The following is a 72,089-nucleotide window of genomic DNA, read 5'->3' on the forward strand; positions in this document are numbered from 1 at the left end:
CTTGGATGCTGCCTGACCTGCTGCGCTTTTCCAGCAACACATTTCCAGCTCTGATCTCCAGCATCTGCAGACCTCACTTTCTCCTTTCTAATATTAATGGCTAGCTTTACATATTTGATTCTCTCCTTCTTTATTTCTCTGATTAGAGTGGTACTGGAAAAGCACAGCAGTTCAGGCACATCCGAGGAGCAGGAAAATCGATGTTTCGGGCAAAAGCCCTTCATCTGCAGTCCTTGTTTTTACCTTCCTTATTTCTCTCTTTGTTATCCTGTGTTTGTTTTTGTAGTCTTCCTAATCTTCTGATTTCCCAGTGCTCTTGGCCACTTTATAGGCTCTCTCTTTTTCTATGATACATTTCCTGACTTCCTTTGTCAGCCATGGCTGTCTACGTCCGCCCCCGCCCCCATCCCTCCCCCTCCCAGGATAATCTTTCTTTCCTTTGGGATGCACCTCTGTACTGTGTCCTCAATAATAACCAGAAACTCCTGCCATTGTTGTTCTCCTGTTTTCCCCACTTGGCTCTGCTTCCAATCGATTTTTGTCAGTTCCTCTCTCATGCCCTTGTAATTACGTTTATTTAACTGTGACACTATTACATCTGATTTTGCCTTCTGTCTTTCAAACTGCAGACTGAAGTCTACCATATTATGATCACTGCCTAAGTGTTCCCTTACTTTAAGATCATTTTTAAAGTCTCTTTCAATAGCGCTATGTCCATAATAGCCTGCTCCCATGTGGGCTCCATCACAAGCTGTTCCAAAAAGCCATCCTGTAAGCATTCCATGAATTCCCTTTCTTTGGATCCACTGGCAATATTAATCACCCAGTCCATTTGCATATTGAGGTCCCCCATGATCACTGTGAACTTACCTTTCTGACATGCCCCTATCTATTTCCCAGTACATCTTGTGCCCCTGGTCCTGGCCACTGTTGGGAGGTCTGTACAAACCTGTCTGTACAAATCCGCAAACGCAACTGCCCCGTCTGACCCGTTGTCTCAGCCTGCTCCTGCCCCACCAAACTCACTCATCTCTACACACCTCGACACTGTCCTGTCCCCCTTAGTCCAAGGCCCTGAAGCTCTTCAGTCTGTACATAACACCCATTTTGGGTTTTGCTTGCCTTTGTGATTCCTCAACTCCACCCACACAGACTCTTATCGGTTTGTTATTTTCCATGGACGCTGCTTTATCGCTCGTTTGCGAGCAACAGTGTTGGAGACCAAAGAAAGCTGCAGATGCTGGAGTCCAAGGTGGACAAGCAGGAGGCAAGAAGAACACAGCAAGCCAGGCAACGTTATGCAGCGACGTGAAAGAAGTGGCTGCTCTTTAAGACAGCGAAAGCTGCGGGGTCTGAAGTCACGGCTACAAATGTATCATTTCTTTTGCTACATTTCGTTGCCGTGACGTGTGCGCAACGCGCGCGGCTCCAACTCGCTGAGTCAATGAGCGACGGAGTGAGTGAGGTGACCATCCGGAGGAGCTGCAGAGATTCCGCCCAGTGCTCCAGTTCAGATCCGGCTCCAGTCTTTCCGCCTTGTGCTCCGCGCCGGTTGGGGGAATCCAGCTCCGGTCTTTCCGCCGTCTGCTGCCCTCCGGATCTCCCGGGGCCTGCTCTGCTTCCTTTGCTCCCGCGCCTAGTCCTGAGCATCACGTTTCTTCGGTTCTCCTCGGTCGTCCGCAGCATGGGGAGACGGAAAAACAGACCCAGAAACCGAGACAGGAATGTAAATACCGACAACAAGCCTGTAGGTATTGAGACCGTCCGGCCTCCTTAATTAATATATTCCGTTTAAACACGTGCCTTAACTCCAGCTCCTGTTCGACCCACCGGTATTTCAGAGTCTGCTTCATACATTGTTTTTGTCATTATCGTCTAAAAGGCCATGCAAATGAGCCCACTGGTTTTATTTTAACTTCTGGTTTTACACATTCTCAGGTGGTGGATGGCTGTCGGCCTTGAGAAGTGGTTCATGTAGAGCTGCTAGGAGAAAGTGAGGACTGCAGATCAGAGCTGAAAAATGTGTTGCTGGAAAAGTGCAGCAGGTCAGGCAGCATCCAGGGAACAGGAGAATCGACGTTTCGGGCATGACTCCATCCAAGCCCAAAGGAACCCCCTTAACTGGCAAAAAAATCCACCACCTTAACATTCACTCCATCCACCATGTGCAAAGTGGCAGCCACGTGTAATTTGTACAAGATGCCCTGCAACAGACTCACTAGGACTTTGCCAACAGCACCTCCCATAACCACAACATTAATCAACTGGACTTACAAGGGACAGCAAGCACGCCATCCTCCTGCGAGCTCCACTCCAAGCCATACTCCATCCAGACTCCGATACCCTGAAACATCTGTGAAATATACCGTTGTCACTGAGCTGCTGCCTTGTACCAATACCCTCAGTAGCCTATCTGTTAACAGAATGTTGTTAGGGAGGGAATTGCTGCCCTTATACCCAGTGACAACGGTATATTTCACAGATGTTTCAGGGTATCGGAGTCTGGATGGAGTCTGGCTTGGAGTGGAGCTCGCAAGGGGATGGCGTGCTTGCTGTCCCTTGTAAGTCCAGTTGATTAATGTTGTGGTTATGGGAGGTGCTGTTGGCAAAGTCCTAGTGAGTCTGTTGTGGGGCATCTTGTACAAATTACACGTGGCTGCCACTTTGCACATGGTGGATGGAGTGAATGTTAAGGTGGTGGATTTTTGCCAGTTAAGGGGGTTCCTTTTGGCTATGATGGAGTCAAAGTTTCTCGATTATTTTTGGAGCAGCCATTATTCAGGCAAGAGGAGACGATCTGTAACTCTTATGCTATTTAGATGGCAGGCTTATAGGGCTTGAGCTAAACCTCCAGCCTGTCACATACTGAAGAAAAATACAGCTTCTGACCTTTTTTTCGTATTCATGGCATTATTATGGCAGTTCTAAGTAAGTTTCTGATCATAGGTGGTCCCTGGGCTCTGAGATGTGGACTGTCTACAACAGACGCCTCAAGGCACTGGAGCAGGCCCACCAATGCTGCCTGTGCAAGAAACTGTGAATCTGTTGGGGGGGGAAAAGGAAGCATCAGCACTCTTGACCACGCCAACTTCACTAGATGGGCTGGACACGTCCACATGACTGACACAAGACTCCCCAAGCTCCTGGCAGGTGAACAGAGGAAGCTCTTCAAAGATGGCCTCACTGGTGAAGTGTTGCAATCCCACAGACACCTGGGAATCACTGACCGAAGACCATCCAAAGTGGAGGAGAAGCATCTGACAGTTGCTATTGTGGGGGGAAAGCAGAAGTGAGGTGAAAGCAGCCTCAGGTGTACGCTGCTACACCAATGCTCGACCCGCACCTTCCGACTACCACCTTCTGTTCGAGGTGAAATAGCCTCCACTGGCCTGTGCAGTCACCTATGGACTCAACCTTGAGAGTGGAAGAGTGCCATCCTCATCTGCCAGGGACCACCAACAATGATGGTGAGGGATATGGTGCTGGTCATGCTAATGAATGTTAAGGGAAAGTAGTTGGTTTTTCTTGTTAGCAACAGCATTGTGTGGCCAAACGTTGCTTGCTACTTATCAGCCTGAATGGCACCCTTCGCTCCGACTTCATCTGTGGAAGTGTGAAGGAACTTGAACATTTGTGCAATCACCAAAAGTATCACCACGTCTGACTTTATGATGAAGGGAAGGAATTGAAACAGCTGAATGGTGGGGCTTAGGACACTCCTGTGTGGAGTTTGCATGTTCTCTCTGGATCTGCGTGAATTTCCACCGGGTGCTGTAGTTTCCTCTCACAGTTCAAAGATGTTCAAGTTAGGTGGATCGGCTGTGCTAAGTTACCCATGGTGTTCAAGGATGTATAGGTTCGGTACATTAGCCATGGGAAATAGAAGGTAACATGGATAGATTTTGGGGGGGGGGGTGGGGGGGTGGGGGTTTGCGGTGGGTGGGTCTGTGATGGGATGATCTTCGGAGGGTTGGTATGGACTTGTTGGACTGAATGGCCTGTTTCCACAATGTAGGGATTCCGTAACCACGTCTCTATAACTAGGACTCTTTTACCCTAAGGAACTTATTGGGACCCTTACGAGATGTCCCTACCACTGGAACAGGAGGCCTGGTTTCAAGTCCCATCTGTACCAGAGCTATGTAAGAATATTTCTAACAGGTTAAGTAGAAAACAGCTAGTTCAGGCACCTGAAGGTGGGAATCCTGTGGTAGACCAGGTCAGTTTTGGTGCAAAAGATGCCCTCTGCCCACTTGGATGCAATATCACTTTGTAAGTGGTGGCTTGTTAGCTCAGATGGTTAAAGCATATACTGACAGTGCCTTGGTCATATATTCAGTGTCTCTACTGGCCAGTGTTGTTGGTGACTTCCCCAGACTTCAATTCTAAATGGCGTTTGTGGCTTAGGGGTAAGAATATTGCCCACTGCAGCAGGAGAACTAGGTTTAAGTCCATTCTGCTCTGGACACGTGTAATAATACCTCTGAACAGGTTGATAAAATACTTTCACCCAGGAACACTTGCAGTGACGTCCTAGGGTGAGATAATTAGTTTTTAATAGTGGCAGTCATCTTCCTTTTAAACAGGTATGACTCCAGCCAATGAAGAATTTTCTGTCTTGATTCCCTTTAGCTCGAATCTTAGCAGAGCTTCTTGACCTCATGTGAAAAGCTGCCTCAGTGTTGAGGGTGATTATTTGTTCCTGATCTTTGAAATTTAGCACTTCTGTTCATGTTTTGATCGAAGCTGTGATGAAACCTTGTGCTGAGTAGTCATGATTTGGAGATGCCGGTGTTGGACTGGGGTGTACAAAGTTAAAAATCACCCAGCACCAGGTTATAGTCCAACAGGTTTAATTGGAAGCACACTAGCTTTCGGAGCGACGCTCCTTCATCAGGTGATTGTCTGATGAATCACCTGATGAAGGAGCAGCGCTCCAAAAGCTAGTGCTTCCAATTAAACCTGTTGGACTACAACCTGGTGCTGGGTGATTTTTAACTTTGTGCTGAGTAATCCTGGTTCAGCTCAAACTGAGTATTGTTGGACAAGTTTTTTTCTGGGAGCTGGTGACATCATCCATAAAAACGCTGTTGATCAAGAGCAGGCTAATGGGGTGGGTATTTGACCAGTTCGGCTGTCTAGCTGATTGTGGGCTGAATAGCATTTGGTTAAACTGATGGGGTGTTATTTAAAAATGTGGTCTCCCATTTAAGATGGAGCTGAGAAGGAATTATATTGGTCAGTGGATTTGGTGTGTTTTGAATTCTCTTTCCCAGAGAGGAGTGGAGGTAGGATCATTGAATCATTTCAAGGCAGAAACGATGACTCAGTTAACTATTAAGCTGTTCATTGCAGAATCCACCTGTATGTTAAAGGGATGAACAGTTGGAACAGGCTTGAATTAGTGACGTTGGCATTTTTAAAAATTAACTCACAGGAAACAGGGGTCACCGGCGAGGTCAGCATTTATTGCCCATCCCTAATTGCTCAGAGGGCAATTAAGACTCAACCACATTGCTGTGGGTCCGCAGTCGTATGTAGGCCAGACTGGGTAAGGGCAGTAGATTTCTTCCTTGAAGGGCATTAGTGAAGCAGATGGGTTTTTTTTCCCCCTGACAATTGGCAATGGTTTCATAGTCACCATTAGTTCCAATCTTGACTAACAGGGAGTTGGCCTAAAAGTGGAATTGAAGTCACAATCAAATAGGTTGTGGTCGTTTCAAGTGGTGGAGGTTCCAGGGCTTGAATGGTTAACTAGTGTTCTTAATTTTATGTATTTGTGTATTGTAAAGTGTATGAGAAAGTGAGGACTGCAGATGCTGGAGATCACAGTCAAAAAGTGTGGTGCTGGAAAAGCACAGCCGGTCAGGCAGCATCCAAGCAGCAAGAGAGTCAACATTTCGAGCTTCAGGAATGAGGGAGTGGCCCAAGGGGTTGAGAGAGAAATGGCTGGGTGTGGGGTTGGAGGGAAGATAGCTAGGAATGCGATAGGGCAATAGAGGTGAGGAGGTGATGGTGATAAGTTGGAGCAGATAGATGGGAAGGAAGATGGACAGGTAGGATGGTTCAAGAGGGTGATGCTGAGTTGGAAGGTTGGCTCTGAGATAAGGTGGGGGGGGGGGGGGGGGGGGAGGAGAAATGAAGAAACTGGTGAAATCTACATTGATCCATTTGGTTGGAGGGTCCAAAGGCAGAAGATGAGGCGTTCTCCCTCCAGGCATCAGGTGGCTAGAGTTTGGCAGTGGAGAAGGCCCAGGACTTGCATGTCCTTGGTGAAGTGGGAGGGGAGTTAAAGTAATCAGCCACAGGGCGAATCCAAGCCCTGCGTTTCTCCCTCTCCCGCCAACCCAACCAGTACTCTTCCACTGACACAATCATTCGATTGGCTGAACTGGTCTTCACCGTCAACAATTTCTCCTTCAAATCTCCCCACTTCTTCCAGACAGAAGGGGTAGCCATGGTCACCGCATGTGCTCCAGCTATGCCTGTCTCTTTGTCGGGTACGTGGAACAGTCCATTTTCCGAAGCTACACAAGCATCATTCCCCATCTTTTCTTCCACTACATCGATGACCATCGGTGCCAACTCATGCTCCTGCAAAGAGGTTGACCAGTTCATCAATTTCACCAACCCCTTCCACCCTGACCTCATTCACCTGGACCATCTCAGACACCTCCCTCCCCTTCCTGGACCTCTCTATCACCATTTCTGATGACAGACTCCACACGGATATCTACTTCACACCCATCGACTCCCACAGCTACCTGGACTCCTGCAAAAACACTATTCATTACTCTCAATTCCTCTGCCTCCGCCATATCTGCTCCCAGGAAGACCAATTCCACTGTAGAATATCCTGGATGGCCTCCTCCTTCAAGTACTGCAATTTCCCTTCCCAAGTGGTTGACAATGCCCTCCAGTGCATCTCCTCCACTTCATGATCTCTATCCTGAACCCCACCCCTCCAATTGCAACAAGGATAGAACCCCCTTGGTCCTCACCTTCCACCTCACCAAACTCTGGATACAATGCATCATCCTCTGCCATTTCCTACAAACAGACCCCACGACCAAGGATATATTTCCCTTCCCACCCCGATCTGCATTTCGGAGAGACCAATCCCTCCGCGATTACCTTGTCAGGTCCACATCCCCAGTAACCCACCCTCCCCTCCGGGAACATTCCCCTACCATTGCAAGAAGTGCAAAACCTGCACCCACACTCCCCCCCCCCCCCCCACACTCCTTCACCTCTGTCCAAGGTCCCAAAAGATCTTTCCACATCTGACAGAAATTCCCCAGTACTTCCACACACACAGGGTCATAGAGATGTACAGCATGGAAACAGACCCTTCGGTCCAAGCCGACCAGATATCCCAACCCAATCTAGTCCCACCTGCCAGCACCCGGCCCATATCCCTCCAAATCCTTCCTATTCATATACCCTTTCAGGTGCCTTTTAAATGTTGCAATTGTACCAGCCTCCACCACATCCTTTGGCAGCTCCTTCCATACACGTACCACCTTCTGTGTGAAAAGGTTGCCCCTTAGGTCTCTTTTATATCTTTCCCCACTCACCCTAAACCAATGCCCTCTAGTTCTGGACTCCCCGACCCCAGGGAAAAGACTTTGTCTATTTACCCTATCCATGCTGCTCATGATTTTGTAAACCTCTATAAGGTCACCCCTCAGCCTCCGCTCCAGGGAAAGCAGCCCCAGCCTGTTCAGCCTCTCCCTATAGCTTAAATCCTCCAACCCTGGCAACTTCCTTGTAAATCTTTTCTGTGCCCTTTCAGGTTTCACAACATCTTTCCAATAGGAAGGAAACCAGAATTATTCCAACAGTGGCCTAACCAGTGTCCTATACAGCTGCAACATCATCTACTGTATACGTTGCTCTCAATGTTGTCTCCTTTATGTTGGGGAGATAGAACACTAACTTGTGGAATGCTTTTAGAGAACATTTCTGGGACACATGTACTAAACAACCCCACCGCCCTGTAGCCGAACACTTTAACTCCCCCTCCATTTCACCAAGGACATGCAAGTCCTAGGCCTCCTTCACCGCCAAACTCTCGCCACCTGACACCTGGAGGAAGAATGCCTCATCTTCTGCCTGGGGACCCTCCAAAAACATGAGATCAATGTAGATTTCACCAGTTTCTTTATCTCCCCTCCCCCCACTTTATACCAGATCCAACCTTCCTACTTGGCACTGCCCTACCTGTCCATCTATCTGCTCCATCTTCCGCTCTGACCTATCACCATCACGCCCCACCTCCAAATACCTATCGCAGCCCCAGCTCCCTCCCATTTATCTCTCAGCCCCCTTGGGCCACCCGCTCATTCCTGATTAAGAGCTTATACTCAAAACGTTGACTCTCCTGCTATTTGGATACTGCCTGACTGGTTGTGCTTTTCCAGCAACACACCTTTTGACTATTGGAAGATGTATATCCGGGCAATTCAGTCAGATAGGTGCTAGTGTTGCAGATGTACTTCAGTAGCTTGGCTAGGGGTGTGGCTAGTTCTGGAGCACATCTTCAGCATTGCTGCTGGATTGTTGTCTGGACTCATCCTCTTTGCAGGATCCAGTGCGCGCAGCTGTTTTTAAATACTGTGTAGAGAGAACTGCATCTGCTGAAGACCGCAATCTGTGCTGACTGGAATCTTGAGCAGGCTATCATCCACTTTTGATTATGGCTGAACATGATTATAAGAGCTTCAGGCTTATCTTGTGCATTCCTGCAGGATGTTGATTCTGGGATTGCTTAGCTCTCCTGTTTGTGAACACAAGTCAATGCTACTTCAAGAACTGTGCAATCACCCTTCTTGTAGATGGATGCATCGGAGACAAATAGAGATGAAAATGTCCAGTAGAATTTCTCCCATACCTTGACCTTCATTGTCTGCCACTTGCTCAGTCCTTCAGGACCTGATGTAGTCAGTCCTGCTTCTGAACCACTCTTAAAAATGGATACTCAAATCTCCAAACAGTAGTTTATTTGCCCTGCTTACTTTCAGTATTTGTTCCAAGCGACTTGAACGTGAGAATGAAGAAATACCGAGTTATCGGTGATGCGAAAGTGATAAGTGGTGATCTGTTCGAAATTCTTTGTCCATGTCTGACCAGATACCATGGACTACAAAGTACTCTACAGATGAGTTTAGTTGTACATGGGTCCAAATTGTTGCACTTATTTAACGGTTGAATATATATTATATGTTTAATTTACAGGGTTGGGGAGCTGGTTACCAGGAGATTATTAAAGAAAACAAACTTTATGAAGAGTATTACCAAAGACAAAAGATTGTTCCTGAGGGGGAATGGGATCAGTTTATGGCAACCATGAGGGAGCCGTTGCCAGCTACTATTCGGATAACTGGGTATAAAAGGTAGGTGAATGAGAACTGGGTTAGTAGCCCAAATATTTGTGGTAGAACAAACAGTCAGACCATTGCTAAGGGGTAAGTCAAAGGCAACCTCCAGTGACTGTGTATACACAACTAAACCTGGAAATTGCTGACGTGTCGTTCATGAGAAGAATCCCTCTTAATGGTATCTTACCAAAAGCATCAGTAACATTTAATCAAACATTGGGAAATTAGGTTAGAGTGCATCTTCATTGGATAACCAAAAAATACCATAAAAAATTTTAATTGTCTTAATTACTTTTGATCAATCTCTGGCAATGAAAATTTGGTTGAAGTCTCAAACATTCCAAATTTTACTTGGCATTGAAGACATGAAATGCAAATTAAACCTGTTACAAAAACATTTTCATTCTCTTTCTTGTGTCACACACAGTTCTGATTTTTCCTTCTCTCTCTTTTGCTTGCAGTGTACATGAATTTGGTATTGAATTGATTGCTTGGCCTCTACTTTATTGTTTATAATACATGTCTGATAGTCAGGTAGATGTTTCTGCAAGGTAGGTGGGAGTTGTGTATCGGAATCCTGCAGAATTTCCATCATAGCAGACTCTGAGGGAAGTATCCAGAAAATTGATTCTGCTTGGCACTTACCCCGTGCCTGGAACCCTCTAAAAGTGCCCATTAGAAATGAGAAAATTTGGATGGTTATCTTGCAAAGCCTAGACTTAGTTCCTGGATGACTAATAAATTGATTCCCAAGTCCTTGTACTCCCCCCCCCCCCCCCCCCCCCCCCCCCTCCCCCTCCCCCTCCCCCAACTTCCACCCTGACCCTCGTGGATGACTAATAAATTGATTCCCAAGTCCTTGTACTCCCCCCCCCCCCCCCCCCAACTTCCACCCTGACCCAACATATTCCATTTCTGCCTCAGACATAGTACCCGCTTTGTCTCCCAGCCATTGCAGCCTATCCTCTTTGAAGCCTAAACTCACACTTAGCTTGAATGCCTGTGCTTTTTCATGAACTGTCAAAATGGTTGTATGCGTTCCTGGATATCACTGAAATCATAGAAAACAGTGCCATGATGACCCCTGATCGTGTCTCCTGTCAGAATGTTTGGAAAAAAGAAGAGCAGAATGGCAATCTGAGTGTGATTGTTACTTCTCAGTGTCCTTTGGTAAGGATTCATCAATCTGTTTAAAACAGCTAGGCTGTTAGGGTTCCACAATCTTTTGAGTCGCTGTAGATCATATTACAAAAGCCTGCAGAGTCCGTGGGTGAGTATTGTAAACAGTGAGTGTGTTCATTCACCACTGATGGCAAAATTCAGGCCGGTAAGGAAAAGGAAGAAGTTTCATTTATTTAATAGTTACTCTTAGGTCCTCTGTAAGCTCCATTAGACCAATGATTGCTTTTTAAAACATGCAGTCACAGTTGTAGATACAATACGTTGGATAATTAATACACGGCAGCACCCCACAAAAGGTTTATTACTACAGCTGTATCAAATGCTTGGGGGTTGGTTAACTCAGTTATTGTACAGCTGGTTTGTGACTCCGTGTTACACCTACAGCGTGGGTTCAATTCCTGCACCTGCTGAAGCTACCAAGAAGGAATCTCCTTCTCATCCTCTTCCATTGCCTGAGTCATGGTGACTCTCAGGTTAAGCATCATCCATTCTCTTGTCCTCGCACCCACTCTCTCTCACGCATGCTGACTCTCTCTAATGAGAATGCAACCCTGTGGTCCAGTAGGACCACGGAAATTTGACTTCTGTTTTTTATTCCCCAAACCTATCCCCCTCCAAATAGACTGCATTTCTCAAACTAGAAGGATATCTAAGACTTAATAACCGATGGCGAACAATTGCTCTAAAATAGTTTGTGCATTGAAATTTTAAATATTTTCACTATCTTGTCGATTTGACAATCCTGTGATATCGACTTTGGCATGCTAAATTGTAAGCAAGATATGCTTTTGTTTAAATTATAGCTGTTGATATTATACTGCATTGTGTACTTTTACACAAATATAAACAATATATGCTATATCACGATAGTTAAAACAGCATTGAGTTATGAATCAGTGGTACCAATCTTGCTTTTAAGTCAGAAAATTTCAGATCTCTAGTCCTGCTTCAGTGTTTGAGTACAACAACTTGACACAGGAGTGCTACCTCTTAGATTTGCTGTCATGAAATGAGACATTAAATTGGATGAAAAACAACTTTGTGCTGCAATTTCAAACATAAAAGAGGAGACTTATCTCCAGTTTTGTCCAATATTTATCCTTAATCACCATAAAAATCTGGTCATTGCTGTACTGTGGGCACATTCTGTGAGGAAAGTAGCTGCTGTATGTCCTTCATTATAATGGTGACTGCCCTTTTCAAAAGTATTTAATCATTTGTAAAGTGGACTGTAGAGTTCTCTGAGATGCCCTGTGTTCATGAAAGGCGCAATGTACAAAGAAACCTTGATTATCAGAAGGTTGCACTGCTGGTGCCTCACAGCGCCAGAGACCCGGGTTCAATTCCCGCCTCAGGTGACTGTGTGGAGTTTGCACATTCTCCCCGTGTCTGCGTGGGTTTCCTCCGGGTGCTCCGGCTTCCTCGCACCATCCAAGAAAAAATGTGCAGGTTAGGTGAATTGGCCACGCTAAATTGCCGGTAGTGTGAGGTAAAGGGGTGAATGTAGGGGAATGGGTCTGGGTGTGTTGCGCTTCAGCGGGTCGGTTTGGGCTTGTAGGGCCGAGGGGCCTGTTTCCACACTAGCAATCTAATCTAATACACAGGCGGGAGTAGTTTGTTCGGTTCATCGATTCTGGATAATCGAATGCCGGCTAACATAGTTTAGCCAAGAATCAGGACCTTGCGATCTTGCCGAATAATCCGATAATTCAGATAATTGAATGCCGGATAATTGAGGTTTCTCTGAAAGTGGACCTCTTTCAGTTGTTTGGAACATTTTGCACAATTCAGTGAATTGCATTAGCTATGCACTTGAAAATAGCCTATCGTTATGCTTCTATATAGAGTTTCTTCTTGTAATTGCAAAGACTGAGAAAGAACATTGCCAATGCAATATAAGTTTTGCTTTAAGTATATTTTTCTTCTCAACAGTATGCACCAAGATTGTTTTTTATTTATACAAAGTGCGATGTTTGCATTTTGACAATACAATGTTTTGTCATTTTTACCCAAGATTGAAACACTTTTTACAGCGGTTATAGATCCTTTTTAGAATGTAGTAGTATAACGTGTAGTGAAATTGTCAGCTGCTGACATATTGCTGGCTCAGTTAGGCTGTTTCCAATCACACCTCAATCCCAAGTATCATTGTTGAATTGATTCTTGATCGTATCACTGCCTCTGGTCATCCTTTCTTTTCAAAGGAGCTGCCATCTTCCATTTTAAACTCGTTAACTTGTTTTATGGAAGATTTTATTCAGCCAGAGATTTATGTTTGGCATGCACCATTCATGGATTATGTGCTTCATAAACTTGAAAGGAAGCCAGGAAAAAGTTGGTTTTCTTGAACAAAACTTCGTTCATTCGTTCATTCGGAATATTTGATTTTTCTCTTTTGTTCTTTTCTTCCCTCTCATGTTTGATTTGTAAAGCCATGCCGAAGAGATTTTGCATTGTCTAAAAACAAAGTACTTCCAAGAATTGCAAGACTTGGAGGTGGACGGACAGAAGATTGAGGCCCCGCTACCTTTGAGCTGGTAAGAAATGGTCTCTTTCACACGTGTGACAGCGAAGTTGTAAATTTCAACAGTTTGAGTTAAATTAAGATTTCTTTTGTAGGTATCCAGGTGAATTAGCTTGGCATATTAACATTAGCAGGAAAATGCTGAGAAAGTCACCAGTCTTGGAGAAGTTCCATCAGTTCCTTGTTAGTGAAACAGAGTCTGTAAGTATTCATATTCATGAGGGAGAGGGAAAGTGCAGTAAAATGATGAAAATTTTCTCAAGTTGAAATGCAAGAGAATGAAATTCACAATTTAGTCCACAAGTTGGTTTCTTTTGGTTTATTGATTGCAATTTTATTTTTGAGGATGGCATAAATTACTTCATGTTACAAATACAGGAATTCAGAATACACTTATGCCTGCTAATTATTTATTTGTGTCTTTGTTTTGTGATATGATGGGAAAATGCATTATTTTCTTCAAATCTAAACGTTTTCACAGCTAGTGGAAGTTTTAACAATGCAGACAGATGTTAATCCTGAAATATTTGATTCTCATTTTAACAAGATAGACTGGTCAAAATTAAATAGCTGTTAATGTTTTTTGGCATTTTTAGATATGCAGAAAGCCTAAATAAAATGTTGGAAAAAAAATACGTGTCCCAAAGATCTTGACCTTAATACAGCATAATTTCAAATTTCTAATCCCTTTTGTGCAATTGCTGTTACTGCTTTGAATGTTTGTTTACTATTCATTAGTTCTTTGAAGTAAAAGGGGTGGAAGAGATTTAGAGAAACCTTCAGTATGGTTACCCAGAACTTGTATTGGAATTATTGGTTTTCTTGATACACTATATGTAAAGGCATGCATTTGGGTAAAAGGAGTACAATTTCAATGGTTACAAATAATATAAAAATTGGTAACCCAGTAAAGTGTGAGCATGAGGAAGACATGGGTAAGGTGGAAAGGCACTTTGCAGATGCAATTAATATTTACAAAGTAATGCATTTGGGAGAAATAATATGGAAAGAAGGTTGTACCTAAAATACATGATCAGTGGAACATAGGAAGTGCAGGGCAAGTTGAAAGTGTAATTAAGAAAGCACGTAGGATACCTTCTTCATTTTCCTCTACATTTGGGAAAGCATCTGATCATCACTAATTCCGAAACAAATTTTGTCCCCAAGTTACCACTGTCTCTTGAACATGATGCACATTTATTTCCTGAATCAAACTTAGGTAGTTGACCAAATGCCTTTGAAAGCCCAGGTGCAACAATACATTGTCTTCATTAGACCTTTTTACTGAAAATAACAAAGCAAAAAAGCAAATAAATAGCAGAGGGTTCATTTTATAAATAGTGGGTATTGAATACAAAAGTAGGGAAGCCAGTTAACCTGTTGTAAATATTTAATTAAGCTTTGGATAGAGTATTGAGACGCCACATTTCAGGAATAGGATACAGGGGAGTCTACCAACGTGACATCAATGATAACAGACTTCAGTTAATTTGAGAGATTGGAGAAGCTGAGATTGATTCTATTTCATCCATATCTTACGTTTAACTACTCCAACACACTGGGCTGGTGTCCCATGCTCTTTAAACATAAGATCATCCAAAATTATGTCCATGTCCTGACTTGAGCTAGTCCCATTCACCCATCCATGCTTTGCCGCCTTACCTGCATACATCTCTGTTTTAAAATTTTTCATTCTTAATTTGAAATCTCAGTGTGGCTTTGCCTCTGCCTATCTCTGTAGCTATTATCTCAGTTTTGATCTCTCACGCATCATCACTTTTGGTCTTTGCACCAGTGGTGGCTGTGTATCAGGTCCTTAGAATTCTGTGTGCAGCTCGTGTCACATTTTGCTTTGCAACAATTTTTGTGAACCACCATTGTGCACACTTGCGTTTATGAGTAATACTATAAATGCAAGGTATTCTTGAAATAAGAGAAGATAAAATAGGGCCTTAAGAGAGAAATGCAAAATATAAGGGATTGTGATCGAGCAAGTAAGGGAACAAACTGTTTACTTTGGAAAGTAGGTCAGTGACCAACTATCCTAGATATTTTAAAAAGGCTAGAGAATGTGGAAAAATGTAGTTACACAGAGTTGTCAAAATTGATAACATTCTACCTGAAACTGCGGTGAACCACTTGCCATAGAATGTTTTACAGGGCAATTGGAAATATACTTAAACAGGACTTATAGACTTAATGGTAAGGTCCTAGGGAGTGTTGCTGAACAAAGAGACCTTGGAGTGCAGGTTCATAGCTCCTTGAAAGTGGAGTCGCAGGTAGATAGGATAGTGAAGAAGGCTTTTGGTATGCTTTCCTTTATTGGTCCGAGTATTGAGTACGGGAGTTGGGAGGTCATGTTGCGGTTGTACAGGACATTGGGTAGGCCACTGTTGGAATATTGCGTGCAGTTCTGGTCTCCTTCCTATTGGGAAGATGTTGTGAAACTTGAAAGGGTTCAGAAAAGATTTACAAGGATGTTGCCAAGGTTGGAGGATTTGAGCTATAGGGAGAGGCTGGACAGGCTGGGGCTGTTTTCCCTGGAGCGTCAGAGGCTGAGGGGTGACCTTACTGAGGTTTACAGAATTATGAGGAGCATGGATAGGATAAATAGACAAAGTCTTTTCCCTGGGGGGGGGGGTCCAGAACTAGAGGGCATAGGTTTAGAGTGAGAGGGGAAAGATATAACAGAGACCTAAGGGGCAACGTTTTCACACAGAGGGTGGTACGTGTATGGAATGAGCTGCCAGAGGATGCGGTGGAGGCTGGTACAAATTGCAACATTTAAGAGGCATCTGGATGGGTATATGAATAGGAAGGGTTTGGAGGGATATGGGCCGGGTGCTGGCAGGTGGGACTAGATTGGGTTGGGATATCTGGTCGGCATGGACAGGTTGGACCGATGGGTCTGTTTCCATGCTGTACGTCTCTGAGGACTGTTATAAAACTCAGGTATAGGGAATAAATTGAATGCCTATTTTAAAGAGCTGGTAAAGACATTATGGGCCCAATTACTACCTTCTGTGCTGTAAGATTTATGATTTCATAAAATTCCAAAATTAAGTGTGCCTTGCACAAATGAATCCTGGTAAATCCTTTATCAGTTAGTCTTTGTTTGATTTGTTGGCTAATCTCCTTCATTTTACATTCTACTACTTTGCGACTATAACATACTTGGAGTTGTGAAATTTTTCTCTCCTTTTTCCAGGGGAATATCAGTCGCCAGGAAGCTGTCAGTATGATTCCTCCTTTGCTACTTGATATTAAGGCACATCATAAGGTACAGTAGATATTTAATTCTAAAATATAGGAACAAAATACTCTGCATAGTAATAGAGAAATAGGTTAGATTACTTGTTTTGAATCTAGTATTTCAAAATAAATTGCAAAATAAATTGAAAATCACTAGAGGGTATAATGGTGCTGCTGCTTTTGAACCACAAGTAATTTTGGATCAATGTCAATACCAAAATGGTAGAGCAAGATGGTGCTGAGGCTCGGAGGTGTTCTATATTATGATAGTTTGAGTTTGCATTGAGTAGCTTTGCAGCCTAGGTTATTTCTGTTTGCAGAAGCTGTGGACCAGTTTGCACTTTGAATTAGCTAGTATGATTCTGTGAAAATGAGCAGAGCTTTTGAAAGTAGGTTCTGTACAAAATAAATATATTTATTCTACTAAAGGCTTGTAAGTTCTTTTCATTAAACATTGAGATAACCATGTAGTGTTTTCTGAAGTCGCACTGAGGTGAAGCCAAATAGCTTCTTTTCCATGTTGTATATTCGTGAGCCAGCTGGCTTCTTACAACACTTGAACAGCTTGCAGATTTGTCTGATTTGTTTTCTGATGCTAATCTGCAAATTATCTAATTATTTTTAGTTTCACCATTTTACCTAATGAACTTGTGTGCTAGTCATATGTCAAGGCTGATATGTGAAACTGCCCATAATTGAAGGTTGGAGGAATCTAGGAGAACGTTCAAATAGCATTGACTAAAATAGGCTTGGAGAAACTGGAGTCATGCCTACAAACCTTTTTTTTTGTTAGTGTGTGCATGGGGATTGCTGAAGCAGTCTCCCCGGACATGAAAGCGGATCTTAAGTTTATAAAAGCTTTGAGCTTTGGATGTAGATTTGCTCAGCTGAGCTGGAAGGTTCGTTTTCAGAAGTTTCGTTACCATACTAAGTAACATCATTGGTGAGCCTCCAGATGCAACACTGGTGGCATGGCTCACTTTCTATTTATGTGTTTAGGTTGCCTTGGGTTGGTGATGTAATTTCCTGTGTCATAGGTTGGCCTGAATGGGTAACAGGGAGTTTGAGGAGTTGGGGGGGGGGGAGAGAGGCTGAGGGCTTGAGAAATATTCTGTACTTTTATTATTTCTTTTAGATACAGTTTTGTACTGGCAAGAAAGGTTTTCCCTCCAGTCCACCCCAGGAACTGGCAGCCTCCTTGGCAATTCCTGGGTCACCTGGCTTGACTCACAAGGACTAAAAGTAAGGCTGTGGACATTTCTTAAGGAACAAAGAAAATTACTGCACAGGATTAGGCCTATGGCCCTCCAAGCTTGCGCTGATCCAGATCCTCTATCTAAACCTGTCACCTATTTTCTAAGGATCTGTATCCATCTGCTACCTGCTCATTCATATATCTGTCTAGATACATCCTAAATGATGCTATTTAGCCTGTCTCTACCACCTCCGCTGGCAATGCGTTCCATGCACCCACCACCCTCTGTGTAAAGAAGTTTCCACTTATATCTCCCTTAAACTTTTCCACTCTCACTTTGAACTCGTGACCCCTAATAATTGAGTCCTGTACTCTAGGGGGGGAAAATGTTTCTTGCTATCCACCCCGTCAGTACTTCTCATGATTTTGTAGACCTGAATCAGGTTGTGCTTCAACCTCTGTCTTTCTAATGAAAATAGTCCTTATCTACTCAACCTCTATTCATTCCTAGCGCCCTCCATACCAAGCAACATCCCTTCCTCTGCACTCTTTTCAAAGGCAGTCTGTGTTCATTGGGTACCCATTCTTTTTGAATACACTGTATAGGTGATTTTCCTCTGTGCTGCAGTGTGTGGTGGCTCGTTGAGATAATGTTCTCATGCAGCTTCAGATGTAGGTGTTGGGATGACTGGGACGATATCAGGGTTCTTGGCAGAGGCAGTAATACAGGGACTGAAACAAACAGCTCTGCCAACTATCCAACCCAAACTTTGGGTCCGCTACGTGGATGACACCTTTGCCACCACTCAACGAAACAAATTAGAGGAAACCTTCAAGACCATCAATAATACCCTTACTGGCCTAAAACTCACTAAAGTGGAGGAAAACAACAACAAACCGCCAATCCAAAATGTCGCAGTAGAGCGAACAGCCATTGGGGAACCTCAAAACAACATTTACAGGAAAACAATATGTACGGACCAAATATTGAACTACAGAAGCAATCATCCCAACACCCACCAATGAACCTGCATTAGAACATTATTTCAACGAGCCACCACACACCGCAGCACAGAGGAACTATGCAGAGCTGAGAAAAATCAACTATACTGTGTGTTCAAAAAGAACGGGTTCCCAATGAACGCAGTCTGCCGATTTCTCAGCAACAAACCTACCAACACACTGAAACAGCAGCTAATGAACTTGAAAGGCTCTGTACAGACAACCAGCAAAATTAACGTCATTTACAAAATACCATGCAAGAACTGTAACAAACATTACATTGGACAACCAGGCAGAAAACTAGCCACCAGGATACATGAACATCAACTAGCCACAAAAAGACATGAGCCATTCTCTAGTATCCTTACATACAGATGAGGAAGGAGACCACTTCGACTGGGGCAATACATCCATCTTAAGTCAAGCCAAACGGAGGCATGCACGAGAATTCCTAGAAGCATGGCATTCCAACCGGAACTCTGTTCCCAAACACATTGACTTGGATCCCATTTACCACCCCCTGAAAAAAGAGCAGGAAATGACATCACCAATCCAAGGAAACTTAAACACATAAATAGAATGCCACCAGTGCTTCATCCGGAGGCTCACTGATGTTACCTAGGACGTTGACGAAATGTCTGAAAACGAACCTTCCAGCTCAGCGAGTAAACCTACTGCCAGAACCTCAACCTGAGCTACAAATCTGCTCAAAACTCGCTAGATTTGAGCTTTATAAAGAGTTGAGGAATTGAAGTGAGAACTATTTGGTGTGAAAGAGCAAACTTGAGCAGTAAAGGAGATGTGCAAATATTTTGGAGATCAAATTGTATAATGATCAGAATGTGGGAGACTAAAGTTAGAGGTGGTGGCTGTTGTGTAGAGTTGGGAAGAATAGATCTTAAATTTCCTGTTTGTAAACCTTTCTATAATCTTGTTTGTTCTATGATGGCACGATCATCACAATGCAATTTAGGCATTCTCTTAGAACAGAAATGATTTAATGTTTGTCATTTATGATTTTCATGAAGATTCGGCAGAATTGTCAAATTCTGTCTTCAAAATCCATTGCTGTAAAGCAGCACTTGACTTTTCCACACCTATTCAGTGACTTTAAATCATGTGCACGAGTGATGTGCTAAATATAACCCTTGGCACTTCGTGATTTCTGAACCTAAATGTTATGAGCCCTTTTGTTTTCAGTCCAGTCTATTCAGAGATCATTTTGACATGATTCTTCAAAACTTCATGCAATTTTCAAAATAATAGTAATTAATTCACGGGTAAAGCAATTGAAATGCTGCCAGTGAATATTTAATTCTCCATCTCAAGTGTTTGGCCTTTCAAAATTTAAATTGTTGGATTTCATTATTGTCTCATATTTTTGTGTTTGTTTCCTTAAAGTTGAATTATGATGTAAATTGTGTGAACAAGTCGAAGTGCAAAGTTTTTGTTCCTTGTTAGATTCTCGATATGTGTGCAGCACCCGGATCAAAGACTGCTCAGCTGATTGAGATGCTGCACTCTGATATGAACGTTGCCTTCCCAGGTAATTCTTTTTTTCTGATGGTTGGACATTCAAACTCTGCATTGTCAAAGTCTCTGCCCTGCTATTTTTATCACTGAAGAATAGACCTTCTGCGAATCACTATGACATCAATACCTGCGAATGGCAATCTCAATGTAATAACCTGATGAATTGAAAATGCAGTGTTCTGTCAATCCTGGTTTAACATGATAAATGTGAATCCCTGTTTTATAAATTTGATTTGACAAATTATTACATTTTACAGGTTATATTGTAGATTAATTTCCTGTTTCAAATAAATATCCCTTTGAAAGTGGCACCCCAATATGCAATGGGCAAAACAACCGGATGTAAAATGTTATTTGATACTACTTTTAAGATTCCTGACCTTGTTTTCGCTCTCCATTTATATAAAGATTCTACACACACTGGACAAATATGTGTTTAAAAATCAATTCCATGCTTATTCTTTTTTATCATTTTATGCACTTAAAACCTTGCTATGAATGCAACTGTGTCAAACTAGAAGGCAAACAGTCATTATTCTTGGCTGAATTCTCTTCCTGATTTTGTTTGGTCTAATTGAAATTATTAACACACTGTCCTCCCTTATTTCTTGCAAAATATAACAAATGTTTTCTGTCAGCATCACTTATTGTTTTTGCAAATAAGTGTAGAATGTAAATTGGTTTTGAGAGACAATCATTATTAACAACAGGTGGGAGACTTCATCTGCTCTTTGCATATTGCCAGAAGGGTAAGCCAGCTTGATGCTATTGCTAAATCTGTTTAGATTTTAATGTTCAACGTATTAAGGATATCACTGCTTTTATTTATCATTGGTGATGTAGAAGTGGTGAGTGTAAAATGCAGTTAGGAAGGACGACTGCTGAGCACATGCACACTATTTTTAATCATTTACTGATTACCATGTCTTATTACATTAAATCAAATAACACTCATTCAAGAACAGATTTAAGTTGTAGATAAAGTAAATTGAATTTGAGGTCTGAATTATTTTCTGGGAGGTTGGAAGACAACTTTGCCATGGTTGAGAAAGCAAACAATTGAGTAGAGTCCATGAGCTGAGATTTTGTCATAATTGATTCAGGGGGACCCTAATTCTGTTAATGATTTCTCCCACGTTCATTATCTAGGGGTACCTACCTCGTGGTGTTTATAGTGAGAGTTATAAATGCAAAAGGAGTGCTACTTTTATTTGTTTGTTTAAAATCTCAGTCTGCTATCTTATGTTGTACTAGATGAAGATGGAGGCTGAAGTTGTTTTCCTTTTTACTTCTAGACTAATATTACAAACAAAGATTGAAGGCAGTAAAACGCATGGGATATGGAATGTAAAAAGTGGAATATGAGCCACTTACTAATGATTATTCAACTGTGGTTTGAGTATTCTTTGGCAGGAAGGGTTAAAGTTTGAGTATTGCTGAAAAAGGACACTTTATCAACATTTTGTACTCATTAGGACAATACTCAAGAATACGAATGTAAGGGAAAACCATCTTCTTATATTGTATGAAAGGAGAGTGCAAATTGGCACTGCACTCTGGTAGAGGTATTTCAATGGAGAATGCACCAAATGATATTGGTGAATGATAGCAGTTAGGTTTGGGTTAAATTTTAAACTAGGTGGGTTACTTCTGATTGCACCAGCTGATGGCTGTTACCTGTTTGAGTTGTAGCAGGGGTGATATGTACATCTGTCTGCAATGAACAGGCTCTGTGTGTTAATATATTTAGCTTCTGGCACTACACTGGCAGTCCCAAATTATTTGTCAGTGTAATTCTTCACGTACTCAGGATTATGTTGTCCTGTTACAGAATCATATCTGATGCTGGTGACTTTATTGCAAATTTGGCATGTGTGGGCTGGTTGGTTGTGTTCAGTATATTGTTTGCTGCAAACGGTTGAAGAGTTGGACAAAATCCAAGTTGGACCCTACTTGGAATACTGTGAGCAGATCTGGGAACCACAATTTAGGGGGTGCAATGAAGTTTTAGAAGAATGATACCTGGACTTCAGGGATTATGTTATGAAGAGAGCTTATCCAGAATTAAGCCTGTTTTCTTTCTAATTATGAAGGTTAAGGGGTGATCTGATCAAAGCCTTCAAGATATTAACAGGAAAAGAACAGAATCGATAAAGATCAACTATTTCCACTGGTTGGGGATTCTAGAACTTGGGGTCTTAATCTAAAGGTTCGGGCTCGTCAATTCAGAAGAGCTGTTTAGAAGCTTATCTATACGCAGAGGGTGGTACATGTTTAAACTCTCTTCCATAAATGGCTGTGGATGCTAGAGCAGTCATTAATTTTAAATCTGAGATTGATGAATTTTTGTTAAGCAAAAATATTAAGGGATATGCACCAAAGGCAGGTACGTGGAGTTAGGCCACGGATTAATCATCTCATTGAATGGCAGAACAGGCTTGAGAGACTGAACAGCCTATTCCTGTTCCTTTCAGCCGTTTGATTTGATCTTCTGAGGAAGGATCAACAGACCCAAAACGTTAACTCTGATTTATCTTCACAGATGCTGCCAGAAATGCTGAGCTTTTGCAGCAATTTCTGTTTTTGTTTCTGATTTTCTGCAGTTCTTTCGGTTTTTATTTGGTGTTATAGCGGTATGAAAATTCATCTAACATATTACTCGTATGTGGGCAAACGTTTTGCCTCAACTACAGCATTCTGTTAGAAGTGAGCATTGGTCAAGGAGTTGTCCTTTAAAAACTTGAGTCACTCTGTCTGACTTCAAATGTAAACAAAACAGGGCCATTAGCTGTCAGTCATCATTAACTGATGTGTTTTCCATGTCACTTGCCAACTAATCAGCACTCTTCTCTCGACTAAATGTTGTTATCCTTTACATTGGTATTTATGCGATTTGTTCTGTTGAATGCTTTGGCAGAATGTATTTATTCAGCAATTCTCAAGTTCTGTATGATCTCACAACCTATTTAATTTGTTTTTGTTCCTCCATCACATTTTAGTCATGGAATTTGATACTAATATTTTGTTCCTTTTTTTTATAAGAGGGTTTTGTAATTGCTAATGACGTTGACAACAAGCGGTGTTACCTGTTGGTTCATCAGTCAAAGCGCTTGCATAGCCCTTGTATTATGGTAGTGAATCATGATGCATCGAATATACCAAGATTGCAGATGATGGGCAGTGATGGTCAAAGGAATATTCTCTTCTATGACCGGATTTTGTGTGATGTACCATGCAGGTATAGTGGTGTGCATGCCATAAACGTGTTACTATATTTTATTGTTGGAAGAAATTCCTTTTTATTTACAGCTAAGTATCCTTCAAGTAGCTGCATGCCTTTCACAAACACAAATTTCTGTACTGATTCATGGTAATTTCATAATTATCCTCGTATTTAAATATTGCACTTAACTTCTTCATTATTACAAGGAAGAAATGTAATTCTCTGCATTTTGTGTCTCTAGTTTGCACTTTTAATTATGCTGTATAATTGGAAGCAAGCATTATAAAACTCTGAAGGTGAACCAGTAAATGTAAGGTTACTTATAGTTAAAATTTTGTGAGCATTTGGAGTATGCTAATGTGACAGAACATTTGAGAAATAATTACTTACTGCAAAACATTAAAGATCTACTTAAATGGCCTGTAATAGGTAATTTGGGTTCATTGTTGTGAAGGAGATGAACAAAAGTAAAATCTCATAGAAGTAAGCATTTTAAAGGTTAAAATCCTGTTGTTTCTCTCTGTATATTCAAAATGTTTATTTATTGGTGATTCTTTCCTCTGAAAGGGGGTAGAGAGAGATTCCCCTGGCAGGGAGTTTTGTCATGACGTTTGTTGCCATATATGAACTGCCAATAATGCAGAACAATTTGCATGAGGCTTTATTTTCCATTGAGCTGCAGCATCCAGTCAATTGATATTCTCAAATTAATAGTACAGGGGGTCCCTGACTTCAGAACAGGTGTACTTATGGACACAATCCCACACAGAGTTGTAATTTAAAGCAGCCAACATAAGAGCATTTCTTGTATTACAAACAGCTATTTTATATTGTCTGGCAGTGTGTTCCAACTTGGTTGCAAATTGACTTGCAAATGTACTTAAAAACAGAACCTGTCACAACCCGAGGACTGCCTGTGTTTATCTTGTCCTGTCAGGGAAATTCACTAACATGAAAGAGTAGGCATTGGATTTGGGCAGCTTGTACACAAGTCTGTCTGTTAACTAGTTCTTTTCAAATTTTGAGAATGTGCTTCTTTATGATTCTAGTGGTGATGCAACTTTGAGAAAGAATATTGATGTGTGGAAAAAGTGGACAACCAGCAACAGCCTCCAGTTGCATGGGTAAGACTATTAAGCTTCTCCATTGAGGATAGAGTCTTGTCTTCTGTTTATTTCTCAAATAATAGGTATTTTACCAATCTGCGCATTGTTTGGCTCACAGTGGCACATGGGCTGACTATTTTATTTCTGAATTGAGCTTCTGAAATTTGGAGTCCGGGTCAATAAAGAACAAGCATTGATATGGAAAGGATATGTTTTAGTGGAGTTGTTTTGAGGATATAAATATATTAGAGGTAGTTCAGAGGATATTTGCTAGATTAATACCTGACATGTGTTATCTTATGAGAAAAGGTTGGACAGGCTGGGCATGTTTCCACTGGGATTGAGAAGAGTGTGAGGGGTTACTTGATTTTTGTGTATAAGATTCTACACGATCTTGATGAGGTGGATGTGAAAAGAATGTCCTCTCCTCTCAGTCTGGAAACAGGGCACTGTTTCAAAATTGGGGGTTGGCCTATTCGGGCAGAGATGAGGGTTTTTTATTCCTGTCTGTTTAGAACACACTCAGAAAGTGCTGAAGGTGGAGTCATTTAATATTTTCAAGGCAGAAATTGATATATTTGTTTTGGCAAGGGACTCCAAGGTTATTGGGGATGGCATGTGGAATTAGACACAAGCAGGTAAGCCATACTCTTCTTGAATATCTTATTGAATAAGCCAAAAGCTTGTATCAATAAGATTACCTTATTGATATGCTTAAATCTTATTCAGGCTTAGGGACTGAATGGCCTACTTCTGTTCCTAGTTATCTGACCTGCATAGAAAGGAGTGAGGCGCTGGAGCTTCAGGATTTCAGAAGTCTTTTAATGTTATCCCAAGGAATTGATTGACTTAGAAAAAACCATTTGAGATAGTTATTTAGCAGAGTGATGGTATGCAAAAGATGTTTTGGTGAAATCCTGCAATATATGAATTCCACATATGCAATATTACACTGTTAGATTTGCTGTCCAGCAAAACTGGCCTCATGATAAACAGAACTTTGTTCCCTATTTCAGTATCCAAGTGAAATGACAAATGTTTCTCTATTATTTATCAGCATGTTCCTTTTGATAGAGGACTTTGTATCCCTTGAAAGCAGTTGGTTTGTTCTGTGGCTGGACAGCTGGTTTGCGATGCCAACCATATGGGTTCAATTCTTGCACCAGCTGAGGTTACCATAAAGGACATCTGAACCTCTCCCCTTGCCTGTGGCATCTCTCTCTAATGAGAGCGCAGCCCTATGGTTTGTTAGGACAACAGTGACTTGACCTTTATCCTTGTATTCCTTGCCTTTAGTCTCTGCGTAGTCACCATAACTTTAATATAATTTAGTCTTGACATTTCATAAACATTGAAGACAAAATCATTTATTTCACTTTTTTTTATTCTTTGGTGGGATGTAAGCATCGTTGGCAACACCAGTGGTTGTTGTCCGTCCCAAATTACCCCTGAGAACTTGGTAGTAGTGTCATCCTCTTAAGCCACTGCAGCCTATCTGGTATAAAATAACTTGTATTACTGTTCTTTCTGGGAAGGAGTACCAGGAATTTATCCCCATGATCAAGAAAGAATGGCTTGTGAGTTGTTTGCAGTCCATTAGAGAATGGAACATGTTGATATAAGAAGGTTAGCGAAGGTTATTACCTTGCACTTGTTGTGGAAAAAAATGTTACTTGCCACGGATTAGCCAAGCATGGGTATTGTCCAGATCTTGCTGCGTTGCTCCTCAGTAGGTGTTGTGAATGGCGCTGAGCATTGTGTAGTCATCAGTGAACATCCCACTTGTGACCTTATGATGGAGGCACCTTAACCTGAAAATGGTTGGGCCTGGAACACTCCTGCAGGAGTTCCTCAGCATAATGTCCTGCAGGCTGTAATGATTGGCTGCCTACAATTAAAACTATCCTCATATGTACCACCAATGACTTCAACCTTTGGAGAATTTACCCTTTGATTACCTTTTAACTTAAATTTTACTAGAACACCCTGATGCTGCTATAGGTCAACTAATGTAAAGTATGGTCCACCTTTGGAGATGAGTTGTTTTTGTCCATATTTAATCTGTAGTGAGGTTGGGGCTTTGTGGCCCTTGTAGAGCCAAAATGTGGTTGGGTGTGCAGGTTATTGCTGTCCACGTGTCACATGAAAACACCTTTGATCATTTCGATGATCGAGAGATGACTGGAATGCTACCTGGCAGAATTACATTTCTAATTTTTTGATGGATAAGACAATGTCCACATTGTCTGCTCGATACTATTGTTGTAGCTGTGCTGGAACAGGCTGGATAGGGACACAGCTAGTTCTGGAGAATAGTATTTCTGCCAGGATGTTGTTCGACCCCATACGTTTTGCTGTAAGTAGCAAATTGTTGATTCAGAGTTCAGCTATTTTTGCAATGTCACATGTAATGTTGATCACAGGAGGAGACCGAGATGGATCATTGAATAGGCACATCTGGCTGTGGCTGTCAGTGGTTGTACATCCTTCCATCTTGTGCAGTCTTGCATTCCTCATCATTGAGGGTGGAGATATTTGTGAAACTGTCTGCCCTGTTTGTTGTTTAATTGTCCACCATGATTCAAAACTGGATATGAAAATAAATTGATCTGTTGGTGTATGATTTCACTGTTTGTTTTGGAATAAGTCCTGTGTTGTAGTTTCACCAGTTTGGCTTATTTTGTTGATCTCCTGCCTTGCTGCTAACGGTAGGCTGAGAGATATGTCAGTCCATGAGGTTACAGATTGTGATTGAATTAAATTCTTTTGTTACTAATGGCCGACAAGACTTCAAGGATGCCCAGTTTTGACTTATTACCTGTTCAATATCAGTCTGTCAGTACCACACGGTTCAATTTGGATTAATATTGACAAGGATTCCTAACTAAACTTGAGAATGTTCATTCACAATTCTTAACCTCTCTGGAGCGAATCAGTCATTTTCTTCTTCTGTCTTGGAGGGTACCAGCCACTTGTCTCAGGCCTAGTTTGGCAAATGTCTCTCTTAGGACCTGGGTAGATTGGACAATAGTGGTATTGTGAGCCACACCTGATTGGTTGTGCAGGGGCAAGGGTTGGGGGGGGGGGGGAGCAGATGGAGGAAGGTGCCGAGGCAAACTCCAACAGAAAGATGCCAATTGAAATCAGGGGATTTCCTTGCTAATGTTTGTCGTGATGCCACGTTTTTTGAAGATTCCCAGGACCTGATTGTGTACCATTGTTTAGATTAGATTCCCTACAGTGTGGAAACGGGCCATTTGGCTCAACAAGTCCACACCGACCCTCCGAAGAGTAACCCACCCAGATCTGTTTCCCTCTGGCTAATGCACCTAACACCATGGGCAATTTAGCATGGCCAGTTCACCTGACCTGCACATCTTTGGACTGTGGGAGGAAACTGGAGCACCCGGAGGAAGCCCAGACAGGCACTAGGAGAATGTGCAAACTCCACACAGTTGCTGGAGGCTGGAATTGAACCTGGTCCTTGGCGCTGTGAGGCAGCCGTGCTAACCACTGAGCCACATGCCGCCTCAAGCCACCGTGGGATCTATTCCATCCACTATATTAGGCAGATAGATTTTCTATACACTGCTTGACATCAGCTTGGAGCATGGTTTTACTCTTGGGAATGCAGCATTGTCCAATAGTTTCTGTGCTGTATAACTCTTAAGACTTTATTGTAACAGAATTTATAAATGATCCAGTAATTGGGGTGCAAATGCTATCTGGTGCAATGAAAATCAGTTTTTGCATGTAGTTATTAAGTACGTATTAATAACTTTTGAAATCATTGAGATGATTGTGAACGTGTGACTATATCGGAAAAATATCTTGGACCCAGCCAGCTGCCTTATGAGTTTGCAGTGCCTGGCGGCTTTTCTCAAATATTTGGTTTGTGTTACAGAATTTTGATAACGTACTTTGACCTCATTAAAACGAGCAGCATTTTGTGTTCTATTATAATTATTTATTTGCTTTTTGTTTAGTTCTGATTTACTGAAGCACTTTGTAGAGCAAATTATCTGTCTCATTGAACTTTCATGTCTAAGCTTACAGCAAAGAATTGCTATCCGTGGTGTCGAGCAGTTAGCAGTTGGAGGCAGAATGGTTTACTCCACCTGTTCTCTGAACCCTATTGAAAATGAAGCTGTAATTGCAACTATTCTTGGGAAGAGTGAAGGTGAGAATGTTGAACGTTTGCATTCAATGCATTTTTGTTCAAAACAAAATTGTGAAATGTTTAAAATATAGGATAATACATGTAAGCTATAGTAATTGCTCTGGAGATCACTGCTTTGTAGTAATTTTAAAAAGAATAATCGTTTGAGGACAAAGTTCTGTTACGCTCAACTACTGAGGACGTATTTTCGGTTAAATTTCACTTCTAATTGTGGTTCGGAGCTTTAAACTCTTCCAAAAACTGGCATGTGTCGTTGTTGGTTTGCGAGTTCTATAAATTGGTTTACAAGGTGGGGCGGGCAGGAGGTATAAAGCTTTGCACTCTAAATCAGTTGACAAATGCTAATCTGTTGTAGGAACCCTTGAATTAATTGATGTTTCATCCGAGTTGCCAGGGTTGAAGCGAATGCCTGGCATAACATCATGGAAGGTAATTTTGTTTGTGCTGAAACTCTTCAATCCATCAAGCTTTCCCCTGTTCAAAATTCTCCGAACTGTCATGTTGTTAAATTGTTGAACTGCTATAAAGTCATTCAATTAAATCCTTCAGTCTACAATCAAAGCTGTTTTTAGTTACAACCGGCGATATGGAAATTTTGTAATTTTACAACTGAAAGGAAAGCATTTGAAAAGTATTGGATTTGAGTTACGGTCATAGAGGTGTACAGCATGGAAACAGACCCTTCGCTCCAACCCGTCCATGCCGACCAGATATCCCAACCCCATCTAGTCCCACCTGCCAGCGCCCGGCCCATATCCCTCCAAACCCTTCCTATTCATATACCCATCCAAATGCCTCTTAAATGTTGCAATTTGTACCAGCCTCCACCGCATCCTCTGGCAGCTCATTCCAAACACGTACCACCCTCTGCGTGAAAAAGTTGCCCCTTTGGTCTCTTTTATATCTTTCCCCTCTCACCCTAAACCTATGCCCTCTAGTTCTGGACTCCCCTACTCCAGGGAAAAGACTTTGTTTATTTATCCTATCCATGCCCCTCATAATTTTGTAAACCTCTATAAGGTCACCCCTCAGCGTCCGACACTCCAGGGAAAACAGCCCCAGCCTGTTCAGCCTCTCCCTGCTCAGATCCTCCAACCCTGGCAACATCCTTGTAAATCTTTTCTGAACCCTTTCAAGTTTCACAACATCTTTCCAATAGGAAGGAGACCAGAATTGCACACAATATTCCAACAGTGGCCTAACCAATGTCCTGTACAGCCGCAACATGACCTCCCAACTCCGGCACTCAATACTCTGACCAATAAAGGAAAGTGTACCAAATGCCGCCTTCACTATCCTATCTACCTGCGACTCCACTTTCAAGAAGCTATGAACCTGCACTCCAAGGTCTCTTTGTTCAGCAACACTCCCTAGGACCTTACCATTAAGTGTATAAGTCCTGCTAAGATTTGCTTTCCCAAAATGCAGCACCTCGCATTTATCTGAATTAAATTCCATCTGCCACTTCTCAGCCCATTGGCCCAGATCCTGTTATCCATTACACCTCCAATTTTGGTGTCATCTGCAAACTTCCTAATTGTACCTCTTGTGCTCGCATCCAAATCATTTATCTACAAAAAGTAGAGGGCCCAGTACCGATCCTTGTGGCACTCCACTGGTCACAGGCCTCTAGTCTGAAAAACAATCCTCCACCACCAGCCTCTGTCTTCTACCTTTGAGCCAGTTCTGTATCCAAATGGCTAGTTCTCCCTGTATTCCATGAGATCTAACCTTGCTAATCAGTCTCCCATGGGGAACCTTGTCGAATGCCTTACTGAAGTCCATATGGATCACATCTACTGCTCTGCCCTCATCAATCCTCTTTGTTACTTCTTCAAATAACTCAATCAAGTTTGTGAGACAAGATTTCCCACGCACAAAGCCATGTTGACTATCCGGTAATCAGTCCTTGCCTTTCCAAATACATGTATATCCTGTCCCTCAGGATTCCCTCCAACAACTTGCCCACCGAGGTCAGGCTCATCGGTCTATAGTTCCCTGGCTTGTCTTTACCACCCTTCTTAAACAGTGGCACCAAGTTAGCCAACCTCCAGTCCTCCGGCACCTCACCTGTGACTATTGATGATACAAATATTTCAGCAAGAGGCCCAGCAATCACTTCTCTAGCTTCCCACAGAGTTCTCGGGTACACCTGATCAGGTCCTGAGGATTTCTCCACCTTTAACCGTTTCAAGACATCCAGCACTTCCTCCTCTATAATCTGGACATTTTGCAAGATGTCACCATCTATTTCCCTACAGTCTATATCTTCCATATCCTTTTCCACAGTAAATACTGATGCAAAATATTCATTTAGTATCTCCCCATTTTCTGTGGCTCCACCCAAAGGCTGCCTTGCTGATCTTTGATCTTTGAGAGCCCTATTCTCTCCTTGGTTACCCTTTTGTCCTTAATATATTTGTAAAACCCCTTTGTATTCTCCTTAATTCTATTTGCCAAAGGTACCTCATGTCCCCGTTTTGACTGACTTGACTGAGTTTTCTATGTTTCGGGCATAAGCCCTTCTTCAGGAATGGCTTATGTCATTCCTGAAGAAGGGCTTATGCCCTAAACGTCGACTCTCCTGCTTCTCTGATGCTGCCTGTCTTGCTGTGCTTTTCCAGCAACACATTTTTCAGCTCTGATCTCCAGCACCTGCAGTCCTCACTTTCTCCTGACTTTTCTATGTGCTGTGTTTTACCTTGCTTTTGTTTTCTCCCAGTGCAGTATGAATATCGCTGTTCTTGGTTCGCAGCAGGGTGGGTGGGAATGGAAAAAACTGTGAAGGTATGAAGATAGTATTTTAAATTCACTTAAGCATTGCTTATATCTTTGGTTGTGAACTTTGTTATGTCAGGTAATGACAAGGGAAGGGCATTGGTATGCAGAGTGGTCAGAAGTACCAGAAAATAAACAGACTCAGATCCGTCCTACAATGTTTCCACTCAAAGACCCTGAGACGCTCAAAGCAATGAATCTGGAAAGATGGTTAGTGGTATTTAGTTCTTGTAATGTTACTGCTGTAATATATGTAATGTTTAAACCATAAATAGCTAATTTAAATTGTCGATACTCCTCTCGAAGAACATTAACTCCTGTTTTGAGTATTTCATTTAATTGATCAGAAGAGTAACTCGGATGTCCATGATTAATAAAAACATCAACCCATCATTACAGAATATACCATGAGTCTTTTTCCATTATGGCATGTTAACTTTGTCAGTGCTGTTATTTTAATCTATTGTTAACAGGTACTGATAATGAAGGAAATATTACATTAAATATAAAATTGGCTTAGCCTTTCCTAAGTACATCTATTTCATTCACTGAAGTGATTTATAGACTTGTAGATGTTTACAGTGCTGAATGAGGCCTTTTGGCCCATATGTTTGCACTGATGAACAAAAATATGTCTGCATTAATCCCATTTTCTCGCACTTGACCATCAACTCAAATATGTATCTAGACACTGCCCCTAAATGTTACCAAGAGTTTCTAACACCCCAGCCTGGCCCGCATCCTTCTCTGCACTTTCTGTCATGCAATCCACATCCTTTCTATTGTGTGGTGACCAGAACTCCACCCAGTATTTCAGTTGTTGCCCATCCAATGTTTTATATAGTTCCAGCATTATCTCACTGCTTTTGTATTCTATACCTCATCTAATTAAATCAAGCACCCTTCTTAGCCACCTTATCTGACTGCCCTTCTACTTTCAGTATCCTAACATTATTAGTGTAATCTCATGCCTTGTTAACTCTCCTGACTGCATTTTTGCACTGTTCAGAGCTGAATTCAATTTGCAGTGCTCTGTCTACCTGACCAGTCCATTGATATCCTCCTGCAGTTATGGCAATTCCCCCTCACTACTTATCACATTACAAATTTTTCTGTCCTCTGTGAACTTTTGGATTATAATCTCGATGTTTATGTCCACATCATGAATGTACACCATGCACAGCAAAGTACCAGCAATGAACCCTGAGGAACCCCACCAGAAACAGACCTCCAGCCACAGAAGCGTCCCCTACAATCGCCTTCTGCTTCCTACCCCTCTGTCAGTTTTGGTTCCAATGTATCATTTTACCTTGGAACCCATGGGCTCTTTCTTGAACACACTGCCGTGTGTGACCTTATCAAAAAATCTACCTAAAGTCCATGTAGACAAAATCAAGTACGTTAACTTGATCAATACTTCTGGTTACCATCTCAAAATTTGATCACATTTTTCAAACACTACCTTACCTTAACAAATCCATGCTGACTATTTCGAATTAATTTGTGTGTCTCCAAGTGCAGATATATTGCTGTTCCTCTTTCTAATAACCTTTCCACAACAGAGTAATGAAACATTTGTTGGATCAACTTTTAACCATGCAGCTTAGTTTGTAACAGTAGCTTATGTACAAATTGCACAAATTTGAATCCGTTAAATGGTTCTCTGGTAGTTTTTTTTCCTGAATGTGCATGTCACTGGTGCTGAATTTCCACCTTGAACTGGTGCAGTTCGTGTCAGTTTCTTAGCAAATTGCTTGGATTTCAAATTTCGGTCAGGTCAACCTTATTGCAAGTTACTGGTAATTAAGAAGGGGATACTAAGCACCCTTTTATCTATGTGAAAGTATCAAAACTTCTGATTATTCTCCTTACTTATTGGCATGTTGATTGTAAAAAGAATAAAATGGCAAGCTTTTTTTTGAGAAGATTATATATGTTTGACAATACTACATATAACTTGTATGATAATTGACTCATCTGAAAGAAAAGTACAGTTAAGGTGTCACTTGCCTTATACGACTACTGAATTTATTTACAGCATTCGGATACTTCCTCACCATCAAAATACTGGAGGATTCTTTGTTGCTGTTTTGGAGAAAAAGGCTCCAATGCCTTGGAACAAGCGAGAACCAAAAGTATGGTAGTGTGCCTGTTTGAAATATTTGAATAATGATCTCTGTACTTGAAATATTGTACATGTGTTTTTTTTAATTCCTGGCTTTTACTGTTCCACAATGGTACTCATAGGGACAGTGTTCCTACCTCTGTATTGCATATTTGGCTGATAAAGTGTGCAAGTGTCCAGGTTATTGTCTTTTGAACAGACTTTCAAGTCTGCTTTGTACTAATTACCTCCCTTGCTCCTCTGTCTCTTCTCCCCCACCCCGACTTTGATATCTTCCAGTCACTGTAAACCACTGACCCAAGAAAATCCCTTTCAAGGTCTGGGTTGATGGGGCCCGACAGCCTTTCAGCCACATAGCCCCCTTCTGCCTCACGTGTATATTTCTAATTATCCCAGACACTGATTTTTGTTTTGGAAACAATGGAAGGATAGCATACGAGTTTGAAGATGCCAAGCCCTTAAGGTGGCTGGAGTCTGTTCTTCGGTTTCCCAATCTGAAGCACAAGATTGGTCGGGGAGACTGAAAATGCGTGGGGATTGAGGATCAACCTTGCTTGAGGTAATTTATTAATCATTTTAATCTATGTCTTTTGGCAGCTGAGACATAAAGGAATGGTGGCTGATTCCCTAGTTGAAGACACCAATGAAAAATCTGCAGAAATGGAAGAAAGTAAAACTGAAGAAGGTGAAGTATCATCAGCCAGCAAAGAGGGTATTTGTTGGTAAGTTGAACCGTAATTTGCCGAGCTCATGAAAAATTTATTCCAGTGTAATTTGCCTTCTATATTTTTTTTAAAATTAATGCTTGGTGCAGAAGTGGAATGGTGTCTCAGTTTTTCAGGGACCACAGCAGCAGTTCATGTTGTGGGGTAGCATACTGTAGATTTGAGCTGGTGAACTGTCTGACGAGCGATTTACAGCTTGTCGTGTGGCTGAGGGAGACAGGGTCGAAGCTTTTATGTTGGAGAAGGGAAATCTGAGGTCATCACACAACTTAATAAATTGATGAAAGCCCAGTGTCATGTCTATGTGCATTTACTTTCATGCATACACAAGGAGAGGCAGTCTTATCACTAAGCGCAAAATTAATTGTAGAGAGTTACAGACAACTCCAAGCTTTATATTAAAATATACCAACATATGTGTTGCAATAGCCATATTTCTTCACCTGTGTGTCTTATGTTATCAACTTCTTCCAGTTTTCACAAGCATTGTCCATGTTTCACCCAAGGCTCACTCTTTCTTCCTGATGATGTAATTCCTGTACTCCTAACCTGCCTTTGCATTTCACATTTTTGTAGTATGATTGAAAATTTAATTCTTCACACATTCAACCCCTTCAGTTGCTTTTGATAGTTTAACTTCAATCTTCGTGATTGGTTTCAAGATGTTAATTGTATAGGCATTGTGCAAGTTAGCTACCTCGATTAAAGTTTGAGTTGTGATCCAGGGAAACTGTAAGATGAGAATTGTTTTGCTTTCCTTTGCCCTTGTTAAACTTTGATGCATTTATCTGTTGGCTTTCAACTTTCATCATGGAGATTAACTGACTGCTTTTTCAAACTCTGCTTTATTGTCTAATCTTGTTTAATGCATTTATCAAGTCAAGTTAACGCCCATATAATTTCTCACTTTTCCTGTATCAGTGTTTTAATTGCTAAATTAAAAACATTTCTGACTCTTCAGATATTTTTAAGTGTTGACAATATGTCAGCATAAAGCAATTTTATTTGCTGACATGAGTAAAAAGTGAAGGTAAACTTTGAGACTGAGTTGAATCAGGAAGTTTCTTTTCAGCAATTTCTTGTAAATTTTGCATCAAAATAATTCTTGTGAAAATTCTTCTTTTTAATTGTCTTTAGTCCACCACCATCAAAGAAAATGAAACTGTTTGGGTTCAAAGAAGACCCCTTTGTCTTCTTGAATGAAGATGATCCAATATTTCTGCCAATTCAGTAAGAAATGTTTTGACTTCTTTGTATTTTCATGTCTGAATGGAAGTGAAAGCTTTAATAGTGACCAACAATTAAATTCCATTGGTTTGAATCATGCTGTGTTTTTGAATATCTTCTCCTAAGAGTTATGACAGCATCTGCTTAGAATTAATAGTAAGTTAAGTTAATAGGTATTTCAATTTGGAATAGATTCAAAAATTAAAATCTCTACCAGTGTGGAATGTTATTAGGTAACAAATCCATGAGCAGCATAGCTCAGAGATTCAGTCCATTGGAGTCTGATTCCTTTTATATTATTTTGAATATTTTTATTTTTCATTAATGTGATATGGGTCACATCCTTCATGACCCCTTGAACCGAATGGCTTGTTCATCATTCCAATAAGGCAGTTAAGGTTCAACCACCTATGGTGGGTTTGGAGTTGTATGTAGACTAGATCATGTAAGGACAATGGGTGTTTCTTGTATGACAATTATTGTCACCATTAGACGAGCTTTTCACTCATGATTTTTATCATTGAATTCAAGTTTCACCATTTGTCCTGGTGTGGTTCAAACCCTTGTCTCCCAAGCATTAGGCTGGGTCTCTAGATTATTTGCCCATCAAAACTGTCTCACTGTACTCCATACTTGTATGAGGATAGTGAATAGTTAGATGATTGAGAAGGATAGGGGCTGGCGGATGTGGTGGATAGAAGTCTAAAACTGGAATAAGGTGCTCGATGGTGAATATAGTGGATATTTTCACACCAGTTGGTACAAGAAAGTGCACAGTATTTGGAGAGGGGTTATGGTCAGTTTACAGAGTGGTTGTTGTAAACTGTGATGGGGAAGGAGTGGGGAGGCAGGGTTGGTGCTAGAGGATGCTGAAAATGTGTTGCTGGAAAAGCGCAGCAGGTCAGGCAGGCATCGAAGGAGCAGGAGAATTGACGTTTCGGGCATGAGCCCTTCAGGAATGAGGAAAATAAGTAATGAGGAATGAGCTCATGCCCGAAACGTACTGCTTCTGCTCCTTGGATGCTGCCTGACCTGCGCTTTTCCAGCAACACATTTTCAGCTCTGATCTCCAGCATCTGCAGTCCTCACTTTCTCCTTGGTGCTAGAGGATGCCCTACAGTTTGAGTTAAAAAAATTTTGAATGATATTACAGATTCAGCGTTTTGATTCCAAGACTGAGGCTGTATCAATTTGCTTATTTAATTCATGGGGCAAATCAGAAGCTTTAATTTCCAGCTGCCTGGCTTCATGAACCACCCAGTTGCATCTATTGAGACAATACATAGAGTCATTAAGCTTAGAAACAGGCCCTTCAGCCCACCATATATATATATGCCGACTGACATAATACCAAATTACACTAATCCTGCCTTTGGTCCATAGCCTACTATGCCCTGGCATTGTAAATGCTCATCCAAATGTTTCTTAAATGCTACAAGATTACCTGTCTCCACCACTCCCTCAGACAGCATGTTCCACGTTTCTACTATCCTCTAGGTGAAATAATTTTTTTCTCAGATCTCTTCTGAACCATTTACTCCTCACCTTAAGCTTACCCCTCTGGTATTCAGCCATTAGCCATGAGGAGAGGAGTCTCATGATTGACTCTGTTTATATCTCTCATAATTTTGTACACCATAATTAGGTCCTCCCTCAGCTTCCTCTGTTCTACAGAAAATAAACCCAACCTATTCAGTCTGTCCCCACAACTGAGACTTTTCACTTCAGGTAGCATCCTCTTCCATCTCCTCTGCACCCTCTCCACTGCAATCACGTCCATCTGACATGTGTGGCGAGTAGAACTGCACCCAGTATTTCATCTGTGGCCTAACTAATGTTTTATCAAGTTGTAACAAGACTTCTGTTCTATGTCCTAACTAATGAATGCAAGCATCCCATATACCTTCCTCACTGATCTGTCTACCAGTGGTGCTGCCTTCAGGGATCGATGGACTTGTACACCAAAGTCCCTTCCTCCTTCAAGTCTGTTAGGAATCTATCATTTGATGTTTATACTTTCCCTTTTTGGACTTCCCATGCTCAACAGGATTAAATTCCATTTACAATTGCATTGCCCAATTTGTGGGCTGATCAGTACAAAACTGTAGCCTGAGATCATCTTCCTGACTATCATCAACTGCAATTATATTCATGTGACCTATAGATTTACTTATTAAACCTCCTACATTCACATCCAAGTTTTTAGATTAGATTAGATTAGATTACTTACAGTGTGGAAACAGGCCCTTCGGCCCAACAAGTCCACACCGACCCGCCGAAGCGCAACCCACCCATTCCCCTAATTTACCCCTTTACCTAACACTACGGGCAATTTAGCATGGCCAATTCACCTAACCTGCACATCTTTGGACTGTGGGAGGAAACTGGAGCACCCGGAGGAAACCCACGCAGACACTGGGAGAATATGCAAACTCCACACAGTCAGTCGCCTGAGTCGGGAATTGAACCCGGGTCTATGGTGCTGTGAAGCAGCAGTGCTAACCACTGTGCCACCGCATTCCTTCTTTATATGTTTGGCTTGCTCTCGCATTACATCTATTCTGTGTCTATTCCACTACCAAACCAGTTTAAACCTCCCAGCAAAAATATGGGACCCATTCCAGTTCTGGTGTGTGGTCTGTCTAGCTACTCTAGAAACTGTTGCAATGATCCAAAAATCCGTAGCCCTCCCGCCTACACTATCCCTTTAGCCACATGTTCATCAGACTCATCTTCCTATTCCAGTACTCAGTGGCAATACAAGTTTTTTAATTTGGAAATGTTCCCAGAAATACTTTTATTTATGTATAAAGCAGGTCATGTAAAAAAATAAAGAAGTACATTTGTATATTTCCGACCAAAACAGTTAATTGTGGAATAGTTGGGATTTGGAGTTTGAAGTGAAACTGAGTGGTAAATATGTGGGCAAAATCTTCAAACTCTAGTTTGGCTATTCAAGATTGAAATCGAGAGACATTTAATCCCTCATATGAGTGGGAAACTAGAACTTGCTTTCTTCCCTTCAAAAGACAATCAATGTTTAACAGAAAAACAAACGAGTATCAAAGGCAGGTAAATGGAATTCAAATGAAGATCCCCTATAATCCAGTTGAATGTCAAAATAGGTTGAGGTTCTGAATGTCCTACCTATTACAATTATGCTGTTCATAAAATGACACAAATATTGTCCATTTAAATATCATGGAATAACCACAAAACAATTCAAAATTAGGAAATGAAAAGGGAATATATGAACTGGAAGTACTGGCATTGGGAAGAACTTTTCTGAGTATAATGTTTGTCTTAAATTTAAATGTTGTGATTCAACATGAGATTGTGTTCAGAAGCACTTGCGGTTCAGTCTCATTCTTGAATTGCTTTGTCATCTGTAAGTCACCTGTAGTCTTTTAATTGTTGAAGCAAACCTGTTCTTTGCTGTGTTAGAGTATTGTGTTTGCATAAAATAGTCAAGGTGGTACAGTTGTCCAAACTCTTCTGTGCAGATAAATGCCAGTTATCTCAGTGATACATCTTGTGTTAAACTTTGAAGCACCTTCTGGATTGGAATGTCCGACCTGCTAATTGATCTTATCAAGACTTATGCAACACCGTATGCAAGTCTAACCAAGCTGAAGAATAATTGAAACATTAAGTTTCACTATTTTTGTTAAGTGCATGTCCATGAAAGTGAAGTGTTTCAAACACTGATGACTGCAAACGTTACTGGGTGTATTTGTCTGTGTTGTTGGTACGGATGTCCTGTTAAATTGTCTGATGTATAAGAGAAATGTGAGACATCTTATCAAAATACTAAAACAATTTTTAATAGGAAATTTTATCAATTGGATCCATCTTTTCCAAAGTCGAATGTCCTTACTCGGACGCATGAGGGAAAGAAGCGTCATCTCTACATGGTTTCAAAGGAACTAAGAAATGTGCTTCTCCATAACAGTGAACGAATGAAGGTTGTTGACAGTTTCCTCTTGCTTTTTTTAAAAAAAATTCTAGCTTCTAATGGTAGACTTTTGGAGTCATTAAGAATTTTCATTTGGGGAGGTCTGTTTCTAGTTTATCATGCATTTACTTGTTAAAGATTGACCTGGTCTGCGACAGGCACTCTGTTTGTTCAGACTTCAGGTTTGAGGTATGCTTTTAAACAAACTTGCTTTTCAAGCCTATTTTCAGCTGATGTGAACCCTGCCTTAATAAGTTAGTCTTACATTATTAAAGGAATGCTAAGGAAGGGGAAATATGACTCACAAAACTGAGCTGTTCATGTCGTCATGGTTATATGGCTCGTACGTGGGAAAAGTGATACAACTGTTTTATTCTCCTAGGTGATTAACACAGGTATTAAAGTTTTGAGTCGCAATAACGATGGAGAAGAATTTGGCTGTGCCTTCAGATTAGCACAAGAGGTAATAATGCTCTTGTTATTTGCAGATTATCGGTGGTGATGTGATACTGGCTTTTTGTTCAGAAATAACTTTTTATTTCTCCTCTTTTAGCAGTTGGCTAACTTTGCAGTGCATTTTTCATTACACAAATTAAGATTTCAAGTAACAAAAGACTAAATGATTGTTGATTTCATTTTAAAAAATGTGAAGTTCTTTATTCAAGTCAGTCATATTCAGATATTTGATCTGTTAACTTGAAATCTATGGATGTTAGCAACATTTGGGGAAAATCTTGAAGGCCTTGCAATTGCGTATAACGTCTGAGAGTGGCACTGTGATCATTCTTGTAATCTCATCAAATATTTCTGTGAGATTTTTGTCTGATGCTCACCGACAATTTCCTGAAAAACCATTTGGTGTGCTTTCTTGGGGGGGGGGGGGGAGATTGTCACGCTTCTTTCTTAATTAAAAGGGTAAAATGTAATATTTCGTGGAAATAGATGTTTTTTATTCACTGAATTATCTTCGAAGTTTTAGCTTTTCAAGCACTCTTCCAAGAACCCGACTTAGCATGTTGGTGCAATTAAAATTTATTTTGGACAGTTTGTGTATGCAGTTGACCCTATTGCAAGATGCAGCAGAGTTGTTGAAATATTCTTCTTCCATGCTCTTTGGTTACTTCTGAATTATTCAAACATCTGAAGAGCAAATTTCAAAAGCTTCGTTTAGGCAAAATTGACTTGCTTTATATGTGTACATGAGAAAACGATAGTTCCAATTATGCACCTCAAACCATTTTGTGTAATGTAAGCGTCAGGGAGCGCATTAAATTAAAAGACTCAAAACTTCTCTCAACCTTAGCTGAGTTCATTTTTCAAGCAATAAGTTAGTTGGCTTTGAAACCAAGTATTTATGACAATGATTGATGATGGTGTTTGCAGTTGGAGACAGTTAGTGTTGCTGCGAGGACAGCTGCCAGACAAAGTGAGTCAGAAAAAGCAGCCTTTAATTTGCTCCTGGTGATCACTTGTCACAGTGATTATAAACTAACATTTAAAATTTTCTAACACCTGTGCAGCAATGTCTGTCTTCATCTTAATTTAAATTCTTTGAACCAAACAACAAATTTAGTTGCTTTTTGATAGCTGTAATTATCAGCAATGACTTGGAGGAACAACAGTCACCTCAGCAGTACCTCTCGCCTGTAGCATCATTTGATTGGATTATGGCTGATCGATACCACAACTCTTTTTACCCTTTTATTTCTATTTCCTTTGATGCTCTCAATTAATTGAACTTCTTCAATCTTGAGTCTGTTACTTTCAGTTGACCTGCATCATCAACAGCTGTTTGATAGGATGTGTTCTTATCTCTGCAACAAATTTGTATCTAAATTCCCTTTTCTGGGATTATATACCGAGGCAATAATTACTGAAGCTAATCATTTGTCATTTATCATGTGTCATTTTCAAGAACCTAGATCACATCACACTTCAATTTGCTAAACTCCATAAGGTAAAATCAATCTTTAAAAATGACTTCTTAATCAGCCAGTTACAGCATATTACAGCACAGCTTTGAGACTGGTGGGATTTGAACCCTGGTCTTTTGGCCAGATACAGAGACACTGCACCACAAGACCCCTCAAAGTCAAGCTTATGCAAGCAATCTTAATTTACCTCTTCAAGTTCAGACGTGATTTTGGCAAATGTGGGCTGTACTCTCTGCCCTGTGTAGTTTTCTTGAGAGTTGGTGTCCATAACTTAACATAGTACTCTAGATGGGATTTTGCTGATGGAAAGAATGTTTAGTCTTTCTTGCAGATGAGACAGACAAAGAGCGATGGGTGTTGTGGAATCCATCATTAAACATAACTTGAATTTTTTGCAACAATCCCTTTATGAGTCACTAAATCATCTTTGCCATTCATGGGTCCTGCACCCAATTATTACAAAACCTTTGCTGTCCCTTTTACTAACAAATGAGGAATTAGCAGTGAATGAAACCTTGCACTCTAACGATAGTTGTACCAAATTGCAGATTCACCTTCTGGAAATTATTTGATTTGCGGTGGTAGATAAGTAGGACAACAAATAAGACCACAACCATGATAGCTGTGGGAGGAAGAGTTAGTTGACCATTCTAGCAGATTCAGTATTATCTGTAGAGTGAGAAACAAAGTAGTCACAGACTCAAGCTGCTGAGTTTCTCCAATAATTTCTGTTTTCATTCAGGTTTCCAACATTACCTGCAGTATTTTGTTCTTATTTGGATGAACCAATTTTGTTGAGAAGCAAACTCGGTCATTGAAGCTTTTTAAGAAGATTCTTTTTTGTTAAAATAAAATATTTAGTTAAAATTGATCTGATTTGTATTTAGAACTCCACCTCTGAGCTAGGGGATGGAATTGTCTACTGCAGCGAATTATCCTGAATTAAAATTAATAATTTTTCTGGGGAAAAAAAAACTTCAGGATTTTTGTTTTCTTAAAACCTCTCTCCTCCCCAGTGAGTGGGTAGCTTGGACAGGTTCTGTCTGAAATGGAATCATTTCATCCTAATGCAAATTGGAAAGATTTGTAAATTAAGGCGTTAAAATTTTGAAAAGCAGTATTTCAGACATGACATGCAGTAGAAGGGACACACTTTTGAGGGAACAATGGTTTGAATATATAGTTTGCAAAACACTGCAGCACTGGGTTTTCCTTTGTATATTTTTTTGGATCTCTTGCAGGCTATTTGATGAAAATTGATCTGCTATGGTTGTTCAGGAACACATGATCATTTGTATCAGGATGCTTGAAGGAAGATTAGATGGACTGCTTTTTTTGTTTTGTAGCAACTCTCGAATCCCTCCAGGTATTTCATCCCATTGATTCTGCACTGACCCTCCAAAGAGCATCCCACCCTAACGCCATGGGCTCTTAGTTAGCGGCCTCCTGTGTGACACCTTGTCAGAGCCCATCTTATAATCCAAATAGATCACGTCCACTGCCTCTGATTTGTCTAAATTGCTTATTACCATCTCAAAGAATCCTAACTGCGTTGTCAGGCATGATCTCCCCTTGATGAAGCCAAGCTGGTTCAGCTGTACCATGCAATTTTGAGTACTTGGAATACTTAATAATGGACTCTGAACATCTTACCAATGATTGAGGTCAAGCAAACTGGTCTATAATTTCCTGCTTTCTGTCTCCCTAGGAGTGTCACATTAGCTGTTTTCCATTCCTCTGGGATCCACCCTGACTTCAGTAACTCCTGAAAGATCAGCAGCAATGCCTCTACAATCTCCTCAGCTGTAAAACCATTAGACATAGGAGCAGAAATTAGGTCATTCAGCCCATTGAGTCTGCTCAACCATTCAATCATAGCTGAAGTTTCTCAACCACATTCTCCTGCTTTCTTCCCGCAACCCTTGATCCCCTTGATACTCAAGAACCTAACTATCTCTGTCTTAAATATACGCAATGACCTGGCCTCCATAGCCTTCATGGCACTGAATGCCTTGTATTCACCACTCTCTGGCTGAACTCCTTCAGAACTCTGGGATTTTACTCACCCATCCGGCTGATTTACCCCCATTCAGACCTTTCAGCTTCCCCAGTGCCTTCTCCTTCATGATGGCCATTACACTCACCTCTGCCTCCTTACTCTCTTATAGTTCTGGTATGCTGCGGTTGTTTTCCACTGTAAATACTGGTGCAAAGTACTTACTTAATTCCTCTGCCATTTCTTTATTCCTCATTGCTACTTCTCTAACCTCATATTCCAGCCATTAATGTCCACTCTTGCCTCTCTTTAACCTTTTTTTATACATCCAAAGAAATTCTTAAATCTTCTTTTGTATTACCACTTAGTTTACCCTCATGTTTCATCATCTTACTTCTTACTGCTTTTTTAGTTGTCCTTTGGTTGTTTTATGTTTTATTTCCCTCCCCTCCCCTATCAGCATTCCGTAAAGACCACTCCCTCCGTGACTCCCTCGTCAGATCCACACCCCCCCCACCAACCCAACCTCCACTCCCGGCACCTTCCCCTGCAACCGCAGGAGGTGCAAGACTTGCGCCCACACCTCCCCCCTCACCTCCCTCCAAGGCCCCAAAGGAAACTTCCATATCCGCCACAGATTCACCTGCACCCCCACACACATCATCTATTGCATCCTCTGCACCCGATGTGGCCTCCTCTATATTGGGGAGACAGGCTGGCTACTTGCGGAGCGTTTCAGAGAACACCTCTGGGACACCCGGACCAACCAACCCAACCACCCTGTGGCTCAACATTACAATTCCCCCTCCCACTCCACCAAGGATATGCAGGTCTTTGGACTCCTCCATCGCCAGACCACAACAAAACGACAGTTGGAGGAAGAGCGCCTCATCTTCCACCTAGGAACCCTCCAACCACAAGGGATGAACTCAGTTTTCACCAGTTTCCTCATTTCCCCTCCCCCCACCTTGTCTCAGTCAAATCCATCGAATTCAGCACCGCCTTCCTAACCTGCAATCTTCTTCCCGACCTCTCCACCCCCACCCCAGTCTGACCTATCACCCTCACCTTGACCTCTTTCCACCTATCACATTTTTGAAGCCCCTCCCCCAAGTCCCTCCTCCCTACCTTTTAACTTAGCCTGCTGGACAAACTTTCCTTATTCCTGAAGAAGGGCTTATGCCCGAAACGTCGATTCTCCTGTTCCCTGGATGCTGCCTGACCTGCTGCGCTTTTCCAGCAACACATTTTCAGCTTATGGTCACTGCCCTGGGACATTATTCACCTTAAGCTCCCTCATCCAGTTTGCCTCACTACACATCACCAAATCCAGAACAGCCTGTTCCCTAGTGGGCTTTACCTCAAGCTGCTCCAAAAATAAATTTCACAGACATTCCATGATTTCCTTTTCTTGGGATCTGTTCTCAATCTGGTTTTCCCAGTCCACCTGTATATTGAAGTCCCCCACGATTATTGTGAGAGTGCCTTTCTCACATGGCTTTTCCATCTCCTCATTTATTTAGTGCCCCAGTTCCTCACTACTGCAAGGGTCTTTCAAGTGCAAAATTAGTGTAACATAATTCAGTACAACCTCGGTTATCCAAATTTTGGATTATCTGAACAAGATCTCAGGGTCCCAATGCTTGGGCCTCTCCCCATGGCCATTCGATTAGTTATCTGAACCATTTGGTTATCCGAACAAAATACTCCCACCTGTGTTCGCAAAATTGAGGCTGTTATGTCCTGGGGTTCTGTGATCTTTTGAGCTTTTGTTTAAAAGAAAGCATTGTGTGAAATGCTTACCCTGCTGGTCAATACTGAATGGAACTAGCCACCATGGCAACTTTCAGGTAATTACACTCAATAAAGAGACTCATAAATTTAAAATGGTTGGTTATAAGAGCATTTAATAAGTATGGAGTACACTTTTTAAATGACTCAATGGAATAAATCAATGCAACTATCATCTGATTTTGTGTAGTTGTTTAAAAATCACTTTTCATTTATTCTAAAAACCTGTTTATTTACTTGTAGTGGGCTAAACTGTATTTATTGTAATAAATGCTTTTAGCTTACACTAAGTTGCCACACTTTGTTTTAATGAGTTTGAGTTTGATTCATTGTTGTCACACGTACAGAGATATGGTAAAAAGTGTTGTTTTGCGTGCTATACAGGCAGATTGCACCAATCAAAGGGCATCAGGATGGCAGAACAGAGTGCAAAATACAGTGTTAACATTTGAGACGCACATTCAAAAGTCTGACAGCAGTGGGGAAAAAAGCTGTTCTCGAATCTGTTCACGTGTATTCGAACTTATATATCTTCTGCTGAACAGAAAAGGGTGGAAGAGAATATAACTGAGGTGGCAGAGGTGTTTGATTTTAAAAATAATATTCTCAAATGCTGCCTGGCCGCTGCAGTTCAGGATAGATTTCGCACGTTACATTATTGGAAATAAATGGATGGGAGTGGCGCAGTGGCTCAGTGGTTAGCATTGCTGCCTCACAGCACCAGGGTCCTGGGTTCGATTCCCGCCTGTCTGTGTGGAGTTTGCACATTCTCCCCGTGTCTGCGTGGGTTTCCTCCCACAGTTCAAAGATGTGCAAGCCAGGTGAATTGGCCATGCTAAATTGCCCACAGTGTTAGGTGCATTAGTCAGGGTAAAAATAGGGTAGGGGAATGGGTTTCGGTGGGTTTCTCTTCGGAGGGGCGGTGTGAACTTGTTGGGCCGAAGGGCCTGTTCCCACACTGTAGATAATCTAATCTAAAAAAACTTGAGCGGACAAAAACACAGCAGGTCCAATTTGTACTCAAAGTGGATCCCCTCCCTCTAATTCTCTTTAGTATTTGTGATTGTGCAGTACTATTAGCCCCATTATCAGTTAACAACTTTTCAGCAGCTGTTTACATTTCTGCAGTTATGGTCTTGAATACATTTGGATTTGGACTGAGATTGCCAAAACTAATTTCAGCTTGGATCCAACAACCAGCAAAGAAAAGACATTTTTCAGTGCCAGAGTTACTGTGCTAGAAAATCACCAATTTCTATTACAAATAATGAGGAAAGACTTGGCAGCTTGAATCCAGACTTGGCCCTTCCTACTTTTTTGAATTTAATTGAAGATTGCTGCTGATTGGTTGAATTTCTTTGGGTGTGATTGCACTTGAAGAGTTAATTTGTTAAGTGACTCTGGTTTGTACATTATTGCTTTCTAAAAAGCAATAATGCCGTGTCCATAATGTAAGCTAGACACTGGCCTTGCTTTGTTATGGGAACAATGCATTTTTAAATTTATAGTTAATGAGAGAGAAATTTGTGATAATTTAGGTGCGATCAAGAATGTGTTCAAATCCTGAAGATTCGGACAGCGATTAAGTCTAAGCAAATGAATTAACATTTTTTAGCTATATTTTTGTGAACTGAGTTTTTTTTTAAGGGAGATGGATGCAATTTCCTTATACTGTAACTACCCATTACAGTAATTGCATTAATTTATAATATATCAATCCAAGATATTTACGACAGGAGTTGTTGCAATTTAGCACTGCGTGAACTAAGCAAACGGTGATTTGGAGAATAGCAGTATCTGAATTCCAGCCCCATTGGCTATTTCCAGCTTCCAAAGACCTGGTACTGTACTTTGACTAGTGACTCAGATAGCTTTATGCTGTTTATGATTAAAACGTGTTTCATCCTTCTCGAATTATTTTGGCATGGGTAATTGGAAAGGGCTATTTGGAATTTTGTTGTCTCGATGGTGGATGGATCCTAAATCATGCAAATTTATAATTCTTAGTAACCTGATGTGTGTGCTATTAGAAGCATGCATTGAGTCCACTGTAAGCACTACAACCTTGCTATAAGAGAAAGGAGGGAATTTCTTGAATTATCTGGCAGCCAAACAGAATCAGTACTTAATAATAATAATTATAATTATTATTAGTATTAGTAGTAGTAGTAGTAGTATTGGAAATGAGGTGTTTGCTCTTCAAAGTAAAACATAGGCAGCTAAGCATTTACTTTTATATTCTTCAGGGTATTTATACTTTAAATCCGTACATTAATGAAAGAATCATTAAGATTTCTATTGAAGATGTTATGGTGCTGTTAACACAAGAAAATCCATTCATTGGCAAACTTACAAGTGAACTACAGAAACAAGCCAAGAAGCTGAGTAAGTTGTTATGTTGGCACTTTTAATTGAGAAAAGAGCCCCTTAATAATTGATGAAGCTGTTTGTGATTCTGTTTTTCTTTAAAAGTATGAATGTCACACAGTTATCCTTTTGTTGCTTTTTGTTTTGCATTTTTCAGGAATAGTCTGTTCCTTTTTTATGTAAAATGCATTCATTTCAGCATGCAATATCAAAAAATAAAATTTAAGAACTTAGCATGAAGCATCAAAAATGCCAGGTGTTTGACTATGAGGTCATTCACTCACTGCATCTTATCATGCCCAATATGTTTGCATTTGAAATTCAAATCAGCTCAAATTAATAAAATCTGTAAATCTTATTAGCATTCACTTTAAACCGCCTTTTTTTAGCTCAACAGGAAATATCAAAAGTTGAAATCAGAAAATTGGAAAACAAATTGTATGTAACATCTTCTGATAGTCATTTCATTTGCTTGCTGCACACTTCTTAATTGATTTTCATGTTTCTAATCCTCCAAATTTGACCCTTATTTAATTTCTTTGTAAAAGAATTAGTGGAGTTATTTTGTCCAAGCTATACTAGGTTTGGGTGCAAACATTTATTAATACTAAATTGTATAGAAATGAAAAGCAAACAGTAAATATAATGTACAGCAGTGTAACTAGCATTAGGTAATTTTTTTCCAGTTATCTTCATTTTACTGAATATTGTGATTCATTCTGGTTGGCCGAAGATAGAAGTGTATTACTGAGCATCTGTTTCTCTTCAAAATTCAGAGGAACCTTGATTATCTGAAAGAAATGGGTGGGCACTTTTTTGTTCGGGTAATTGAATATTCTGTTCACCTGGGCCTTGGAGTTTTCTACGCTGAAACTTTATTGCTGGAACAGCACAGCAGGTCAGACAGCATCTAGGGAAAAGGAGATTCGACGTTTCGGGCACATGCCCTTCCTCAGGAATGAGCAGAGAGTGTTCAGCAGGAGAAGATAAAAGGTAGGGAGGAGGGGCGTTGGAAATGTGATAGGTGGAAAGAGGTCAAGGTGAGGGTGATAGGTCGGAGTAGGGTGGAGGCGGAGAGGTCAAGAAGAAGACTGCAGGTCAGGAAGGCGGTGCCGGGCTGGAGGGATTCGGCTGAGACAAGTTGGGGGGAGGGGGATGAAGAAACTGGTGAAGTCCAAGTTCATCCCCTGTGGTTGGAGGGTTCCCAGTCGGAAGATAAGACGCTCCTCCTCCGACCGTCGCGTTGTTGTGGTTTGGCGGTGGATGAGTCCAATGACCTGCATATCCTCGGTGGAGTGGGAGGGGGAGTTGAAATGCTGTGCTACAGGGTGATTGGGTTGGTTCGTCCGGGTGGCCCAGAGGTGCTCTCTGAATCGCTCTGCAAGTAGGCGGCCTGTCTCCCCAATATAGAGGAGGCCAAACTGCTCCCAGGAGGACCAGTTCAAAATACGCACAACACAGATGGCCTCCTTCTTCAAGGACCGCAATTTCCCCCCCGACGTGATCGACGATGCCCTCCACCGCATCTCCTCCACTTCCCGCTCCTCCGCCCTTGAGCCTCGCCCCTCCAACCGCCACCAGGACAGAACCCCACTGGTCCTCACCTACCACCCCACCAATCTCCATGTACAACGCATCATCCGCCGTCACTTCCGCCACCTCCAAACGGACCCCACCACCAAGGATATATTTCCCTCCCCTCCTTTATCAGCTTTCCGTAGAGACCACTCCCTCCGCGACTCCCTTGTCAGATCCATACCCCCCACCAACCCAACCTCCACTCCCGGCACCTTCCCTTGCAACCGCAGGAGGTGCAACACTTGCGCCCACACCTCCCCCCTCACTTCTCTCCAAGGCCCCAAAGGAAACTTCCATATCCTCCACAGATTCACCTGCACCTCCACCCACATTATCTACTGCATCCGCTGCAGCCGGTGTGGCCTCCTCTATATTGGGGAGACAGGCCGCCTACTTGCAGAGCGATTCAGAGAGCACCTCTGGGCCACCCGGACGAACCAACCCAATCACCCTGTAGCACAGCATTTCAACTCCCCCTCCCACTCTACCGAGGATATGCAGGTCATTGGACTCATCCACCGCCAAACCACAACAACGCGACGGTCGGAGGAGGAGCGTCTTATCTTCCGACTGGGAACCCTCCAACCACAGGGGATGAACTTGGACTTCACCAGTTTCTTCATCCCCCCTCCCCCCAACTTGTCTCAGCCGAATCCCTCCAGCCCGGCACCGCCTTCCTGACCTGCAGTCTTCTTCTTGACCTCTCCGCCTCCACCCTACTCCGACCTATCACCCTCACCTTGACCTCTTTCCACCTATCACATTTCCAACGCCCCTCCTCCAAGTCCCTCCTCCCTACCTTTTATCTTCTCCTGCTGAACACTCTCTGCTCATTCCTGAGGAAGGGCATGTGCCCGAAACGTCGAATCTCCTTTTCCCTAGATGCTGTCTGACCTGCTGTGCTGTTCCAGCAATAAAGTTTCAGCTTTGATCTCCAGCATCTGCAGACCTCACTTTCTCCCCTTGGAGTTTTCTGTAAAGTTTGCTCCCTGTTTAGGAGATAAGGCAGCATTACAGCGCATACAAGCTCCCACCCCCAACCCCGTTCAACATTGCCCCCCCTGCTCACCCCCAAACCCTCTCCAACTCCTCTCTCTCCCCCCCCCCCCCCCCCCCGAGCCAGCTGAACTGGACACCAACAACTGCAGCCGCTACTGCCTTTTTTGGGGGGGGGGGGGGAGTCTCCAAATAGCGTGCACTCCCACAACCTTTTACTGCAACTTTTTTGACAGGTTCCACAGTGTTGGAGAGATTATCTGGGGAAGGGGGTGTTGGAGAGGTACACCCCTGTGTGGAACTACAGGGAAAGTGTGGGAAGAAAGAAGTGAGGTGGGAGGTCAGTCATTTAGAGACAGTGCCTGCGCTCCCATCAGTCTAGGACTGTTCTTGGCAGCACTTTTAATCACTGTAAATAAAAGACGCAATCAGTGTTGGACGGATGTCTTTGTAATGTTTCTGTCGGTACCTTGAGATTGTATTCGGATAATCCGATTTTCGGATAATTGGTATTCGGATAAACGAGGTTCTTCTATTTATTCTTGTTAAAAAATATGTAACATGACAGGGGCTCTGTATTTATCAGCCTTTTAACTATTCAGGAGAAATTGAAATGTTATCTTAGAGCTGTACCACTGCAGTTAATGACCACTCAAATAATGTATTTGTCTTTTCACTAAAACAGGCATGGGGAGCATTGTGTTGAAGTATGAACCAAATCCTTCGTAAGTTTTTCAATAAATTACATATTTTTGCTTGCACCTTTTACAAGTGTAAGATGACATATCCTTTTCAAATTATTCAGTATTCACTTTGGTAGGCATTGCAGCAGACCCTGATGGAATCTTCAACTAATGTTTATAAACATATATTCCTTGTGATGTAAAGTCAATCCCAGCAGTTTTCTTTGTCAATTCATTTTGCTAATCTATATTATTTGATTCATAAACTATCATGACGGAATTCAGAATTCTAATCTCTGGGTTGATTGTGCTAACCACTAGACTACTCATACATTGGATACTGCCTTCATCTACTCAACCATGAGGGAGTGGTGGATTAAGTTTATAATTTAGAGTTAAATGCCAGTTTTATTTTAAATAATTTATTCCAAAAAGCCTGGCTGCAGTAAAAGTACTGTACTTAATCTAACAAGAAAAGGACTCATCTGATATTGACACTTTGTATGTCAGTTGCCCACCATTCGATGATATATCATTACCAATAATGCTTTTAACTCTAATATATTTCTAACCTGACCTCTTACTTCTCTTCACCAACCGCTATTGCACGCCATTGCTGAGACTCTGTGTAATTACCAGGTCTAAATTCCTCTTGCAAGGATGCCTACCTTGAAGAAGTTCTCATCCTCTCTGTACAAGAATCTCAGTGAGTCTCTCCTTCTCACTGCAACCCCCAGGTAGTCTCTGACCTATCACCTTCATCCCTACCCCCATCCACCTATTGTATTTTTTGCTATCTTCTCCCCAGCCCCAACCCCCTCCCATTTATCTCTCCACGCTGGAGGCTTCCTGCCTTCATTCCTGATGAAGGGCTACTGCCCGAAATGTTGATATTCCTGCTCCTCGGATGCTGCCTGACCTGTTGTGCTTTTCCAGCACCATTCTAATCTAGACTCGGATTTCCAGCATCTGCAGTCCTCACTTTTGCATAATTACCAGGTCGCTTGACTTCTTGATTTGCAGGGTTTCTCTTTTCTCTCTCTCCCCGCCCCCCCCCCCCTCCCTTTTATAAAATAAATTTGAGAGATTTTTTTTTCTCCACCAACCTCTCATCTCTCCAGAGTTCCTAGAAAAGTAAATTACTGAAGTGAGGTGTGACTCACTGCCCTCAACGATGAGGCAGAATTTCACCCAAGTATTTCACCATCTAGCAAATCTACAGTCAGTGTGAATCAGTGGGAAAACTGTCCCTAGGTTTGGAGTCATACAAAGAAATGTGGTGGTATTTGTTAGAGATCCGTTATTCTAGCCTAGAACATCTCTGCAGGAGTTCCTTAGAGCAGTGGTGTAGACCTAATTATCTTCAGCTATCCATACGTAGCAAGACCTCAGCATCCAGGTTAGCGCTGATAAATGGCAAGTAATATTTGTGCTGTGCCTGATGGGGCCCTTTTCCAATAAACTATAACCTGACCATTACCCCATCAGATTCAACAGCTTTAGCGCTGCTGAATCTCCCACTAGCAGCATCTCTTTGACTAGAAACTGAACTGGACGAGCCAATATGGCTACAGATCAGACACAAGGAGTTCTGTAGCGATTAACTCTGATTCTGTTTCCCTGATACCTGTCCACCATCTACAATGTGCAAATGAAAATTGTGTTGGAATGCTCTCCACTTGCTTGAATAGTTGCAGCTCCAATGACACTCAAAAAGCTTGGTGCCATTCAAGACAAAAACAAAAGCTATTTGATTGGCACTCCATCGACCACCTTTAACATTCACTCCATTTACCAGCAACACATGGTGGCAGCAGTGTGTACCATATGCACTGCAGTGACACACCAAGAATCCTTTAAGAGCACCTTCCAAATCAGTGAGCTCTACCACCGGGAAGGACGAGGGCAACAAATTCATTAGAGCACCACCATCTCCAAGCTTCCCTTCAACTCTCTCACCTTCCTGATTTGGAACTACACCACCTTTCCTTCACTATCACTGGGTCCAAATCCTGGAGCTCCCTTGCTAACAGCACCAAAGGCCTGTGCAAGTTCAGAAGGTAGCTCGCACCATCTCCAATTGGGAAAAGGCAGTAAACAAAAATGCATAAAAGTAGACTTCATTCAATCAGTTAATATTTGCTATTTTTCTTCCCTCCTACTGTCCACAATTGTGTTTGCAGAAACACCGAAGGTCCTAAGTGCCCTATCGTGTTGTGTGGCTGGAGGGGAAAGATTTCAATCCGTGCCTTCGTTGCCAGGAATGAGCGTTTCCATTATCTGCGAATGTTGGGAGTAGAGGTTTTCAGAGACAAGAACAAGGGCGATGGATCAGACAGTGTGGCTACTGAGAAAGCTGAGGAGCCAATGGAAGAAGAGGATTTGAATGTACATGGAGATGCTGGGCATTTGAAAGGCGATTCTGATATTGTACAACAATCCGAAGAAAAATGTGATCAGATCTTGAGACCAGCAGAAGAATCTGAAAAAGATCAAGAAATAATACAGCACACGAAGATGGAAATCAACAATATCACAACGCCAGAATGTATTGATTCATGTTCAAACATGGAAAACTTTGGTACTGAAGTACCGCGTCTCGATACAAATTAATGAGGTTTTAGCTTTTAAGAAATGTCAAATGTGAACTGATACAGGTGGCAGCATAAACTTATCTGATGACTTGGTGTTGGATATCCAGTGCTGTTTCTGGAGGAAAACGACATTTACTTGCAATCCAAAGTTGAATATTTCCTATTAATGTACTCAGACCTTTCCTAACTAGATGCGTAGTCTTGAAAAATTATTTGATCTCTCATTATTAGAGCACACCTCTACTATTAATGTCTTTCCGAAAAATATCTTGGTTACTCCATACTCCGAGGGATGAATAAAACAAGTATGTTAATGGAGGGGAGCAGGGGAGGAGAAGATAGTTGTATCACTTTCATTATGACTTCATTAATGAGAGTGGTGAACTTCAGTGTTATTCACATGATTTAAGATGTTCTTTGCAAACAGCTTGACAGCCACTTCACTTGCAGACAATAACCTTTTAAATTGACGTGTCAAGTGATGACCATTTTGTTCATGCCTTTCTGCTTTTTTTTTAGAAAATATCTTTGAAAGATGATGTAAAGCTTTTACAGATGAATTTATAAATCTGAAATGCTAACTTTATTTGAAAAGACAGGATGCATTTTATGGTAATTTTTGTTCTCCACTTGAATGGTAAATTATTGGGAACCAGAAGAACTGCAGATGCTGTAAATCAGAAACAAAAGCAGAAGTCGCTGGAAAAGCTCAGCAAGTCTGGCAGCGTCTGTGGAGAGAACTCAGAGTTATTGTTTCGTCAACCCAGTTCTGAGGAAGGGTCACCGGACCTGAAATGTTAACTCTGATTTCTTTTCGCAGATGCTGCCAGACCTACTTAGCTTTTGCAGCAACTTCTGTTTTTGTTTGTGATAAATTACTGGGGTTGGTTTAGCTCCATGCATCTGCACGGTTTCCTGCTGGTTTACCCCCCCCCCAAGTGGTAAAGCTGATAATTACCTCTTTTAAAGTCAGAAAATTTATTTAATTTGCAAATCCTGTGGATGTACCAAAGGACCTGTTTCAAGTTTGTATGAAACATGGTTATGGATATGAGGACATTTGTTTTTGAGGCAAGTTGCCATATTTTGCCCAGTAAAAGGCCCTGGATCTTATATTCTTGTGTTGCTATTTGAGTCCTCTTTTATACATAAAGTTCCTGAGTGGTATAGTTGAATCTTCCTACAGTGGAAATGTTGCCATGTAAAGCCGTTACGAACCTTGGAGATTACAAGCACAAGCTTCCTCTCAAGGAAAACTGTTCATTTTTGTGCCTGCATCTCTAGTCTGCACTGTAGCTCCTGATAAGTCCTTTAAATCAAAGTTACTTAGCATGAGCATTGTTAACAGACGGCATCTGTGCTTAGAAATACCCTGGCTGTACGCGGGAGAGAAATATGGAGATCAAGGGTCATTCTTAAGTCCACCATGCTAAGAGTTCTGCTTTGGGATGATGAAGAAAGACAGAATTTTTCGGTCAATATTTTATGAGGAAGGAAATGCATCATCCCCTACAGTGAAACAGGGGAGAAGTTGTATTCGCAATTTCTGCTTGGTAGAATATGATTAATGTTGTGGGAAGGATTTTATGTAATGATTTGTGAATAATTTAAGTTGGAAGCGAAATACTGTGGATCCTGAAAATCCAAAATAAAAGGAAAACCTACAGCAAATTTGAAACTTGTGGAGAAGGAGAATCCGATAAAAGTTTCAGGACTGTGACCTTTTATGAGAGGGTAAAAGTTAGTGATTAATAGGTTATGAGCAATTAGATTAGATTACATTACAGTGTGGAAACAGGCCCTTCGGCCCTACAAGTCCACACCGACCCGCCGAAGCACAACCCACCCATACCCCTACATTTACCCCTTACCTAACACTACGGTCAATTTAGCATGGCCAATTCACTTGAGCTGCACATCTTTTGGACTGTGGGAGGAAACCCACGCAGACACGGGGAGAACGTGCAAACTCCACAGAGTCAGTCGCCTGAGGCGGGAATTGAACCCGGGTCTCTGGCGCTGTGAGGCAGCAGTGCTAACCACTGTGCCACCGTGCCGCCCACTAATTGAGGGTGGAAATAAATACAAAGTTCTGTGATGATTTTCATAGCGTGGGAATACATTGGTTCAAGCAAAGAAACAAAATGAGAAATGGTGGGGTAGTGGATTTCCGAAAACAAAGATAACAGAATCAAGGATGCAATTAGAGAAAAACCAAACCAGCAGAAGAACATGAAAACAGAAAGGGAGTAGGGGTTTATAATCTAAAATTATTGAACTCTGTATTGAGCCCAGAAGGCTGTAAAGTGTTTAGCTGAAAGTTGAATTGCCGTTTCTGCTTTACTGGAACGCTATAGCAGATCAGATTGGGAGCAAGGTGAAGATTTAAAATAATGGTTGGCTGGAAGCATGGGGTCAGTCTTGCAGACTGGGTGGAGACATTCCACAAAACTGCTTAAACAAATCTATATTTGGTATATTCGGTGTAGAGGAAATGATGACGTGAGCAGTAAATATAGTAAATTTGAAAGAAGAACAAGTAAATCGCTCTTGAGAAGAATATTTAGTGTCTTGCATGGTGAGAAGGCAGGCTTAAAGGTACAGTGAAAGGAGAAATACTGCCTGACATTTACAAGAATTCTTTGAGGAGTTAACCAGCAGGATGGCTACAGGAGAAGCAGTGTATTCACTAAATCTGAATTTTCAGAAGGCATTTGATAAGATGCCACATATGAGATTGGGGACAGCAGGGAGAATGAATGAATTGATGTTGTCATGTTGGCCCAGGGAATCATTCAAGTGGGGAGAGGAATTAGGAATGTAATTGTGGTAGAGAGCAGTATCATTAGATGGATGGATTCTGTTCTGTGCAGGAGTCCCAAAAGCTGTGTTGCCTGTCCAGTGCATTAAGCACACTAGATTAGATTCCCTACAGTGTGGAAACAGGCCATCTGGCCACCAACCCTCCAAAGAGTAACCCACCCAGACCCATTTCCCTCTGACTAATGCACCTAACACTATGGGCGGTTTAGCATGGCCAATTCACCTGACCTGCACATCTTTATGACTGTGGGAGGAAACAGGAGCACCCGGAGGAAACCCATGCAGACACGGGGAGAATTTGCAAACTCCACACAATCACCTGAGGTGAGAATCGAATCCGGCTCCCTAGCTGTGAGGCAGCAGTGCTAGCCACTGAGCCACCATGCTTGCTCTCTGGGCTGGAAGAGAGCTTGAAGGAGGGAAGGGATCCAGCTGTTGTCCACATCGGTACCAAAGACATTGGTAAAACTAGAAAAGTGGTTTTGCTGAAAACCCTTGAATGGTTAGGAGCTAAATTTAAAAAGCGTAATTTCTGTATTACTGTCTGAGTCATGGGCATACTGTTAAATAAAGTCAAGAAGTTAGATGCGTGGCTCAAATTGGTGTGGGTGAGATGGGTTTTATTCTGGCACCAGTACTAGGGTAAAAGGGAGGATGAATGGGATGAGTTTCACTTGACTGTGCTGGGATCAGCTTCCTGGTCAATCGAATTACCAGAACTGCAGAGAGGACTTTAGGCTTGGGGACCATGGTTAATTAGGGAGGGGGAAGGTTTGTGAGAGGGGAAACTGAGGCTTACAGAGCAAGAAGATAGGACACTATTAAAAGGCAACTATTTGGGTAATGACATTCAGATTGGGACAAGGAATATAAACTGATAGAAAAACTGGTGGGGGAGGGGAGAAGAAATTTTTTTTAGAAAGGCAAAATCGATAGCTGTTTCCTTGAAAGTATAATGTTCAGATCAAAATTAATGAATTATCAGTACAAATGTAGGTGAATCGGTATGATCTTATAGTCACAATGGAGACATGGTTACAAGGAGATCAAAGCTGGGAATTAAATATTCAGAGATATGGAGCATTTCAAAAGGACAGGAAGGAAGGAAAAGGTGATAGCATTATTGTGATGGAATTATTGTTGTATAATGGAAAGAAATGCTCTTGGATCAGAAGATGTAGGGTCCACACGGTTGGAGGTAAAAATATATAAAAAGGAAAGCCAACACTGGTAGGAGTAGACGATATACATCTATCAAGAGCTAAACCGTGGGACAGAGAATAAATCAGGAGACCGCATGTAGAAAAATAAAGGCATTACACTAATCATTGGTGACTTTAGTCTTGATGTAATTTGTGATAGTTGGACTCGTAGAGGAAGCCATGAGAGAGAATTCATAGAGGGTATTCTGGACAGTTTCCTGGGACAACAGACTGTGTATCCAACCAGAGATCAGGATATTTTGGATCCAGTGATGTGTAATGAGGCAGGTTTAATACATTTATGTCAGAGTAAAAGATTACCTTGGAAACTGACCATAACATAGAGTCACACAGATGTACAGCACGGAAACAGACCCTTCGGCCCAACTCGTCCATGACGACCAGATATCCCGACCCGACCCAATCCAATTCCAACTGCCAGCACCCGGTAATCCAAGATGGAGGACTGGAAAAATTTCTGGCTGTAAGAGCTGCTCCTTTTTTTTTTAGGTATTGGAGGTGATTTCCTTGAATTCCAGGAGCAGCAATTAATGTTTTATATGCTGTTGCATTCTTTTCGAAGTTTGGTTAAAAAAAAGTCAAAACAGCAGCAGTTTAAAAGGGAGAAGAGCAGACACAGGAAGCACATGGTGAGGACAGTGCAAGAGAGAGAGAACCTGCATAGTTACTGCCTTTGCTGTTTGAATTCGTGTATCGCTGGACATTGGAGTGCATCTGGGAAAATTTACAAATAGTGAATTTCACAACTAATCTTGGAGGAACTATTGAGCGAAGTTCACAGCACAGAATCAGATAAGTTAATTGTTGTTTTAAGTCTGTCCAAGAGAGAGGCTGCAGTAGTGAGTATAGTGGATTCTTTCTTGATTATATGTTTTTTGGAGATCACTCTCTTGATTAAACTTAAAATATAGCCATAGCTATTAATTTAACCTGGGGCAGTGTTTGTAGAGGAATAAGACGGTGTTATTTTCTGGGTCTGTAGATTGTGAAGGAGCAAAAATGGCCTTTGCAGTGATATGTACTTCTTGTCAAATGTGGAAGTTTAAAAAGAGTTGAAGGGTTACTGTGGGTTATATCTGCCATAAATGCTGTTGGATGCGAGTCTTATCAGATCGAGTGGATCGGTTGGAGAGACAGATAGAAGCGATGAGGAATTTGCAACAGCAACATTGTATGCTGGATGGCAGTTATAGGAAGTGGGGGGGGGGGTGGGAAAGTCTCAGATACAGTCACATAGATGGGTTAACTCGAGGAAGGGTAAAAGAGGTAGGCAGCTAGTGCAGGAATCTTTTGTGGATATACCCATTTCAAACAGGTATGCTGTTTTGGAAAATGTAGGGGGTGATGGATTCTCAGGGGAACTTAGCACGAACCAGCCAAGTTTCTGGTGTTGAGACTGACTCTAATGCATCGAGGGTTACGTCGGCTTCCAAGAGATTAATTATGTTGGAGGATTCTGTAGTCAGAGGTACAGACAGACATTTCTGTGGCCAGCAGAGAAAAAGCGGAATGGTGTGTTGTTTCCCTGGTGCCAAGATCAAGGATGTCTCCGAGAGGGTGCAGAATGTTCTCACGGGGGAGAGGGGCCAGCAAGAGGTCATTGTCCACATTGGAACCAACGATATAGGAAGGGAAAAGGTTGAGACTCTGAAGGGAGGTTACAGAGAGTTAGGCAGAAATTTAAAAAGGAGGTCTTCAAGGGTAGTAATATCTGGAGTTAGTGAGAGCAGGAATAGGAAGATAGAGCAGATGAATGCATGGCTGAGGAGCTGGTGTATGGGAGAAGGATTCACATTTTTGGATCATTGGAATCTCTCTTTTGGGGTAGAAGTGACCTGTACAAGAAGGATGGATTGCACCTAAATTAGAAGGAAACTAATATACTAGAAGGGAACTAATATACTAGCAGGGAAATTTGCTAGAATTGCTTGGGAGGATTTAAACTAGTAAGGTGGGGGGGTCCCAGGAAGATATTCAGGAAAGAGATCGATCTGAGATGGGTACAGCTGAAAACAGAAGCGAGTCAAACAGTTAGGGAAGGCAGGGACAGGGTAGGACTAGTAAATTCAACTGCATTTATTTCAATGCAAGGGGCCTAACAGGAAGGCAGATGAACTCAGGGCATGGTTAGGAACATGGGATTGGGATATCATAGCAATTACGGAAACATGGCTCAAGGATGGGCAGGACTGGCAGCTTAATGTTCCAGGATACAAATGCTATAGGAAGGATAGGATGGGAGGCAAGAGAGGAGGGTGAGTGGCATTTTTGACAAGGGATAGCATTACAGCTGTGCTGAGGGAGGATATTCCTGGAAATACATCCAGGGAAGTTATTTGGGTGGAACTGAGAAATAAGAAAGGGATGATCACCTTATTGGGATTGTATTATTGACCCCCCAATAGTCAGAGGGAAATTGAGAAACAAACTTGTAAGGAGATCTCAGCTATCTGTAAGAATAATAGGGTGGTTATGGTAGGGGATTTTAACTTTCCAAACATCGACTGGGACTGCCATCATGTTAAGGGTTTAGATGGAGAGGAATTTCTTAAGTGTGTACAAGACAATTTTCTGATTCAGTATGTGGATGTACCTACTAGAGAAGGTGCAAAACTTGACCTACTCTTGGGAAATAAGGCAGAGCAGGTGACTGAGGTGTCAATGGGGGAGCACTTTGGGGCCAGTGACCATAATTCTATTCATTTTAAAATAGTGATGGAAAAGGATAGACCAGATCTAAAAGATGAAGTTGTAAATTGGAGAAAGGCCAATTTTGACGGAATTAGGCAAGATTGGGGACAGGTGTTCGCAGGTAAAGGGACGGCTTTTGATGGATATTTTGCATCAGTATTTACTGTAGAAAAGGATATGGCAGATATAGACTGTAGGGAAATAGATGGTGACATCTTGCAAAATGTCCAGATTACAGAAGAGGAAGTGCTGGATGTCTTGAAACGGTTAAAGGTGGATAACTCCCCAGGACCTGATCAGGTGTACCTGAGAACTCTGGGAAGCTGGAGAAGTGATTGCTGGGCCTTTTGCTGAGATATTTGTATCATCGATAGTCACATGTAAGGTGCCGGAAGACTGGAGGTTGGCAAACGTGATGCCACTGTTTAAGAAGGGCGGTAAAGACAATCCAGGGAACTGTTGACTGGTAAACCTGACCTCGATGGTAGGCAAGCTGTTGGAGGGATTCCTGAGGGACAGGATGTACATGTATTTGGAAAGGCAAGGACTGATTTGGGATAGTCAACATGGCTTTGTGCGTGGGAAATAATGTCTCACAAACTTGATTGAGTTTTTTGAAGAAGTAACAAAGAAGATTGATGAGGGCAGAGCAGTAGATGTGATCCATATGGACTTCAGTAAGGTGTTCGACAAGGTTCCCCATGGGAGACTGATTAGCAAGGTTAGATCTCATGGAATACAGGGAGAACTAGCCATTTGGATACAGAACTGGCTCAAAGGTAGAAGACAGAGGGTGGTGGTGGAGGGTTGTTTTTCAGACTGGAGGCCTGTAACCCGTGGAGTGCCTCAAGGATCAGTACTGGGCCCTCTACCTTTTGTCATTTACATAAATGATTTGGATGCGAGCATAAGAGGTACAGTTAGTAAGTTTGCAGATGACACCAAAATTGGAGGTGTAGTGGACAGAGAAGAGGGTTGTCTCCGATTACAACAAGATCTTGACCAAATGGGCCAATGGACTGAGAAGTGGCAGATGGATTTTAATTCAGATAAATACGAGGTGCTGCATTTTGGGAAAGCAAATTTTAGCAGGACTTATACACTTAATGGTAAGGTCCTAGGGAGTGTTGCTGAACAGAGACCTTGGAGTGTAGATTCTTAGCTCCTTGAAAGTGGAGTCGCAGGTAGATAGGATAGTGAAGAAGGCGTTTTGTATGCTTTCCTTTATTGGTCAGAGTATTGAGTATCGGAGTTGGGAGGTCATGTTGTAGCTGTACAGGACATTGGTTAGGCCACTGTTGGAATATTGTGTGCAATTCTGGTCTCCTTCCTATTGGAAAGATGTTGTGAAACTTGAAAGGGTTCAGAAAAGATTTATGAGGATGTTGCCAGGGTTGGAGGATTTGAGCTATAGGGAGAGGCTGAACAGGCTGGAGCTGTTTTCCCTGCAGCATTGGAGTCTGAGGGGTGACCTTATAGAGGTTTATAAAATTATGAGGAGCATGGATAGGATAAATAGACAAAGTCTTTTCCCTGGGGCCGGGGAGTCCAGAACTTAGAGGGCATAGGTTTAGGGTGAGAGGGGAAAGATATAAAAGAGACCTAAGGGGCAATTTTTTCACACAGGATGGTACGTGTGTGGAACAAGCTGCCAGAGGATGTGGTGGAGGCTGGTACAATTGCAACATTTTAAGAGGCATTTGGATGGGTATATGAATAGGAAGGGTTTGGAGGGATATGGGCCGGGCGCTGGCAGGTGGGACTAGATTGGGTTGAGATATCTGGTCGGCATGGACGGGTTGGACCGAAGGGTCTGTTTCCATGCTGTACATCTCTATGACTCTATGACCCGGCCCATATCCCTCCAAACCCTTCCTATTCATATAAGCATCCAGATATCTTTTAAATATTGCAATTGGATCAGCCTCCACCACTTCCTCTGGCAGCTCATTCCATACACGTACCACCCTCTGCATGAAACAGTTGTCCCTTATGTCTCTCTTACGTCTTTTCCCTCTCACCCTATACCTGTGCCCTCTAGTTCTGGACTCTCCCACCCCAGGGAAATGGTGGAATGCAGAGGCAGAATCATGGTTCAGAAACAACTACTAAACTTAACTAAGGGTAAGTTCAAAGGGATGAGAACAGAATGGACTGAGGATAAGCAAAGACAGTTGAAAAGCTATGGCAGATGTTTAAGAAAATAATTCCATTCTGGCGAAGATCGTAAGACCTGAAATGTTAACTCTTCTCTCTGCAGAGGCCACCAAACCTGAGGTTTGCTATTACTTTCTGTTTTGTTTTAGTTAGATCTCCAGCATCTGGAGTTCTTTATTTCCTTAAACAAATAAACAATTCATGGCTCAAAGCCAAGACATATTCCACTGAGGAAGAAGGTTGAATGAGGAAGAAGGGAATTAATCATGATTAATTAGGGAAGTTAAGGATCGCATCAAATTGAAAGAAGAAAATGCAATGTGGCAAAGATTATTGGTAATCCAGAGGATTAGAACTTTTTTTAAAAAACCAACAAGAGACCGAACTAAAATGTTGAGCGTAAGCTTGCAAGTAGTATCAAAACAGACAGCAAAAGTTCCTTTAAATGTATAAAAAGGAAGAGAGAAGCCAAAGTGAATGTGGGCCCCTGAGAGAATGAGTTTGGGGAAATAATAATGGTGTATCTGGAAATGGTAGAGGAGTTGAATAAATACACTGCATCGGTCTTCAGAGTAGAAGATAAAAATAGCATTCCAAGATTGCTGAATAATCAAAGGGCAAAACGAGGGGGAGAAAATACAAGTACAACAACTATTGCTAGAGAGAAGGAAAAACAACTAGGGAAACTAATGGGGCTGAAGGCTGATAAATCCCCTGGACTTAATAGGATGAATATGAAAGGAAGTATCTACAGAGATATAGATACATTGGTAGTTATCTTCCAGGAATTCTTAGATTCAGAATAAGTCCTGAGATTACTAATGTAATAGTTTTATTTCAGAAAAGATTAAAAAGAACAGGTAACTTAAGCCAATTAGACTGATGTCTGTTTTTGGGGAAAATATTAGTCTTAATAGCCCTTTATAAAAGGTGGAATAGCAGAGCATTTAAAAATACATACAATGATCAAGTAGAGCCAGTACAACTTCATGAAGGGGAAGTCTTGTCTGACATTTACCAGAACTCTTTGAGGAGGTAATGAGCAGGATAGATAAATGGGAAACAGTGGATTTATAGATTTGAATTTTCACAAGGTATTTGAGGTACCATACTTTATGCTATTTAATAAGGAAAGACCTCATGATGCTGGAAGTCAGACATTAGCATAGCTTGAGAATTGGCTAACTATTAGACAACAGAGTTGGGATAGCAGGGCATTTTCAAGATGGCAACCTGTAACTCTTGGTGTGCCACAGGAGTCGGTGCTGTGACCGCAATTATTTACAATATAAATGACTTTGAGGGTGAAACAAAAATAGGTATGATGTGGTGGTGCCAGTGTTGGACTGGGGTGGACAAAGTTAAAAATCACACAACACCAGGTTATAATCCAACAGGTTTATTTGAAAATACTTCCAAATAAACCTGTTGGATTATAACCTGGTGTTGTGTGATTTTAACAAAAATAGGTGGGAAGGCAAGTGGTGAGGATGACTCAAGGAGTCTGCAGAGAGCTATAAAACAGGTTAAGCAAGTGGCCAAAAACTTGGCAATTGAAATGAAATGGGGGAAAATGTGAGGTCACACACCATGGCTGGAAGAATATAGGGGCTGAATATTATTTAAATGGAGAATGGCTGCAGAAAGCAACAGCATAGGCGGCATGGTGGCAAGCACTGCTGCCTCACAGCGCCGGAGACCCGGGTTCTATTCCCGCCTCAGGCGACTGACTGTGTGGAGTTGGCACATTCTCCCCGTGTCTGCGTGGGTTTCCTCCGGGTGCTCCGGTTTCCTCCCACAGTCTAAAGATGTGCAGGTCAGGTGAATTGGCCATGCTAAATTGCCTGTAGTGTTAGGTAAGAGGTAAATGTAGGGGAATGAGTGGGTTGCGCTTCGGCGGGTCGGTGTGGACTTGTTGGGCCGAAGGGCCTGTTTCCACACTGTAATGTAATGTAATCTAATCTAATCTAAGCACACAGGAATATGGGAGTCCTCTCTGAATCACACAAAATAAGCATCCATGTTCAGCGAACAATAGGGACGAAAATGGAATGTTGGCCCTTATTTCAAAGGGAATATATAAAGGAGTTTAAAAGGGAGGAGCCACTGCTAAAACTATGCAAAGGACTAGTTAGATCATAGTTGGAACAGTTTTGGGCTCATTATCTAAGACAGGATATACTGGCATTGGATGCAATCTAGAATAGGTTCGTTGTTTGATACCAAGTAAGAAATTCCAATCTTATCATTAGAGTTAGGTAGGTTGGGCCTGTACACATTGGCATTTGGAAGAACGCAAAGTGACCTTACTGAAACATACAATATTCTTGGGGGACTTGACAGAGTATTTGTTGTTTTTCTCTGTGGGAGCTTCTAGGACAGAGATCAGGAAAAAAAAATCTTCTGAGGATGACGAAACTGTGGAATTCTTGATTACGGCTGGGCTATTGAGGCTAGGTCATTAAGTAAATCCAAAGCTGAAATAGACAGATTTTAACCAGTTAGGGAATCTAGAGGTGTAGGGTAAAGGCAGGAAAGTGGAGTTGAGGATTCTCAGATCAGACATGATCTCAGTCAAGGCAGAGCAGGCTTGAAGGACCAAATGACCTATTTCTCCCAAGTCCCATGATCTTGTGGTACAATTGTTGCATCTCCTGCACTTGTATAAAAAGGTGTTGTAGGGAAATGGAGGGGGAGGTTGATGAGTCTGACCGAAGAGAGAACAAGTGTGTCAGGGAGAGGACAGTCCCTATGGAATGCAGGGAGGATGTGTTTGTTGGCAGAAATTGTGGAGCATGTTGAATACATGATGGTTGCATGGAAGGTAAGGACATAGGGAACCCTATAATGGTTCTGGGAGGGAGTGCATCAGTTGAGAGCAGTTGTTTGAAATAGAGCAGAAATGTCAAAGACCTTATCAACCTTAGTAAGAATAAATCTTTAGCTTGGAAAAAGGAGGATGTATTGAAAGTGCTAGTATGGAAGGGTGACTCATCCAAACAGATGCAATGAAGAGCAAACCGGGCATCTGGGATAATCATCATTACAGAAAATGAGATGTGCACTGTCATTAAGATAACTGAGAATAAATATTGGTTCATTACCTGTCTTCAGAAATCAAGGTAGAGAAGTCAGGGAAGGGAAAATTCAGAGATGGGCCGACTGAAGGTGAGAGGTAGAAATAGGAAGCACATTTCCCAGTTTTCATGAAAGGTCACAGATCTCCACATTGCCAGACCTGCTGAGGATTTCAAGTGTTACTTTGTTTTTATTTACAGTGGAGTATGGTATTGAAGAAGAGCTTTTTCCAGTTTTCTTCTTTATAAATTATTTACTGCATTACTGTAACAGGCAACAGCACATAGCAAATATTTTATTATAAAGACGTAAAAATGGTTGACACATTAATATATTGCAAAATTATCCTGGATGTTAGAAATACTGAACATTTGAGCAGCTCAAATCTTTCCAGGAAAATGTAGCCCACACAATCAGCACTGCTTAAATATTAATTTTCTTTACCATTAGTACAATTTGATTGTAGTTTGTACCTTCTACAAGTTGTTGCTACACATGCACACACTCCCTTTTTAACAGAACTTCACAAGCATGCAGTCTCCATATAGGAAGTCAAGGGCAGCAAAAATAACCTGCAATTCTGCTTCAAGTCACACACTATCTGGAAATATATTGCCATTCCAGTGTCACTGGGTCAAAATTCTGTAGCTCTAGCATGTCCTGACCTCTGACTGCAATAGTTCTAAGAGGCTCATAACTATCCTCTCGTGAGAATACTGGGGTTGGATAATAAGTTCTGGTCTTGTCAGCAGCACCATATTCTGTGAAAGAAGTGATTGGCAAAATAAAATGGGAAACAAAGTTCGATTCTGCTTCATTGTTTCCTCTGATGTTTTACATCGCTTCTCCCCATTATTTCTATTTGCTTCCATCTCTCTCCTCCCCACCCACATTGGTTGTGTTATCCCTCCGCAATCTGAACTTATTTGATCTGAAAAATTCATATATATCTAAATTGTTCAGTATACTCCAGTTCAGCGTGATGGGAAATCAACTAAGAGTGCAAATAACTGAGGAGCAGGTTCTCAGTTGCCCCTATCTTCTGGAAGTGAAAAGTCATTGTTATATATCAAATAAATGTCTGTACACACAATCGTCTCTACGTGATATTTAAAATATTTCACATTATCAGATATGCTGTTAATATTAACTAACATCAACGTATAATTTTTTTTTCTCTCTTGTAACTTGACTATTGTTAACTGTCACTGATTACTGATAAATATTGAATGGATTCAATGGATCACCCCTTGCTCTTTCGCTCACCTCCAGCATGGTGCCACCATCAAATGCATTTCCTTTCCTCCACTCTGATCATTCCGAAGGGATCAATTCATCCATAGCAACTTGCTCCTCTCCTCAGACATCCCTGACTAATTGGAAGGTTCACACAGTAAGATTTAAAACTTTTTTTCTGCAACAAAGTAAAACGTTGACCAAACATTAAAAATTTTTTTTAGAAACAAATCACACTGCAAAATGGGAAACTGTTTCTCTCATTTATCTTTTAAATAGAACATTACAGCGCAGCACTGGCCCTTCGGCCCTCAAAGGTGTGCTGACCTGTGCAACCAATCTGAAGTGTATCAATCCTATACTGTTCCATTTTCGTTCATGTGTTTACCCAGTGACCATTTAAATGCCCTTAAAATTGTCGAGTCTACTACTGTTGTCAGCAGTGCGTTCCACGCCCCCTACAATCAATTGAAAATTCTTTGCCACAGTTATCCTTTATGGATGGGTGTTTGAATGTAAGTGGAAAAAAGGATTTGAAGAAACAAAGAATATAGCACAAGGGTGACGTATGGTTAGAGGCCATTAATGCACTGTATTGAAGAAAGTTATAAAATGTAACTGTACCTGTCTTTTATACACTTTCACTTCCTTATCACTTAACCTTTTATCAATTCTGGTGGAACCCCCCAATACATTGTTGACTTGCAAACTTCAAGTTTTTTTTAAACAAAGCAAGTAAACCATTAAATATTTGGATGAGTTTCCATTGCCACTCCTCGTGGATTCACATCTCAATTGTATTTCAGCCCACTTACTTAACACTGGCTTGGAATAAATTTGTTTGTGGAAGCTTGCTGTAGCTGTCGTATTTCTTAATTCACATCAAAAAAAAGTCATTGGTTGTATAGCTCTTTGAGATGTCTAGAGGAAAAATGTCATATAAAGCCTTTAGGCTATTGTTGCATTATCCTTTTGGCAGGAGCAGTGTTTGCTCCATCTGATAATCGTGAAATTTCCAAAACCACTATAATTGATCACATAAGTGACAGACTGCAGCAAAGCAGAAGCCTTTTAAAGGCTTGCATAATTCACTCTAATTGTAGCCTTTCAGCAACTTCCTTTGTTACAATGCTGAAATGCCAAGGTAAAGCAGATTTGGAATCATCCGACATCTTCTGTATATCTGATGACTCATTTATTGTTACTGTCCCTGGCAATTATGTGATTGAATAAAGGCAAATTTGAACTCTATCCACAGCCCATATAATAATATGAAGATGCTTCAGTTCACATCAATCTGCAAAAGTGTTCTCTGGATTTAAATAATAAAAGAAAAGCACTCTGTACTCACATTCCTGAGTTGTAGAGCTGTTGCAGTGCTGAGTTTAGACAAGTTCAGTGCTTTTGGCTGATGTTAGCGTATCCACAGCACTCAGGCAGACTCGTTCAGAGAACAAGCAGTGCTCAGGGAATAGGGGGATGTGAGCTATATGTAGACAGATAGGATTAGTTCAGTTGGCACAGACATGGTGGGCCCAAAGGCTGCTTCTTATACAGTACAGTTCTGTGCTTGCAGAACCAAATTTAGATTATGTGAAAATTTCAGAGAATATACAAGATGTGCTTGCAGGGTTTGAGACTTATTTATTCATTCTTGGATTGTTGGTAATAGCAGCATTTGTTATCAATTCCTACCTAAACTAGAAAAGGTGATAATGAGCTGCCTTCCTAAACCTCTATATTCTTTGTAATGAAGGTACTTCCACAGCGCTGTTAGGGAAGGAATTTGCACAATTAAAAATAAACAAGTATGATATAATAGCTATTGTGGTGGCATGTTGCATATGGCCAAGACTGAGAACTGAGTATCGAAGGATATTTGATATTCAAAGTTTGAGAAGATTTGTAGCTCGGGTGCTCGTTGTTGTGGTTCTGTTCGCCGAGCTGGGAATTTGTGTTGCAGACGTTTTGTCCCCTGTCTAGGTGACATCCTCAGTGCTTGGGAGCCTCCTGTGAAGCGTTTCTGTGATGCTTCCTCCGGCATTTGTGGTGGTTTGAATCTGCCACTTCCGGTTGTCAGTTCCAGCTGCCCGCTGCAGTGGTCGGTAAATTGGGTCCAGGTCGATGTGCTTATTGATTGAATCTGTGGATGAGTGCCATGCCTCTAGGAATTCCCTGGCTGTTCTCTGTTTGGCTTGTCCTATAATAGCAGTGTTGTCCTAGTCGAATTCATGTTGCTTGTCATCTGCGTGTGTGGCTACTAAGGATAGCTGGTTGTGTCGTTTTGTGGCTAGTTTGTGTTCATGGATGTGGATCGTTAGCTGTCTTCCTGTTTGTCCTATGTAGTGTTTTGTGCAGTCCTTGCATGGGATTTTGTACACTACATTGGTTTTGCTCATGCTGGGTATTGGGTCCTTCGTTCTGGTGAGTTGTTGTCTGAGAGTGGCTGTTGGTTTGTGTGCTGTTATGAGTCCTAGTGGTCGCAGTAGTCTGGCTGTCAGTTCGGAAATGCTCTTGATGTATGGTAGTGTGGCTAGTCCTTTGGGTTGTGCCATGTCCTCATTCCGTTGTCTTTCCTTTAGACATCTGTTGATAAAATTGCGCGAGTATCCGTTTTTGGTGAATACCTTGTAGAGGTGTTCTTCTTCCTCTTTTTGCAGTTCTGGTGTACTGCAGTGTGTTGTGGCCCTTTTGAACAGAATCTTGATGCAACTTCTTTTGTGTGTGTTGGGGTGGTTGCTTTTGTAGTTTAGGACTTGGTCTGTGTGTGTGGCTTTCCTGTATACCTTTGTGGTGAATTCTCTGTTCGGTTTTCTCTGTACCATCACATCTTGGAATGGGAGTTGGTTGTCCTTTTCTTCCTCTCTAGTGAATCGGATTCCTGTGAGTATGGAGTTGATGATCCGGTGTGTGTTCTCTATTTCTGTGTTTTTAATGATTACAAAAGTGTCATCCACATATCTGACCCAGAGTTTGGGTTGAATTTGCAGTAAGACTGTATGTTCTAATCTTTGCATTACCGCTTCTGCTATGAGTCCAGAGATGGGTGAGCCCATGGGTGTGCCGTTGATTTGTTCATATATTTGGTTGTTGAATGTGAAGTGTGTTGTGAGGCACAGGTCCAGTAGTTTGAGTATGCAGTCTTTGTTGATAGGTTCAATGTCCTGTTGTCTGTTCTGTATGTCCAGCAGGTTGGCTATTGTTTCTCTGGCTAGGGTTTTGTCGATAGAGGTGAACAGTGCCGTTACATCGAATGAGACCATAGTTTGTTCCTTGTCTATGTGTATATTTCTGATGATGTCCAAGAATTCCTGTGTTGATTGTATAGAGTGTCTGGATCTGCTGATCAGGTGTTTCCGTTTCTGCTGTAGTTCTTTAGCCAGTTTGTGTGATGGTGTCCCTGGTAGTGAGACTATGGGTCTGAATGGGATGTCTGGTTTGTGCACTTTAGGTAGCCTGTAGAATCTGGGGGTGTTGCTGCTTTCAGGTTTCATTCTTTGTAGGTCAGCTCTGGTTATCTGTCCATTTTTTTGTAGATTCCTCAGTGTGTTGTTTATCCTATTGGTGAGCTGTGGGGTGGGATCAAACTCCCTCTTTTGGTAGGTGTTGGTATCTGCAAGTAGTTGTTACACTTTTTGGATGTAGTCTGCTTTGTACAGGATGACCGTCATTCTGCCTTTGTCAGACATGGAAAGAACAATACTGGCCAAGGGACTCAACTACAACCACAGGGACGCCAAGACAGCAGACTTCCTAGCAGCACTAGAATGCACACTCAGGAACAATGGACTGACAGAAGAGACACAACAAACAGTGAGACAAAGTATGGTACCCCTGATAACAAGGAAAAGACAAACACATAACCTCAACACCAAGGAGAGGGAAGCACTAAAAGTACTAAGAAACGATAAGAACATAATCATACTACCAGCAGACAAAGGCAGAATGATGGTCATCCTGGACAAAGCAGACTACATCCAAAAAGCACAACAACTACTTGCAGATACCAACACCTACCAAAAGAGGGAGTTTGACCCCACCCCACAGCTCACCAATAGGATAAACAACACACTGAGGAACCTACAAAAAAACGGACAGATAACCAGAGCTGACCTACAGAGAATGAAACCTGAAAGCAACAACACCCCCAGATTCTATGAACTACCTAAAGTGCACAAACCAGACATCCCACTCAGACCCATAGTCTCACTACCAGGGACACCATCACACAAACTGGCTAAAGAACTACAGCAGAAACTGAAACACCTGATCAGCGGATCCAGACACTCTATACAGTCAACACAGGAATTCTTGGACATCATCAGAAATATACACATAGACAAGGAACAAACTATGGTCTCATTCGATGTAACGGCACTGTTCACCTCTATCGACAAAACCCTAGCCAGAGAAACAATAGCCAACCTGCTGGACATACAGAACAGACAACAGGACATTGAACCTATCAACAAAGACGGTATACTCAAACTACTGGACCTGTGCCTCACAACACACTTCACATTCAACAACCAAATATATGAACAAATCAATGGCACACCCATGGGCTCACCCATCTCTGGACTCATAGCAGAAGCGGTAATGCAAAGATTAGAACATACAGTCTTACCGCAAATTCAACCCAAACTCTGGGTCAGATATGTGGATGACACTTTTGTAATCATTAAAAACACAGAAATAGAGAACACACACCGGATCATCAACTCCATACTCACAGGAATCCGATTCACTAGAGAGGAAGAAAAGGACAACCAACTCCCATTCCAAGATGTGATGGTACAGAGAAAACCGAACAGAGAATTCACCACAAAGGTATACAGGAAAGCCACACACACAGACCATGACCTAAACTACAAAAGCAACCACCCCAACACACACAAAAGAAGTTGCATCAAGTTACTGTTCAAAAGGGCCACAACACACTGCAGCACACCAGAACTGCAAAAAGAGGAAGAAGAACACCTCTACAATGTATTCACCAAAAACGGATACCCGAGCAATTTCATCAACAGATGCCTAAAGGAAAGACAACGGAATGAGGACATGTCACAACCCAAAGGACTAGCCACACTACCATACATCAAGAGCATTTCCGAACTGACAGCCAGACTACTGCGACCACTAGGACTCATAACAGCACACAAACCAACAGCCACTCTCAGACAACAACTCACCAGAACGAAGGACCCAATACCCAGCATGAGCAAAACCAATGTAGTGTACAAAATCCCATGCAAGGACTGCACAAAACACTACATAGGACAACCAGGAAGACAGCTAACGATCTGCATCCGTGAACACCAACTAGCCATGAAACGACACGACCAGCTATCCTTAGTAGCCACACACGCAGATGACAAGCAACATGAATTTGACTGGGACAACACTACTATTACAGGACAAGCCAAACAGAGAACAGCCAGGGAATTCCTAGAGGCATGGCACTCATCCACAAATTCATTCAATAAGCACATCGACCTGGACCCAATATACCGACCACTGCAGCGGACAGCTGGAACTGTCCGCTGCAGTGGTCG

General features: G+C 41.7%; 1 protein-coding gene across 2 annotated transcripts; it reads left to right on the forward strand.

The window, feature by feature from the left end:
* The first annotated feature begins 1,465 nt into the window (after window positions 1–1,465).
* nsun2 (NOP2/Sun RNA methyltransferase 2) lies at window positions 1,466–54,439 on the forward strand. 2 transcript variants are annotated; one of them, XM_087987016.1, is made up of 19 exons: window positions 1,466–1,747; window positions 9,238–9,395; window positions 12,995–13,099; window positions 13,182–13,287; window positions 16,295–16,366; window positions 19,997–20,081; window positions 23,111–23,306; window positions 24,341–24,415; window positions 28,447–28,577; window positions 28,933–29,006; window positions 31,435–31,565; window positions 33,394–33,490; window positions 34,078–34,202; window positions 35,343–35,435; window positions 39,262–39,397; window positions 39,770–39,850; window positions 47,355–47,493; window positions 47,873–47,913; window positions 50,735–50,774. In XM_087987016.1, the coding sequence occupies exons 1-18, from the start codon at window positions 1,685–1,687 to the stop codon at window positions 47,887–47,889; spliced, it is 1,884 nt and encodes a 627-aa protein (XP_087843142.1). In that variant the 5' UTR covers window positions 1,466–1,684; the 3' UTR covers window positions 47,890–47,913; window positions 50,735–50,774. The 2 variants fall into 2 exon arrangements, with proteins under 2 accessions (XP_087843142.1, XP_043545565.2); XM_043689630.2 differs by lacking the exon at window positions 47,873–47,913 and adding an exon at window positions 52,916–54,439 and having other exon boundaries at window positions 1,473–1,747.
* Window positions 54,440–72,089: the final 17,650 nt, after the last annotated feature.

Source organism: Chiloscyllium plagiosum, unplaced genomic scaffold (assembly GCF_037043375.1).
Source record: "Chiloscyllium plagiosum isolate Xiang-an unplaced genomic scaffold, Cpla_swu_hap1 HiC_scaffold_5, whole genome shotgun sequence".
In the NCBI taxonomy this organism is placed as follows: Eukaryota; Metazoa; Chordata; class Chondrichthyes; order Orectolobiformes; family Hemiscylliidae; genus Chiloscyllium; species Chiloscyllium plagiosum.

What these genes read in the sequence shown, in the direction of transcription:
- nsun2 (XM_043689630.2), top strand. Translation starts at nt 1,685, where the DNA reads ATGGGGAGACGGAAAAACAGACCCAGAAACCGAGACAGGAATGTAAAT. An exon ending in TATTCTTGGGAAGAGTGAAG is followed by an intron (nt 28,578 to 28,932) that starts GTGAGAATGTTG and finishes AATCTGTTGTAG; the next exon opens with GAACCCTTGAATTAATTGAT. An exon ending in GCAATGAATCTGGAAAGATG is followed by an intron (nt 31,566 to 33,393) that starts GTTAGTGGTATT and finishes ATTTATTTACAG; the next exon opens with CATTCGGATACTTCCTCACC.